The 72,089-nt window shown below is 32.3% G+C and overlaps 3 protein-coding genes across 4 annotated transcripts; 1 reads left to right on the forward strand and 2 right to left on the reverse strand.

Moving 5' to 3' along the window:
- Positions 1-3,197: 3,197 nt before the first annotated feature.
- Positions 3,198-19,595, reverse strand: LOC106061139 (splicing factor 3B subunit 3-like). Its single transcript, XM_056035672.1, has 29 exons — positions 19,460-19,595; positions 16,263-16,510; positions 15,788-15,864; positions 14,872-14,965; positions 14,321-14,493; positions 13,948-14,089; positions 13,750-13,862; positions 13,480-13,542; positions 13,300-13,374; positions 13,110-13,213; positions 12,815-12,980; positions 12,617-12,712; positions 12,436-12,508; positions 10,900-11,051; positions 10,519-10,674; positions 10,275-10,430; positions 9,988-10,131; positions 8,988-9,110; positions 8,639-8,793; positions 8,379-8,553; positions 8,077-8,282; positions 7,669-7,786; positions 7,416-7,580; positions 6,805-7,017; positions 6,556-6,654; positions 5,053-5,196; positions 4,731-4,835; positions 4,156-4,254; positions 3,198-3,631 (listed from the first exon to the last, which is right to left on the reverse strand). The coding sequence occupies exons 2-29, from the start codon at positions 16,486-16,488 to the stop codon at positions 3,587-3,589; spliced, it is 3,657 nt and encodes a 1,218-aa protein (XP_055891647.1). The 5' UTR covers positions 16,489-16,510; positions 19,460-19,595; the 3' UTR covers positions 3,198-3,586.
- Positions 19,596-23,607: 4,012 nt separating this feature from the next.
- Positions 23,608-35,538, forward strand: LOC106061137 (DENN domain-containing protein 11-like). The gene is made up of 9 exons (XM_056035123.1): positions 23,608-23,828; positions 24,522-24,621; positions 25,163-25,321; positions 27,065-27,224; positions 27,456-27,594; positions 27,744-27,869; positions 27,994-28,144; positions 28,253-28,324; positions 28,470-35,538. The coding sequence occupies exons 1-9, from the start codon at positions 23,615-23,617 to the stop codon at positions 28,666-28,668; spliced, it is 1,320 nt and encodes a 439-aa protein (XP_055891098.1). The 5' UTR covers positions 23,608-23,614; the 3' UTR covers positions 28,669-35,538.
- Positions 34,911-42,786, reverse strand: LOC106053256 (GMP reductase 2-like). 2 transcript variants are annotated; one of them, XM_013208777.2, is made up of 8 exons: positions 42,680-42,786; positions 41,630-41,752; positions 41,261-41,380; positions 40,990-41,073; positions 40,716-40,889; positions 40,417-40,605; positions 39,424-39,626; positions 34,911-38,719 (listed from the first exon to the last, which is right to left on the reverse strand). In XM_013208777.2, exons 2-8 carry the CDS (start codon positions 41,714-41,716, stop codon positions 38,521-38,523), a joined length of 1,056 nt encoding a protein of 351 aa, XP_013064231.1. In that variant the 5' UTR covers positions 41,717-41,752; positions 42,680-42,786; the 3' UTR covers positions 34,911-38,520. The 2 variants fall into 2 exon arrangements, with proteins under 2 accessions (XP_013064231.1, XP_013064232.1); XM_013208778.2 differs by lacking the exon at positions 42,680-42,786 and adding an exon at positions 41,942-41,966.
- Positions 42,787-72,089: the final 29,303 nt, after the last annotated feature.

The following is a 72,089-nucleotide window of genomic DNA, read 5'->3' on the forward strand; positions in this document are numbered from 1 at the left end:
TCACGCTCACGAAACAGTCTTCTTCCACTTCTGGATCTCTTGCTTTTTCTAATTTACATAATTGCTACACGTAGACCTATACCTAGGCACATAGTCGCTTGATCACTACTTACAAAAGATTGCGTGATATTTAAAACAATATGAACTTAAATTTTATAAAGAGAAAGAGATCTAGCTAGATGACTTACAAATACTGTAATCAAACTGTAGGATACTTTATTTTGAAATATGTTGCCTTTCCAACTTTTCACTGTGAAGAACAAAAAGTCTAGGTGTTATAATAAATGAAAAGTAATCTCGAAATGCCCATCATGATTGAAAGAAGTTGAAAGAAATGTTTATAAATAAAATAATTTAAGATAATCTTTTTTAAAACTCAGAACAGCAATGGATTCCAGCACACATAGTAATAGAAAGCAATGAAAGAGCAGACATACTGGACAAAGATGGGAGAATGAACAAAAAATGAAAGTTCCTCTCTACCTGGAAGAAAATAAAATGCAGAATAGGCCTAAATAAGAGATCTTATCTTATAAAATACAGACGTTTTTGCTTCAAAAAAGAAGATGATTACGTCCTACGAGTATCCCCAGGTCAATCTAGTCATGCATGTCAATCAATGACTTAAACTCTGCCAAGTCATTAGTTTTACTGGCTGACTCAGGCAAACCCATTCGATCCTCTAATAGCACTCGGGAAGAAGGAGTATTAGTACAAATTTGTCCTAGCATATTGAACAAGGAATGTGCCTTTATCTTAATTTCAAGAAAAGCGAGGCCTATTACAAACTGTCCCGACACAACCAACATGTTTAATTTTTTCGCTTCAGAACTGGACACAAGCTATGTTTTGGGAGCTAAAAATTGGGACTAGCGAAACTTGCCCTTGTGGAGCATCACAGAGAATGCTGACCATGTCCTTCAAAGCTGCATACTCTATCAAAAGGCCCAAGCAAGACACTGGCCCCAAAACTATAGGCTAGAAGAAAAACTATATGGAGAACTGCCTGATCTGGAAACCACTGCGCGGTTCATCTCAGATATAGAACTGATCTGAACCATCCGACATAAGAATGAGAACGAACAAGAAATAAGATCATAACATTCAGGGCCGGTCCTAACAGTTGCGGGGCCGTATGCCAAACTAATTGCGCGAGGCCTAGTCTGGGTGGGAGTAAGGATAATAAGTGAAAATTAAGATTTTGTATTAGAAAAAAAAAATCGACTTTGAATTTTATTCATTCATTACTAAGTACAAAATTGCGATCAAATTAACTTTACGAACCTTGCAACCTATGACATATTTATATGCCAGTGACTAGAAAAGTAAATAAAGTATTGGAACTTCCGATTATGGTGAAAATTCGCCCGATTATTACATTTTATTACATGAAAGCTGACAATGATTTTTTTCTTTTATCGATTGGCGTTTTCCGCAATGAATGAAACCCACAAATGACAATTTAGTCTATTTTTTCAAGAGATTTTTATGAGTTTTCAGGAGATTTTAATAAATTCAGGAGATTTCCAGGAATTTTTCGTATATATTTTGCAATTTATTGATTACACCTAGAATTAGCGCGGGGCCCACTGCGACCGCATAGGTTGCAGTGGCCTAAGACCGGCCCTGATAACATTAAAAAGCTATTTGTTCTTCGGTGTTATATGTACCCTTTGTGTTGGGATCCCTCGACGCAAAATAACCAGAAGACTAAACCCCGCCCTCCACACACACCAAAGGGAGAAAAGTCTTTGAAAATCACTATAGCTTTGAGAAACACAAAAAAAGGAAATATTTCATAGACTACTTAAAACGATACAAACGTTTCTTTTATTTATTAGTCACACAAGTAGGCCTACTCTTTCCCCCAGGCTGTCATATGATTATAGAACGGGTAACCTGAATCAGACTGGTAAACCAAATTTGACTTTTAGAGGGTATTATAATTCTCAAATTAACACGAAAGAGACGGGTACGTGTCTAACACAGTGGTCAGTACTTACTATTCGACAACTGCATTGGATCGGAAACCTATCCCGTATGGAGAATGACCGGCGAGTGTAAAAGAGGTACCCCCCTCCCGGAAAAGCCATACAAATCAGGTGCTATGTCGCACTCACTGAGGAAAGCAGCTGGTCGCATATGGCCTCGGAAAGAGACAGCTGGGAAGATTTCAAGAAGGTCGCGGGACACACATTTGAGACTTAAAAAGAAGGGCCATTGCCGAAGACAGGCGCAGACGACAAAGAGAAAATACAAATAGACCTATGGCGGACTACGACTTTGTCTGCATTAATAATAGTGGCAATGTCTTTGATTCCGAAGATTAAGGATGAGTGCAGTGTTTCACATGGCTACGCAAACCCAATTGCGACCTGCTTAATTTTCCGCATTCGTGCAGACAAAGTCGTTGTCCGTATTAGATGTAGCAAAATATGCAGGTCGCAGCTAGATTTTCGTGGTTAGATGAGCTACTGCACTCATTATTTGTAATCAAGACAAAGGCGTTTATAAAGACTACAAAGATTAGGCTCAAATAGACTACTTTCTCTAGAGAATCGAACTTCAGTATGGTCCCGTCCCATTTCTTAATTCAACTTTATTTGACCTGCACTATTAGAAGTAATACTGAGTTGTAGACACCAGGAGAATGAATAGCTGAAGACCAGAAAGCAGAGAAGCGTAACTGGCCGGGGGTGAATCTTTTGATCTAAGATGTGTCACTAGTAAAAGTTTGAGTCGTTTCACATCTACTTTTGAATAAAGAACAAATGTACACTTAACTCCTTCTACAAATAAAAAATGAGACTCATAGATCTAATGAAATGTTTAAAATGTTTAAGTCATGAAGAGCATGTCAATAGTATAACTACTGTTAAGAAGATAAAACACTAATCAGGTTTTAAAAAAAAATGTAAGTGAAAGCAATAAAATATAGTTTTAAGGTTCAAATCCAGTTGTTTCAAAATGTTAAGTTATTCATTCATGGAGCACAGACTGTGCATTGCTTTATCAGGCCATTAAATGTTTGGAACCTTTCAAATACCAGGTACCGGTTACTTGAAACCTTAAAAGTTTTTACAGAATAGTATAGAGATAGATTCTTTGAAATTTAAAATACTGTGTCTAAATGTACAGACTGCAATTCTACTGGTACTAAAGTACTAACAGTTAATTAGAACAAACCCAAAGCACAATGAAGTGAAAATATTTTTTATTAAGAACAAATGATTCAAGTCTGTAACAGTTCACACAACATAAAGTCAACATTAGCTAACTTCAGATTTATATAACATACTAGAATGAACAGTGAGACATAAACATATACAGAGATATTATACAAAATCTACAAGATTTTCATATGTAAAAGTTACATTTTAAAAAGGCTCTTATTAAATGAAATTGATCTTATGTTAATATATTTACAATACTTTAATTAATTTAGGTACAAGCCTACCATTAACGATCTTTCAATTTAAAAAATAATTACATAAAAATAAAATAATGAGAAACACAAGGTTTCTAAAATTTCATTATAAATTTGTTGTTGATAATTGTTCCACTATGAGCAGCACACAGCAACTGTTTAGAAAGCATATCTTGTTCTGATGTCTTCCAATTTCTTTGACACCTGGAAAATCAAGAAAGCAAATGAACATAGATTACAAAGAATAAATATTTATAGACAGGTACATATGCAATACTTATAATAAAAACAAAAGTATGCAGATAATGACAAGGGTCTAGATTAGATTTCTGACACTATCATATTGTGTCTGTCTTTGCTATCGGTGTCTTGTATCTCTTTTGTGATGGTAAAATCACAAAATCCTGACCCAAAGTTTTAGGAAATTTTCTATACTTGGGTCACTGCAGAAAATACTGTTAATAAACACAACTAAGATGTCTCTAGATACATTTATTAAAAAAGAGAGAAAGAGAGAGAGAGAAAAAGAATATACATAGGTAGAGAGATGTAGTACAGCCATTATGTCCTTTATCATATCACTAGCTAATATACAAGAATATAAAAAAATAACTCAACATTTTGGACACAGAAGGATTGTCTATTTGAGGACAACTTTCCTTTCTCTTGGCACGATTATGTAACATATTTAATATATCTTTGCACTTAATAAAGAACAATTTACTTACCTCATTAGAGCTTCTGTCTTCTAATTCTTCAGCTATTGATTTTTGTTTGCTGGGTTCCATGGAATTGAATACTTCACACAAATCACCATCAATAACATTCTGCAACAGTATTTTACCAATTTACAAATATAAAGTTCTGAAAGTTTTTTATTTTAAAGCTACATAGTAAAAAACATTTGTTTAAATTGCTTAAATATTCCTGATCCATTGGTGAATTCAATATGGACCACCTCTGAAGGATAACACAAATTCTTTTGTTTTAAATATTTTTTTTTCTTTTAAATCTAGTAATAGTAATGTAGATTCACATCTCTTATAAATAATTTTTTTTTCTGTAAGTTCCAAGTTTAAAAAAAAGGAAAGTTCCCGTTTCAGACCTTATGATCTATAGGGTAGACATGTAAAGGCTATCCATTTCTGTAGCTCACTGCTAATGAGGGTGTCGTGGCTAGCACAATGACCAATCGCCCATGCATTATTATTTTTAGTCATATTATCATCCTTTTCAACAAGTCTTTAGATTGCCACACCTAATCGAAATAGTAGTTTGTAAAAAAAATACAATTAAAACCAACCTTGACAGGAAAGTAGTAAGATCTAAAGGCTAGGTGATCTCGCCCACACAAAGATGGATACTCCTGTCTCATGTACATTTCTAAGTGTTGAAAGAAGTCTTGATCCTAAAAAAAAAAAAAGTTACTCTATATAAAGTGTTTCCATATTTCATCAGTTAGCTATTCTAGACAAAGTCAGTGTAATGAGTGGATCAGCAAATGGTAGCTGTAATCAAAACTATTCAGGTGAAACACGGTAGACATCATTTCCACTTCTAACACATTTTTACATCCACGCATACAATGAGTTAAAATATATAGCATACAATGAGTATATAGTTACCTCATGGGAGGTGAATGGCACAAGCATGCCAATACTGCCAGACAATGTTGTGTACACTAAAGATTCTGAGCCTCCAGGAATAAGTGTAGCTTTCTGTAATGATGTCACTACTTCACCCACATGGAAATTAGCAATCACATCAGCCTGGAGAAGTACACAAGATTGATGGAATGATTAAAGTTTTCAGAACAAACTTAGGAAGTAAATACCAGTAAACTAGTTGTACAAGTTTGTGAGCTTAAATTAAAGCTTTTTCTATACGCTTTAACACTGGTAGTTTATTGTGGATCAGTGGATTAAAATATAATCAAAGTGATTCAGGTGAAACACGGAAAACATCACTTCCACTTTAGTTCACAAGAAATGATTAACAATGAAGATAGCACAACAAATTGATATATACCCTTATTTTCACACTTCCGCGACAGTAAATACCAGTAAACTAGTTGTACAAGATTCTGAACTTTAACACTATTTTTTTTTATTCCTGTACATCAAAATAACATCATGAAAAATTCCACTATTTCTAAATTAGTTGAACCTTATTTTCTTATTTAAAATGTACTTTATTGCAAGTTCAAGTTCAGTAAAATCCCAGAACACATAATATGTAGCAACATCATAAGTCACGTAAATAAATAATGTCCTCACTTCATACCAACATGGCTTTAGGAAATATAAGTCATTAATAGAACTAATTGATTTTTAAAAAATGGACTAGATAATGAGCAAATATAAATAGACGCCATTTAAAGTTCACCACAATAGCTTGCTTAAAAAGTTAAAATACTTTGGCATTACATCAATGGTTTCAGGATTTCTGATTGGGAGAGAACAAACTAATAATAAATGGTTCCAAATCAACACCTCTAATATTTAACTCGGGTGTAGCTCAAGGAAAGCCCTAGGCCCACTACTGTTTCTAATTTACATAAATGACCTACCAAATTGCATTAGTTCAGGAACAAAATGATTATTTGCAGATGGTCGCATAATATACACAATAATAAAAATAACACAAGACACTAAAATTTTACAAAATGAAATTACAGAAATGGGAATCAAATTGGAGCATGTCTTTCCACCCAGAAAAAAAATTAATATAAAAGCTACTTATTTTATTCATGGTAATCCAGTTACGCAGACTAAAAACTTGTAATACCTAGGTGTAATAATAAATGAAAAGTTGTTATGGAATCACCATATTGATGAGCTATTTTTAGTGACCTCGAGCATCATTATATTGTATTGAGCTGGACACGCAACAATGTAAAGCCAGTTGCTACTCTGTATATTTCTATTGATTCTGATCATAAAGATCTAGGATATCAGGGATGTATTTAAAACGGTAATACAAAGGCAGGTTACCTTAATATCAAATGTATAACAGCATATTATATAAGAAAATGTGGATCAGATTTAAGTTATGATGTAATCATTACATTCAGGTGAAACACGGAAAACATCATCTCCACAACTTTGTATCTCAGAGCAGCTACTTACCTTTTGAGAAGCTCCATTTAGAAGACCCCTGTCCCACAATGCTTTGTTACCAGTTGGATCTTCGTCAACATCATCACTTACTTCAGAGGGTAGACGTATCTGAAACAATCAAAATAAGATGAACATGTAGCCAAGACATCGACACAACTAATAAATGCATGATACAATGGAGGAAACTAGAAAAATAAAAACTAGTCCTTGATGGCAATCTTATCCTATATAAATAAATTTCCAGAAACAGAAACTTACCACTGTTGCATTTCCAAATTTGTCTGCAATGGCAACAGTATTGTAATCCAATATACAAGAGCAAGTAACCCAGCGAGGATTTGTATCATCACAGAAGATAATTAACTGATTTTCTGGCCTGCGATAACGGACAAAGTGAATGCTTTCTTGAACATCCCCAACAAACACTCTGTTGCCCATTGTGTGGATACTGACTACGGCATTTGGAATATGCTGAAAAAAATATTTTTTTTATTATAGAGATTGATATAGTTTTCCTAATATTTTCTAATACATCTAAAAATATTTTATGCCACTACAAGTATTGGTAACTACAAAGCCTTTCTTAAAACTAGCATGGCAGGGATCTTTTTTATTTACTATACTACATAAACAATGAAATTCCTATAAATTCTATTTTATATACAGAATATTGTAAACACAAATTTTGAAGGAGTTTGTAAGCTTAAATTAAAGCTTTTTCTATACGCTTTAACACTGGTAGTTTATTATTGTGGATCAGTGGATTAAAATATAATCAAAGTGATTCAGGTGAAACACGGAGAACATCACTTCCACTTGAGTTCACAAGAAATGATTAACAATGAAGATAGCACAACAAATTGACATACCTTATTTTCACACTTCCGCAACAATTTCTTTTTTCCTAGATCATAAATCCTCAAATATTTGCCAACTCCTATTAGTACTCGACCTTGGAAAGGAGTAATAGCTCCAGGAACTTCCTCAACTGGTGTTTTATGTAGCAGCTCAAGTTTAGTACCACTTTCTGTGACCTGGCAATTTAACAAATTTATTTAGTTGAAAACCTAATTCACTGTACATGAGCTAAATTGACAACTTTTGTATATACACTACTTGTACCTGATATGTTAAAAGTTCTCCCCCAGTGACAGAGCGAGGATTAAGAACTAGATCTTTAGCAATGCCAACTATGAGAATGGTATCCTCAGGTCTGTTGGAAAACTTGACCAAAGCAACACTGTAGATTAAAATATACTTTTTATACAGGTAAAGTGTACCAGTATTTGAAGATTTAACAGCTGCTTCAATTGGTAAAACCTACATAGAAAGAATATCTTAGACTCTTTGGATCTAATCATTAAAAAAAAAATAGAACTAATAGAACAAATTATTCATGATAGTTTAAAAATGTCTTGTGGGATGTTAACATTTTCAAAATGGAACATTCAAATAAAGAGATACACAATTTAAAATAAAATAGTTGTTAAACTTTTTATGTGTACAAATATTCACATATAAAAACTGTACCTGTGTGCGGCTTCATTCTGCTCCAAAGCAATTTTTTCCAAATTTTCACCAGTGATAGGGTTAATTATCCTGACAACTGAGGCCCACATACCAAGACCAGCTTTGGGAGCACCAAATATTGTTTCAGGACGGTCCTCATTTAGAAACTGTGCAGCCATCTCAGCAGCTAGCTCTCGTTCATCTTCATCCGCTGCTTCTATCAATTCCTTACAACAAAAATACAAAGAGAGAGAGAATGAAAGCAAAATAGCAAAAGGCTAAACAATTCCTAGGTGGCCGTAACAAAACTTGAGTCAACCTACCTCAGCCATGTGTTGTTTTCTCAACTGTTTGGTCTCTTCGGTATAAGCATTATGGTCCGTTTCAATAATGATTAAATTGTTGGATTCTGGATGTATAACAAATTTGCGGGGTGTGTACTGTAAAGGCCAAGCAACTTGGTTGAAAACAGCACCCAATTTCTCCAAGGCCAAAATTCTGAAAACAGGAGTTTTACATTAATAAAAGTATAATTTACACACATTTTTTTAAAGACTTAAATTTATTTTTTAAATGCATGTACCTTAAAGTATTTGTTGAAATAGCCACAATACCCTCAGGACATTGTTCTGAAGCAAAGCCAGACGCATATTCTAAGGTTTCATATGACAAAGGAGTTAAGTGGAACCTGCTTTGATAAGTGTAACTCAGCCATGTTCTACTGGACATTGCAAGAACCTACAAGTTTAGACAAATTACAATTTTAGAGAATTATTTAAAAAAAAAAAAAAAAAGGGGGGGGGGGGGGGAAGGTTCAATGAGGATATATAAAAGCTGAGAGGAGTTTAATTAAACAAACCAAATTTTCCTAAAATTATGATAGCTTTTTACATATTACATTTTGAATAAATCTACTTATTATAAATACTTACAGCTTCAGAACCCTGCATTGAAATTCTAAAAAGCTTGACAGGTCTAGAGCCAAGATATCTTGTTCTTGTATCAGACAAATCTCCAGTCACTGGATCTAGAACAGTTCTCAACAAGACACCATTCTAAGAAATAGAGCAAACATTAAACTATTTCAAAATTCAAATTGATGATAAATGTATGCAATCATATATTTAAAAAAATTCTGTTTGAGCAAATTAATTTGTATTTTTAATTTGTCCATTAAAAGCATCCAAAGAACTACCAATATAACAAATAAATGCACATGAAGGAATATGAATGGGATCAATACTTAGGCCAGAAGGATGCTTCATGTTATAGACAAAAATTGTTTTTTAAATTGTTTTAAAACAAGTTCTATAGACCTAACTACTTGCTACAACAATGCAAGTTTTGGGGACAATCTTGACTACAGAGCAATAGATTTTTTCCCCCCAGCAAGCCTATAAAATTAGCTCATAAAATTTCGGGGGCAGTAAATATATATTTTCTTCCAGATTCTTAAACTAACAAAAACTAGAAGAAATTAATTTAGATAAAAGGATATAAAAAAAAAAGGCACATTAGGAGTCCTTACTTGAACGTTTACATTCTTATTTCAGTATTCTTAGTCTGAATTTTTAAAATTCCATTAATTTATATTGTGTCATTATATGGAAAGAATTTATCATGACTATTTATATACAAGTGAAGTTCGTACAATTAAACTCAGTATTCAAAATCAGAAATTGTTGTTGCATGCAGAGTGTATCACTAAACTTAAAATATACAACATGAAAATACCCCATTATAAATACTTTGGTGAGACAAGTGGCTAAGGTACAAAGATTGAGGAAACAGAGGATTTTAAATAAGTGCTTTTACTTTTTCCCCTCTAAATGTTGACAATACAAATACAACAGAAGATTTTTCCTATGGAGGGTGACTAAAAATATATGAAATGAAACTAGCAGTTCTTCACTGCCCCATTCTAAAACATACCTGTAAGCCAATGTTCAAATAGATTCCACCTGTAGTAGCTGTTTCACCAGTCTCCTCTTTGGCCTCACTGCCACCCATCTCAATTATACATAAAGATTCAGGAGGAGCAGGGAAAGCCTGCATACTTAATGGTGACAAGCAATCCTTGAAAGAAAGAAATAAGAATCGAATTTTGAACATGCCAGCTTTTTGTTAGTTTAAACTGAAAGGATAGGAAAGGAATGAGAAATTGGTCTACATAAAAAATAATTAAGAAATCAATTTCAAAGAAGAGTTAAATAACTTACATTGGGATCAAGGGAAATGATTCTGACTGTGTTATCTGACAACCCAACTGCTAAAAACCTGGACCTGAGTTCTCCAGCAGGTACACGCCCCAGTGCCATACATACAACATTACTGGACAGCTCCTTCCTTTCTGTATACTCATTCAGCTGACCAGTCTAGAATTTCAAACAAAATTGACAATAAAACAGGCACTGCATAAAATGTTATAATGTTAAAAGTCAATCTTCATTATTAAATACTTACTGGATCCATCTCAAAGTAGACCAATTCTCCACCTGTCAATGCAATGACCACTTGTCTTTGGTTGACAGCACATTTCACTATATTTTTCTTACCAGGAGTTTTCCATTCATTTACTCTTTTATCAGAACGAATATGTCTGATACCTTCTGGATAAATCTGGAACAAAGCAAGTATAAATATATAAATCTAGAATAACAGAAGCTACATCTTAATTATCATTGAGGAAATTTGTCTTACAGTAGTGCATTACATTTAAAACAATACGACAGCAATTGAAATGTACATTTATACCACATGGTATGCCCAAAACAAAAACTAGTTTAAATACAGTAAATAAAGAAAAGTAAGCAATAATAATCAGTGTTGAAAATTATAACCAACCTGAACAAGTGCATCATCACCAAGCTGCGAGCTAGATATTGTTGGAGTTGTGCCCAAAAATCCAGAATCTGTCACTTCCTCTACAGTTTCTCCGATAGAAAGAACTAGAGTGGCGTTCATGAAGGACACTATGATGTAGGCATCATAATCATCTGAAAAATACAAAATAGATCAAAATAAATAAGTGAACCAAAGTCAACTAAACCAAACAGTCACTTACATCGTCACTCAATTCTTATACACAATAATTACCAACTCACCATTAAATAATTTAAATATATTTTTCAGCATTATAAATTTTACTTGATGATTTGAAGAATAAGTACATTTGGTGTCATAGTTTTCAAAATTAGGATATGAACACTTAAGACCAACAATGAACAATGGAGAATTAGTTTATAAGAGGTTAAGAGTCAAGTTGTGAACAGCAAATGGATTCTCTTTGTCTGAGTTAAATGGTGCCATAATTATTCTAGGCTGTGACTTTTGTCATATGGTAACAAAAAAAAAAAAAAAAAATGTCCCTTAAAATAATGCAACATTTTAAAGATAAGAAACCTGAAATTTCATGAAACAACTACCAGAGTCCAATTTACTCTAAATCTATAGATTGATCTGTTCTTGCCTTATAACTCACCTTCCAACAACATGACACAGGACATCACCTGCAAAAAGAAAGTAGGCTTGGCATTGGATTGTGTTCAATCCGGCCAGCCACTTTATTATATTTTTTTTTTGGATGATGTCGATAATGGATTTTTTAAAACTGTACTAATTTTACAAAATAAAGTGTATTCAAAACTAAGCTGAAAGATGACAGCAGCATGGAATGGTGGATGATCAAAGCAGAATCACCTGAAGTTGGGTCACTGAAAATAAATGTTTTCATCTGACGAGCGAAACATGTCAATTGTATATTTTTTTTAAATCAACCAATAATAGCCAAAAAATACATTATAAATGCCCACATAATGTGGATATCGACATACTGAACAAGTAAGTAGCTGGTCACGTAATTGGTCAATGTAGCTATATCTCTCTCACGCACATCATTAGAAAAACCATATCATACTGCTGCAGCCAGATGAGAAGGTTAAAAACAAAAAATTAAAATACTTTAAAATTCAGGCAACCTGAAAGGAAAAGCAATTAAATAAAACAACAAGCAGAAATAGCCTTGGATTACAACAGCTGATGTCATGTTTCCCAATGTCATTCTCACTATGAAGTAGAAATCAAACATGAAAGTTACAAATTAAAGCAAGTTTCTAATATGATTTTTAAAAAGTACTCAACGCATACTCTGTCAATAAAAAACATCTAGCCCTTCATTATCATTCTACTTCTTTTTAGTTTTCCTGGAGATGAGAACACATGCAGAGGAACCTAAAACTATTACTCCAGTCAACAAAAGCAAAGAAAACTCTACAAAAAAGGCAGATTAATGACGTGAATAAAATATCCAGTAAAGCCACCATCCAAATGTGATGAATATGTGAGAAATGGGACCAAGTGTAATTAACCCTAGAAACCTACCATCTGTGTGTTTCTTCACTGTCCATACAGCATTTGGGTTACCAGGAAGCTCTGACACTGCCATCTCTGAAACCTGGAGTACAAAGTATAATGCAACTTAATATTATTATTGGATATTATTAAAGGAACGCGGTAAAAGATACAAATTACATCATAGCCAGAACTAGGTCTTTTTAATTACCTCCAAACCATGTCGGAGTACACGCAGGGTGGACCTTGGGCCTCGTCCACACAATGTAAATAGTTGAGGGGTATCTTCATTAGCTAAATCAGCGATCTAGAGATATAAACAATGTGTTTAAAGTTTTAAGACAAATGTGGGGAGTAAGATCTTGTTTAGCTAATTTTATCTAATATTTTCAGATATAAATAAACTGACCTGAGCTGTAATGATTGGTGATAAACTATCCATTTCATCCACCATCACTAAATTTTTCAATTCTCTAGGAGAAAAATGGAAAGTATCCCCCTCTTCCAGGGGATTAGCACTGCTAAACATTCTTTCACCATCATCATCTCCCAAATGGGCAATCTGGTACAAGTGACTGTAAGATACAGGGCAATTATTAAACAATTAAAAAAAAAAAAAAAAAAAAAAAAAAAAGCTATTGTCTATGAAAATTAAACAAGTCACATTCTGTTATCTTAAAAAAAAAAAAAAAACACAGACTTACTGGTTACCAAATTCAGCAGCAACAAATAAAAACCCAGATTTTAATACACACATACTAGTAGCCACAGGAACTGTATCAAAATACTTGAGTCGAATTTCTGTTACCTGCAAATACAAAAAAGTTATAAAAACAAAAGAACTTGATTGCTATACATTTCTAGAAAACTAACAGGTAAAAAATCCAATTTTACCATGTCTTCATCAGTTTCCAGTGTTATTTTAAATATGTCTCCTTGTTCAGTTTGTGCAAGGAAGAAGAACATGGACTGAAATGTAAACAAAGAAAAACATGTATAGTCTATACCAATAGAGAGTTGGGTGATATTATATACTCTACATATAGAAGTCTATATATAAATGCACCAATTTACCTTGGTTTTATGAGTAGCACTACAAACAAAAATCATTCCACGCTCAGGATCATCCAGATCACACTAAATAGTGAAAAAAAAACAAACACCATTGAATTTTAGAATAAAAGGCTTAAAGAACAAGGTATACAGTTTAGATGATTCTATACCTTAAAGCAAAACAAATCTGGTGGTCAATTTATATATATAAAATATTAAATAAATAAAGCCTGCTGATGTTTATAACTAAAAAAAAAAATCAATGCCTAATTATTCAATTTGTTACATTACCCTTCTTCGTGGAATAGGACATCTGATATCTGGCTGGTCACCCAAGTTTTTGTAAGTAATGTAGTTTTCTGAGCAAATAAGAACACCACTGGGTCCATCATGACCACCTGGAACTGTACATGAAAAATTCATACATTAAAAAACGACTGTCAACTTACTAAAGATAACATGAATAAATAAAGCTGACAAAGAATTTACCTGAAATGAGAAAGTTGGCATGTTCCTCTAGCTGTTCTGAATACTTGCGCACCACATGGTTAAGACCTAAATCTAGTTCATAATATGTTAAAAGCTGTTGTGTCTTGAGTGCAGCTTCCCCAGTGGGATCACCATCTGCTTCCTAGAGCCAAATATTTATTGGGGCATTAGATATAAAATATAATACTTAGAAAAATCAATGCAAAGATAAAAACAATGTTACAGCACTGGTAGGGGTAAGTATTCATCTATTGCTTTCTAATGTCAAAATGCAGAATCAATAAAAATATTACAGTATGTTTTTTTTTTTAAGAACAAGTAAAATAGTGAAATTCTATGTTATTATTTTTTTTTAGTACCTGAAATAGCTTACCTCATAATCTATTTCCAAACATGCAAATGATGGATTTTCAAAGCCTACATCTACACCAACCATATGATAAACTAAGGTGTTAGATTTGTGAGCTTCTAGTGGAGATGAAATTGTTAACCTGGCCTGAGCATCTCGATTCAAAATGTAGACAAGTTTCTGCTTCTCAACAGCACCTATATTAAAATATTAGTTATAGAATTCTATCACACACAAAGAATGTTAATAAAATTTGTTAAGTAAATACTGCATATTAAAAAGACAAACTTTTGTGTAATCCCCAGTTCAACATCTAAATTTTATACCTAAGCAACTGTTGAGAACAGGATGGGACTACAAAAGGAGACCAGTAGTTATGGCTCAATGAGCTCAGGAAAAAGTGTCTAGAATACTTAAGATCTCGATCTTGAAGTTAGAAGGCCCAGTACAAAGGAATTTTACATTGAACAATTTACAACAGTATTACAAAAATTACTCAGAAATTGTTTAATTATGTAGAACATAATATGTGCTTCATAAATTAACTTAATCTAGTCAATCTTATTTTTATTTACCAATCATAACAGCTCTTCCTTTAGGATCAACAGCTAGATACTGCCCAGGAACTATCCTTCTGCAACCACTTTTACCAAATGTTTCTTGGTGGATCTTAAACAAAAAATAGACAAAACCAAATTATAAATATTTGAATCCTTTTAAATTATTTGTATATATTAAACAACGCTTATTAAATGTAAAAAAGTGGTGACAGGAGGTACATATATTCAAGCCTAGGTTCATATAACTTTGTAAAAAAAAATTATTACATTTTACTGGTAAACTTTAAGCTGAGCTCACTTTTTTTTAAAGAATTCAATAAATTATTTTGTAAAAGAGTATATGAATGAATTTTAATGCCTATAGATCTAGATAATTAGAATTTAAAGTAAAGACTTAGTAACGCCTTTGTAGAAATTGGCTCAATTAATTGATCTAGAATATAATCTTATCTAGTTAAGTTATCTATAAACTACCGGGTCTTGTTTATATGGTTTCTTTTAGTATAAATTTTGAAAGGATTACTTGTTACTAGCAGTAATTGATTTTTTCAAAATTTTATTTGGCCAGCATACAGTTGCCATATATGCTAAGATCTGCACCCATTACACAGTATTAGCTATGTAGGAGAGAGCACATTGGAAAAGAAACAAAGAGTGCTTACTTTTTAAGAAATGTAAAATGTATTTTTTATATTTAAACATTTTTATTAGGTAACACATTGACAAAATGACTTTAAAAAACCAGCCATTTTTTGCCTAGATTTTCAACTACAGTGGATGCAAGTCAGTCCTACGCTACCCACACAAACGCATGCAGGATTCACTTATCTCAAGAATTACAACTAAGATTAGACAAGTATTTTTTAAAATTGTTACTGTAAGGTTAACCTTGAACTTAAAATAGAATCCAACAAGACAATATGTTACTTACCCTTTCAAACATGTTTTTAGCTGGGATGTATTCTAGAATAACAATTCTACCCGAGTCAGAACCAGCAACAACATAATCTGTACAGCAGACAAAAAAACTAGTTGAAATACATTTTTCTAGGCTTACATTAACAATACATAGAATTATATACCGGGTGCATCTATTTTTAGAGATTTAAAAAAAAAAAAAATTTCAACCCACAACCAAAACTGAACTGAGAACAATGGTGTTAATTTTGACAATCTATGTAAAGTTGACATTAATTCAGAGCTGGTCAATTATTACCTGCACTTGTTTTATATTTTAATTTTAGTCCTTTATTCTAGGACATCAAACAAAATCCTGATTTGAATAGACGGCTCTTATATCAATCATATCATAAGATAGTTTATAGTAAACAATGTAACAAAGACAAAATTAAAGATTTTTAACTTGCTGTCTTGGAGTGCCCGTAATAAAAATTTGTTTCAACTACCTTTAGTCCCACCAGTCAGTCGAAAGGGCATCAAAGAGCGAATGATTCCAAAAACTTCTGTGGACAATACAGGAAATATCTTGCCAGTATTTGGATCATGGCGAAACAATTCTAATACTTTTCCACGAGAAACAACTATCTCTTGAAGCTTGGAGCCAGAAAAGTTGCCATGGATTGCTGTAACAATGCCCTGTGACCTCTGCAGTGTCAGATTGTACAGGTACATGATGAAAGGTCTACTTGCACATCTGGAATATTTACAAAGTAGTGTTCAATAGTGACACAATAAGTTAACTAGTTTTTACAATACTTCCAAGTACTAGTCAGAACTGAAGCTAATTTTCTATTCCATAAGCTTATTGCATTAAAATGGATACTATTCCTAATCTGTATTACATAGTAATAGTGTATTCAATTCATCACATTGGCATAACATATAGCTGTCCTACTATAATTGTTAGTTTCTTTTGATGCAGTCAATGCAGTGTGTTTCCTTTGATACTATATATAGCATTTAAGTTGCACTATTAAAATTGTTACTCCATTTCTTTTGAATAAGTATACAATTTTAAAAAAAGGTGACTCTTGTAAAGCCTGCAATTAAGTTACTTCTAACTTGTGTTACTGTAATGTTGAAAGTCTCATTACACATTTAATGATGCATATATTCTTGTACATGCTTTTTAACGGATTAAGGATAATAACCAGCACTTGCCCCCAAAAAATGGAATAATATGAATGAGCATGCTTAATATTGGATAGCTGGACAGATCATTAATAATAATATTATCATTATTAGTAATTGGAATTGGAAAAAAAAAAAAAAAAGGCCAAATGCGTTTGTCAGTTCATAAAAGATTTGGTAGTTTTTTAATTACTTCTTATTCAGAAAGTTTAACTTTAGTTAGGTAACAAAATATTTTTTGTTTCCCTTGAGGTGAATACTAATTAAATTGTAGCTAATGAGGTTGGATGGAATTACATTTACAAGTTAATGAAAGTTTCTAGCCCACTTGTTTTATTTCTAGATATAGACTCTATGGAGAAAACGAAACAGCAAATCTTGTTTCTGCTACAGCTACGCCAGTGTAACCTTTACATGTCTCTATTAGACTTATCTTAAAATGACTTGTAATCAAATGGGATGAATGGATAAATTTGAAAGACTGACTCTCTGTCAGCTCACCTTATTATTACTAAAACTTCTTTATTTGAAAGTTTACTAAAGGACTGCTATAAATTGCTTGTGCGCATGCCCCTTTTTTTATTTAATTCAGGTTAATGTTGTTTCCTTGTTAAAGCAAAGTTCATAATGATGTGTGTTTTTTTTTTAACCTTCAGGTAATGAAGGAGAATGCAAGTCTGACTCATCAGCTCAAACTTCAAAGAGACTTGTATTACTTTTACATATGATAGAAATATTTGGAAACATGTTATATAAAATATGTTGTCCAATGAGTTTTAAGCTATTTTATGGGAGTTTTCAAGAACTATGGTGACACTCAGTTTTTTCTATTGATAAGGTTCCACGAGTATTGTAGATTATCAGAATAAATATTTCTAATTTAAAAATACAGATTAAATCAATAAGCATATCAGCTAGTTTTCTAGATCAGAATAGTAGAATAACAATTATTGGTTGACCAAGTACTAAACGGAACGCTGTGACTGAGTGGTTAAGCGCTCGGCTTCTGAACCTGGGGTCCTGGGTTCGAATCTTGGTGAGGACTGGGATTATGAATTTTGGGATTTTTAGGACGCAGAGTCCACTTAACTCTAAAGATCTAATGGGTACCCGACTTTAGTTGGGGAAAGTAAAGGTGGTTTTTACACTTTATTATTACTAGATCTATGTTGCCTCTCATCACTAATGCTCTACAAATTAAAAAAAAAACATAAAGTGATAAAGGGAGGGACAATTATTGATTGATGAGGTACCAAATTAGGCCAGTCACTGAGCAGAGTGAAGCAGGCTAGACAAGCGGGGTCGCACAGTGTTTTTTTTTATTTGGGTCAATTAGACCTAACTAAGCTAAGGCTAATGTATGCTACAGTACACAGCATACGTAAAACTTGTCTAATCACTCTAATGGCCTTGTTGTGGCATCCGTTATAAACAGAGAAGGAAGCAATAGAGAGTGGGAAAAATAACACTGACCTGTCTGACTTTGGTTAATGTAAAAAAAATATTATATTTTATATATATATAAAAGAAAATTCCAGATTATAACATTTTTTTTTATACAATAACTATCGTCTATGAGGTGTTCGTTATTACACTCATAAGAGTGTTCACTAAGTTACAAAACGGGGGAAGGTGTTCGTTAATGTCAGCGCTGGACCTCATTAACCTGACCCTCTTAGTTTTTAATGATTTAACTGTATGAATAGAATTTAGCCCTTGTTATGTAAAGAGTAAAGGGAGAGTGATCGTTAAAGGATTACGGGCACGACATGGCCTAAACTCAAACTCATATTTTATTGTAACTGCGTAGCATAACAAAACAACATATATCAGAATATATCTATTTTTATAGACAAATGGATGATGAGTTTATAGATGTTTGCGGTTTTAACTTTTTTCCTAGGCTAGGAATAACCTTTATGGAGCTATAAAAATTCAAATGTAAAAATTGCAGCGGCAGGGCTTAACACAATAACAGTGACTAGAATTTCTAGATCTAGAATTAGAATAATCTAGATTTCTAGACAAGATTTGATTATCAGTCACCAAGTTACAGAGACGGAGTCATCAATGTATCAATGGTACACTACTGTCTACTCTACAGTCAGAAGTATACTATTAAGTCTATTACAATCATTCATAACAATCAGGACAGATGCCGGTAATTTTTATTTTTAGTTTGGTGTTTAGCACAGCAGCTTAGCGGCTTAGGGTAGGGACTTTTTAATTAGCTAAAAGTCTAGATAGATCTATGAGACTAAGTCTAAATTATTATTATTTAATAGATCTAGAATTTAAATGTCGATATGACTAAATACATAAACATTCTTGTTACATAGATTAGATACATTGATAATTGAACATTCATTACATTCTCGAACTGTTTTTTAGTCGGTAAAACACACTAAACGTTTGGAAAATAAAGTGAAGAAAATAAATAGAATCTAGTTGATGACATAGTAAGCGATATTTATCACCTATAAGCGTATTTTAAACAAATTAAATTACCAACCTAAAGTAGATGTTACGCGATTTATATTAAAATCGTAAAACGAATATATTACGCCAATTCTAACGTATCTTCCGGTTAAGATTATTCTTAGTGTCAACTTCGTTTGATTTTGGTATTTCGACTTTTCTAGTCAAGGCTATCCCATAATTCCCAACGCGTGTGTTTGACAACTCAATTCGCATTTGTGTAGGGTTGATAATGAATAAGTAATGACAAACCGAATTGAAGACATTGTCATTATCATTAATAGTAAATAAATACTTTAAAAATCAATTCCATATTTATTTTTTTAAATAATATAGTAAACTAAAAAAAATCTTATGTTAACTTTCATAATTGTGCAACAATTGTAATTCATATAGACTTGAATCAAAAACTATCATGAATCTATAGATCTATAGGTATATTCATTCACATATAAAACTCCCTCATTTATAAAGATGACTATTTGTAAGAGCGATTATAATACATTTACTTTACTTTTAGTATTGAATGGTAGATTTAAAAAAAAATGAGCATATTTTACCAATAACCGCCGCCCGCCGAAAAAAAATGGTTACGCACCTAGTAATTCCCTAGTGCTATGGAATGGGTTGCCTGAGCTAGCCAGGAAAACCAGTGACTTGGCAGAATTGCATGAGTAAGTCATAGGTTAATATGCATGACTGAATGCATGACTACGTAGGACGTTATCATCTTCTTTTTTTGAAGTAACGTCTGTATTATATAAGATTAGATATAAATGTACTCAAAGTATATAAAACTAGTCGACCGGCGGCGTAGCATAAGCCGCTATTTTGCAGGGCCGGCCTTAGGCCACTGCAACATATGCGTTCGCAGTGGGCCCCGCACTTTCATAGGACCGCGCTAATTCTAGGTGCATAAATTATTAAGTTAAATCATTTTATAACTTATAACAGATTTCCAGCCGCCTCCTGTCGATTTACAAGAAGCTCCTGGAAATTTCCTGAAATTGCAAAATATAAGAAAAAGTCCTGGAAGTATCCGGAGATTATTAAAATCTTTTTAAAACTCATACACATCTCCTGAAATATATAGACAAAAATTGTCATTTTGGGGTGTCATTTTGTTTATTTTAGGAGATACTTTAATGCTAAACCTTCACTTGCCCTAGTGCAGCCAAGGGGGTTTTGCAGTTAAATCCCCCTCTTCTATAAAACAAAACAAAACTAATGCAAACGACAATCCCCAAATTCTAAGATCATAGCTAAGGACGATTTTGATTTAACCCCCCCCCCTCCGAAATTTACGATAAACCCCCCTCTTCAATATAAGACTATCTGTAATCAGTCACCAGATTCTATGAGCATAGCCAAGAGGGGTTTTGAGTTTAGGCGCCCCCCCCCCTTTTCCAGCGGGATTTGCAGCTAAAAACTACCTCTTCAATATAAAAAAAGCAAATTACATACTCAAAATTCTTTGAGCGTAGCCAAAGGGGTTTTGAGTTTACCCCCCCCTTTTTTTATCAGCGGGTTTGAAGCTAAAAAATACCTCTTCAATATAAAAAAAAAAGAAAATTACACACTAAAAATCAGCGTAGCCAAAGGGGGTTTTAAGTTTAAACACACTTCAGCGGGGTTTGAAGCTAAAAAAAAATGATAACATTACAAAGACAGTTTGTGTGGAAATTGTTTCCAACTTACATGTCTACTAAATAGATTTTTTCCATTTTTTTTAAAAAGTAAACATTTTTTGTTGGTGTAAATATTGTAGTTAGTATGACAGAACTTTCTTAACTTAGCAATACAATTGTAAAAAAAAAAAAAATTGACAAAAAATCTAAAAACCATTGGTCTAAGTGTGTTAAAAATATGGTAAATGACCATGCATCTCCCCTACTAAAGAGCCTTTCGTGTTTGTTACTATTAATAGTGGATAGTTGTAAAAGTGGTGTATTTTTATGAAAAAAAAAAACTGCTTGCATAAGTGATTAAAAAAAAATATTTTTCGCTTTCAGAAAAAAAAAAGTAGCCGTTGCATCAGAACTTTGAATGTTCTAAAATATTATGATGTCGGATTTTCACTATCTTTTCTAGTTTACGAGATTTAAACGGGATGGACGGACGAACGAACGGACATACATTCCACACAAATTTAATAGCGTCTTTTCCCCATACGGGGGCCGCTAAATGATAGCTAAAATGACGAACTAATCTAAAGACGTTTTGAACAGATAGGTCTTAATGTTCTTCTTGAATATATATAGTGAAGCATGTTGTTTTTTTCTGAGATCAATGGGAAGGAAGTTCCCCACCTTTTGTCTGTGCACCGAAAAAGCCCCCAAGGGCCAAAGAGTAACTTTTGATGGAAAAACGTGGCATCACTAGAAGCGTTGAGTCCATGGAGCGCAATGTTCTATGAGGGACACATGGAGTAATCAGTTCACTAATGTACAGGGGCATTTCTTTATTGTAGATGCACTGATGACAGAAAGTGGACATGGCCTTGCAGTAGTCAAGTCTAGATAGTATGAATGCTACAACTAGCTTTTTTGTTGATTCCGTCAAATATGGTCGGATATGACCTAATCTTTGCAGCTGAAGATAAAGGCCCTTGCTGAGCTGACATGTGTGGGTCGAAAAATATAGGCCTACCATCACATGCCATGGTCCTAGTCAAAACGTTGATGTGAATTAACGGAGCACTGGCAGCAGCAAGAAATCAATAAATACGAGAGCAGCATCGTGAATTGACTGCATTTGCTGGGTATTTTGGTGATGAAACTGCAGACACTTATCGGTTTGTTGATGGCGATTATATTTGAGAAGACTTTACTGGTTTTGTTCATGTTGATCAGAGTCTGTATCTAACGTCATTGTCAGCGAATACATTATGCACAGTCTAGACATGAACAAATTACTCGGCCAACATTACGATGGCTGCCCCGTGATGTCTAGCTTTCAGAAATGTGTTCAGGCAAGGATTCGTGAAAAATATCCTATAGCAGCCTTAGTCCGTATGCGTCTCACAGATTTAACCTTGTTATCAATAACCCGAATGACATTTCAGATGTTCGTAATGCTATTGGTGTCATCAAGAAGACTTTCCATTTTCCGCAACAGTTTCATTTTTACCTTTTAGTGTGAAACACGACGGAGTGAGAAATAAGAACCCAGTCACAATTTTGAGATGATTTGTTTGGCGGATGTTAATTGTAATTCGTTATTAACAATTTTTATTAGATCGACCGTAGGAAGGTATGGGCGTACAGTAAATAGTTTGTTCAAATGTTTAATACTTTATTTAATTTGAAACAAATATTTACAGTTCACTTATTATCGTATATGGAGGGGAGGGGGGGGGGGAGACCGCAGTTCCTTTCTTTTAATATTCTTCGTATCAAGAAAATGGAAGCTAGGCCTACTATTTTGAACCGTAGTTGGCAACTTGCAATAAAAGCAAATTCTGTTCTACGGCTCTTAAACCTAAAGAATCACCGCAGGCGTAGGGCAAAACAGGCCTATAACCACCATGCAAAAAAAAAAGATCCAGGTATTCATCAACACCTGCCTCTTGAAGATTCATAATATATTAGCCTGCTGACCATACAAGATCTCTAATGAGGAACTGTAGCTAAAAAAAAAGAAAGAAAAAAAAAAAAAAGCAGCATGATAATGATGAAGTTATCTTCCAGAGACGCAGACCTGGCGATGGATAGGCCACACTTTGACCTCATCAATATGTGGGCACAAATGTAGCAATGGAACTATGCACTATGTATACTTCACTTAATTACACCCCATAACATCGTAAAGTTGTATGTTAGTTCCCTTCTAGATTCATCCGACTTGACTTGGCTAACATTAACATAAATTCTTTATGTTCATAATTAAGAGATAGCTTATACATAAGACATAGGCCTTAAAATTGTTTTGTTTGTTAATCGCCAAATGTGTATAAGGGATTGAAGCCTACATAAGTCAATAAACACAATACACTTGCATATAGGATATTATATTCTTCCCGAAAATGCATTAAGGTTAGTATGGCAATGTAGGAGGGGTGCAAACGAATTTATTTTTCGTCTTGGGGACTTCACAAGTAAAAGTTTGAGAAGCCTTAAAAAAATGGAACTGGAACAATCATTGTTTACAGTCATCAAAGGGGGATAACTACAGAAATGATAATTGCACAATGGCGTCAGACGAAAGATTGCCATTGTTAAATGAAGACGAAACACGAGATTATCCTCTTTATACGCCTAAGAGCCTTGTGCCACAATCGCTGGGACCATTCCGAGATGTTCAGGGGGACAAAATTAATATTTCTGCGAGTAGCAGTGCTACAACACTTGCTGAACACGACTCAATTATTGCCTTGTTTGTTGTTGCATTTGATACGCGATCAGGTGAGACGGTGAAGTGAGATCCGAGACGTCTGTCTGAGGTGTCTGTAGTCACAGTGTCAGTCATCAGTGTCACTGTGATTTGTGAGTCTGAGACAATGAGATGAGTGAGGTAGATGAGCTTTACTATGAACTCAGATCTAGACATACATCTAAAAAACTAAGCTAAGTTAGCTTGTGACTTGTGACTAGTGTAGTACGTAAAGTCGTAATCACGTAATGTTGGACATCCCACCATATTATTTTATTGTCTAAAGTCTATTCATTAAAAAAAAAAAGGAAAAAAGACTCAGTTGAGTAAAAGTCATCTTCAAAGTCTGCTGACTGAATCATTCAGTCATTCACTGTGAATGGTACAAAAACAAAAGCTAATTATAAAATAAGCAGAAAGACACAAACATAGAGGCACATTCCTTCATTCCTTGTTCCATGTGCTACTCATGCAAGCCTGCAAGGACAAATTTGTATAAATGATAAATGCTCATTCTTCCCTAGTGGCCTTTTGTTATCAGACTAATTAGAGCATAAAATGAGTTGCCTGAGTCAGCTAGGAAAACCAATGACTTAGCAGAATTTAAGTCATTGATTAACATATAAATGATATAGATCTATATATATGTGCACGACTAGATTGAAATAGGAAGTAACATAATGTATAACTGTATAGGATCTAACATGAACAATTTTTTTTTTAAGGAAATATTGTTGAATGGTGCATTCCTGAAGACACAGAACTGGATGGAGTAGAGTTCAAGGCCATGCCCAGTGGTTCTCACACACTCTTCAGTGATTTTGTGTAAGTTTTCTTTTATTTTTATGTTTGTTTTTACAAAGTGTAATAAAAATATTAACTCATTCCGTCAGTCTTTCTGTCTGGGTGGATTTTTTCACACTTTTTTTCTTCCCACTTCTCATTCTTGGATCAATTAATCATTGTCATACTATGACAACACATGAATATATATACGATTTTAAAAAGCAATTAAATGAGTAAATATTTTATTTTGTTTATATAAAAAAAGTCGAGATGAACTTTGCAATATTGAGAGATATAGCAGCAATTGAACTGTCCTCTCCCTGCACTTAATATAAGCTTTGTTTTTAAGAAAATCAAATTTTATATTTTGCTTGTTTTACTTTGTAGGCACAAGTTAATAAGACAATTATAAAAATAATGTGTTTAAGTTTAAAAAAACACAGACTAGAGTCATAGCTAGTTGAATATTTAAAAAAAAAGTGCTTCATAACATGTTTTTGTTAACATTACAATTATTTTCTAAGAGAATCAGATATATACATTAGATGGTCATTTTGTTGTATTCATTTTATTTTTAAAGCTACTTCAGAAAAGATAATTTATTCGGGCTGGCCTGTTTTGAGAAGATGAAAGTGGAAAGTGAAATAGAGAGAGGTGCCAGGATGAAGTCTGTGGGTATATTATCACTGTCTTACACCACACTCTACCATCATATGCAGTTTCTGGAGAAACAAGTCAGGTAGCTGTATATAAGGCTTGATATAAGAATATAATTAGCATAGTGCTTAATGTATTGCTAATAAGAGGTTATAAATAATGTCTCTCTATAATATTATGAGAATGTATATATACACAGCATAATCTGCTCTCTAAAGTGTATGCAGTGAAGTTTGGACTCAATATTTTTTTGACATGCTTTGTCATATATTGTTTCTTTAAGTGGGCAACAAATCAATAAAAAGGCCCTAAAAATTGATCACCATCCTCCACCAATTTAACATGCATGACTAGATGCATGACGCGTAGGACGTAATCATTTTATTTTTTGAAGTAATGTCTGTATTATCTAAGATAAGATAATTGCCAATTGAGGATAAATTTAAGGAAAATCCAAAAGAATAAACTATAGTAATAACTTGCAGAAAGGTTAGTCTTCCAGGCTAACACCAATAGGTTGTGTGATACATCAAGTTGGAACCAAGAGCAAATAAAATCATTGAAAATAAACCCTTTGTAGTAGTGCTCAACTATTACAATAATGAACTGTAATTGGTGCTTTTCTTTTTCCAAATGTTGCAATAGACATTAATTAAATTTGAGTGGATGCAAAACAACATCAGTTCTTCCTGAGTCTTTAAGGGTAGGTCAGTGTAAAGTTTTCTTGGCCATTTGTTAACAATGTGCTTTTTCTGGTCTTTCCACAACATACAAAATTATATGGGTTTGACAATACATATTTATAATCTTTAAAAACAAAATTCTTTCTGGCAGAAATTCCTTTTCTTAATAAAGCGAATTGCACTGTAGGCTATAAATAGATTATTTTATTTTGTTTTGAAATAAAGGGGACATTATTTAATAGACATGGTGAATGGGGACATTATTTAATAACATGATGAATGGGGACATTATTTAATAGACATGATGAATGGGGACATTATTTTATAGACATGGTGACTTACAAATTGTTTACTGTGACAGATATATAAATATATAGGTCATAATTAGTACGTTTAACCAAAGCTGGTTAGTAAATTCATGGTACGAATACAATGTATAGTTAGCACTATGTATGTTTAGTAAGATGTATGTTTATCCAAAGCTGGTTAGTAAATTCATGGTACGAATACAATGTATAGTTAGCACTATGTATGTTTAGTAAAATGTATGTTTAACCAAAGCTGGTTATTAAATTCATGGTACGAATACAATGTATAGTTAGCACTATGTATGTTTAGGAAGATGTATGTTTAACCAAAGCTGGTTAGTAAATTCATGGTACGAATACAATGTATAGTTAGCACTATGTATGTTTAGTAAGATGTATGTTTAACCAAAGCTGGTTAGTAAATTCATGGTACGAATACAATGTATAGTTAGCACAATGTATCTTAAGTAAGATGTATGTTTAACCAAAGCTGGTTAGTAAATTCATGGTACGAATACAATGTATAGTTAGCACTATGTATGTTTAGTAAGATGTATGTTTAACCAAAGTTGGTTAGTAAATTCATGGTACGAATACAATGTATAGTTAGCACTATCTATGTTTAGTAAGATGTATGTTTAACTAAAGCTGGTTAGTAAAATCATGATAAGAATACAATGTATAGTTAGTACAATGTATGTTTAGTAAGATGTATGTTTAACCAAAGCTGGTTAGTAAAATCTATTATTGAATATATTAGTACAATACATTTATTGTAGTCATGATGAACTAAAGTATTTGAAAGAAAGCAGCCATTTTATTTTGTATTCCTAGACATCAGCTGGAAACACCAGGCAATTATAGTCAACTACTAGCCTTTTATAATGATAGAAAAGGCATTCTTCCATCAGACGAGACCTCAGAAACATTGAAAGCTCATTCCCTTCGATCAACGCCATCAACACCCAGCAGAGATTTAGTCCCAGAGATGAAGGTTTGTTCAGCCATCACTCATAGTGATTTATAGAAACACAATTCTCCTTCTTAATGAGCTTTCAGTCTTTCTAGTTGGATAGAATTTGTACAAAGCTACAAATTAAATCAGACCTGAGTTTTGAAGGAACAATCTTGTTAGTATTAAACAAAAATACTTAATGTTATAGTATCTCTGAACCTTTTTAGTAAGATCATTTGGAAGAACACATGTTCATTTTTGTTTCTTCAGATTACTCATCCAGCCGGCTGTTTTAATCAGTTCATCAAGTTTTTTCAAGAACAAATTTTTGTTTTGTGGAAGTTTGCCTTATTACAGAGAAGAATCATCTTCTTTTCTCCGCCTCCAATAGGTGTAGTCTGTTACAGAGGTAACTAGTATTAATACTGTAAACATCATGTTTTTGAAGAATTCTTCAGAGAAGTTTCCTAGGCCTAGCTAATGCCATGTTAATCAACTTTTTAAATATATTAACATTCAAATTGTGTGCATCCACCATAAAGATTGTTTTTTTTCCAGTCTACTGTGCTTGCTGTCTAGCCAATCACTCGATACCAAACCTTAACAGTATTGAACTCCGACCCCACTTCTATGTGAATGTTGCAGACATTGAGGCTCTGGAGAATGAAGTTGCTTATGTGGCTTGTAAGTATGTCATTTATTCTATAAATCTAATTTTTAAATAATTTATCTATAAGACACAAATTCATCTATAGAACCCAATGAAATGACTGAAAGAATTCATTATACAAATTCTTTTTATCTGAAGGCACCACGGAAAAGATATTTGAATCCAAGTCACATTTGTATGATATCTATGTAGATAATCAGAATGTTAAAGCCTCAACTTTAGCTATGAAAGATTTGCTCAAAGTTAGTGAAGGAGACAGAGAAAAACTAGTCAAGCTCAACAATCTAAGGTAAAAAGTCTCAGCCCTTATCATTTGCACATTACACTTTTAAAGTATTGATTTCGTTTTTTGTTATCTCTTTTTTTTTTCATTGTGTTTCTTTGATCTCTTTTTCAGATCAGCTCATAAATTTTCTACCCAAGATTTAAGTGAAGAATTTTTGACTAATGAAGAGGAAATCATCAATAGGTAAGTGAAACAAACGTAGATTTGGTATGACAGCGATGAGAATATAAAATAGAATATGGAATATCTTATGGTTCTGGCAAAAACTTTGACAAATGAATCACTTATAAGAAAAGGCTAACGATATTTCATTTTTTGTTTTCAAAAGTTTTTTCACAGAACTGAATGAACGCTTGTTCCAAACCTTGCTGGATATATCCCAGTCTCAAGATAGACAGTTGACCTCTGACCACATGAAGAGTATTGGCCTTGATCCAACAGGGGACAGAGCCTTTCTCATGGAGCTTGTAGAGCATTATGGGATAGATGTTGTACTCATGGTGGATAACCCATGCTGTCCCAAATAGAATGGACATAATAGATAGTACAAACCTTTTTTTTAAAAAATAAAACATTGTCGAATGAAAAGCTAAATTATCTACTCTTGCATTTATTAGTAGGCCCTATTTGCTTAATTTAAAAACTTGTCAGCTAATATGCAGTGAATTTATTTATTAACTCTTTCAGTAGTTACATTGGGTAAAATGTAATTTGATGGACCAAGTTATGTTTTCTTTAAATTTAATATCGTATTAATTTTTTTTTTCTCATTTGTATTTATTGTTGAATATATTGTTAATCAAACACAACTCATATTTATTGTATCAAAGTTGTGGCTACCTTCTGTAAGATCTAGCTTTTCCTGGCAAAATTCTACAAGTTGAGAGATGCTCATTCAAACATTTCTAACACTGTAATGTAAACCCTAAATGTCAATGTATATCAACCTTAAGAACTAGGGGGGTCTATGTAGTTTTGGACTATGGTATAATTGGCTTAAACAGATGGGATCTAATTGCTAATGTTGTTAATTCATGTAAGCATTTACAGGTTTTATAAATGGCTGGTTGGGGGGTGTGATGGCTGAGTGGTAAAATGCTTGGGTTCCAAATTGAGGGGCTCCAAGTTCAAATCCTGGTGTGAAGACTGGGATTTTAAACGCTGGAATTTTTAAGGACATTCCTGAGATATCCCAACTCTAATGGGTACTTGACATTTGTTGGGAAAGTAAGGGCAGTTGGTTGTTGTGCTGGCCACATGACATCCTTGTTAACCATGGTCCATAGAAACAGATGAGCTTTACATCATCTGCTCCATAGATTGCAAGGGGTATCTTATTACCTCTATATGGCTGGTTGGAAATGCTAGGCCAAGAGTGTTTTCAGACCATTACTTCCTTTCTCACTGATGTCTGTTTTTATTTGTTATGCTTAATGTTGAATTGAAAGCAAAAAAAAATAAATCTGTACTTAATATTTCAATACATTCAGAATGGAGCATTCCATTATATAAGTTTTTCAGGCAAAAATCAAATTATTTCCAAGTTGTTCTTTTTATTTGAAATATTTATTTCAGTTATTATGTTGAATACTGCTTTGTAATAATTATTGATGTTTCAATGATATTTAAGAGAATGTCATTGATCTCCTGTTGTTTGCAGTGTTTAGGGCTAACTGCTTTATGCAGTACATTGTGATTGGAAATACCAGCAGTTTTTTTTTTAAACTTTTGGACAATTTGTAGCTGTTGTAAAGATTCAGAAGATAGGCTTAAATAATCTTTTTTTTTTTTCTTTTTTGGTGAACATTTTTTATTTTCTAAACATTTTCAAATGAAAGTGATGCTCTATTTGGGGTGCAACAATAAACACTGAGTGATAAGCTTTTTTCTGTTCTAAAGATACTAAAAGTTTTTTTTAAACTATAAAACTAGGTGTTTTTTTTATAATTATGAACTTTTTTTAATACATTATTTTTTAGATGTTTTTTTTTTAAGAGCTATTTCTCTTTGATAAGGAGTTCAGCATTATTGTTTGGTTGTTGAACTGGAGTGAATTGGTAAAAAGAAAAATCTTGTAAAAAAAATTGACTCAAATTAAATTCAGGAATGTAGATTATAAAGTGTTTCTCCAAAAACCAAATGTAATGACCAAAAAAAAATAAAATTATTGCTTATACTATCAACTTTTTGACACATACATTCAGGACTATTGTTTAGATGTTAATGTATAGACATTTAAAAATATATGAGATAGCACATATGAAATATCTATCACATAACTCTGTACAATTTTCTGTTGTCTGTGATATCTGTAAACAAACACTCTGGTCCAAATGCTATTTATAGTTTTATTTATGAATTGATGAAAGAAGAATCTTCCATGTGTCCACTGTTATAAAAAGCTCAGAATTGTTTGGAAGTTTTGATTTCTTTATGAAATAACTAGTAGGCTACTGATACATATCACATAAAATTAAGTCAACCCTGTCATTGCAAAACATTTAATTTTTGTATCTTGCTGTTACTCACAAGAGCCTCATAGATTCTGAAAATTCTGTACTACAAAAATATCTTAAAACCTAATATGGTGTAATCTTGAAAAATTAAGCCACTAGACTCCAACGTTCTTATAATGGATTTATTATATATAATATGGTGGAATCTTGAAAAGATTAGTCGCTGGACTCCAAAGTTTTCATAATGGATTTAGTTCGCAGTTCAGTTTTGGAATGGTTTCCATACATGATATCATGAAATATGATAGACCACTTGTTGTTGTCGTACTGTAGATACATTATAAATCTACATTTGTGATCCCAGTTATAACCTGGTCTCGTGCAATAGTGACCATGTTCACATCTGTTGTTGTTTTATCTGGTCCTAGTGGAATTGATGATATTACCGTGGGTGTTGTTACATTGACTGTACTTCAATTCTTTCTCATTTGTCATATTACTTTAAACTGCTTATTAGGTTGATTGTACATGCGTTAAGTACAAATCTTTAATTTCAAGAACATTTATATATTTCTTGTATGTTGTAATATACATTTTATGTAAACATTTTTTATTTTTGATTCGTGATTGTCAAGATTTGTAGTTAGATTTTGTTTTCTTTACATTTTTGTGTGTGAAATTGTGACATCCTTTTACAGGCTTAGTTGGCGTTGTGGTAATCACGTGGTTACTGAACTTACTGGCTTAAGTTCAAATACTGGTGGAGCCTGGAAATTTTTTTTTAAATATGTAAAGATGATATTTGTATTGAAGTAAAGCCAGCTGATCATTGTGCTGTCACTCCCCACCCTAAATAGCTTTCAATGTTCATTTTTTAAAAACTTAAGTCTATGAAATGTGCATTCAACCTACCAATGTGGGATTGGTTGGACTAAGTAGCCATCTTCAAGTACATTAGAAATGAGATTGTGCTTCAACTACAGATAAAGAGCTATTATTATGATTTAATGGGCATTATGTGAAATCGTTCTATTTAAAATAAATTTAGTGTTGGATATTAGAGATGAATGATTGTTCGATTTATCTTCCCAAGGCTTGATTAGTTGGTTAAAGAAATGTAATTACTTGGGGTGTATTAATTGCATAACGCTAAGTAACGCCAACATCTGTTCCAGCAGCATTTAAGGAATGACTAACCATTTACTAATTATTATTATGTCATTTTGGTTCAAGATAAAAAACAACTAACCTGGCTGATAAATACATATTCAGATTATTTTTGTTCGGTAGGACTAGTTCTTAAAGTTAAGCAAAGGGTTTGCCTCTCCCTATAGAGTGTTGAATCATTTCATTAGCATAATCATTGAATTAGAAACAATGAATTACTGGTTGATCTAATAAAAAAAACTATTTATTAGAATAAAATGCTTACTCATCCGAGAGTGTAAAGATTGGGATCTAACTTTTAATTAGTCTTGCATTGTTATTAAAATCTATCTTCATTATATCTGTTCTATGATGGACAAGACTAACGGTGTCCGAGATTTGAACATATTTCCTATGCTGCCTAGATTCAATTATATGCTTGACATGTGTGAAGAAACAAGTCCTTTTAAGTATAAACTGCCTTTTATTGTGATGCATTCAAAAATAACATATTTACAAGGCGAACATTATCTACAGATAACCGACTCCACTAGATGACTTCCTTTCTTCTTGTTTACAACACACTCGTGACTTCCCGCAAGTCCCCTAACACTTGACTGTGTGTCACGGTTGACTGCACTTAGTAACCGTGTCACAACAGTCCTCCCAGGGCAGAGAAAAATTTTGTATCAAAATTTCATGGACCCAATAGTTAGGGTGTACATTAATAATGTTTTCCATCGACAAGAAAAAAAAACAATGACATGTAATACAATGGCATCTCCTATTATGAGAAAACTGATAATGCCTATGACGACTAATAACTCTTCAATAATGTTATTGAAAGGAACATTTCCAATTGAACTATCACAGAAAGATGTCCTGTTATATTATAAAACTTATATAAAGAAAAATCCACGCATTTAATTTTTTCCTATGTAACGATAATCTTTTGAATGACAACATTGGAAGGTGAAAAATACCCAATTAGTTAATACTTTATGTTACATCAAATACATCTTCCAAATTAAGGGAATTGTTTACTTTGTGATAGGTATTGTTAAGTTGAGTATCTTGCCTTTGTTGTCTTGTAGTGGCCTGATAGTATTTTGCTGTATTCTGTGCCCTAGAAATTCAATGTCTGTTCTGGCGATTTTAACCTTACTAGGTTTTATTTGAAGCCCGTTGTCTTGTAGTATCTGGAATACTTGTTGCAGACCAGCGTGTTCTTCTAATGTGTTGTGGAAGACACATATGTCATCAAGATAGAAAATGACATCTGGTCTTTTCCCTAATAGTTTTGCCATCATTCTGTTGAAGGTCGCAGGTGCGTTACTAAGCCCGAAGCTCAAGTAATTCCATTGGTAACAACCAAATGGGGTAGTGAAATATTTTGCACCTCTAAGTTTAGGTATAATGTTCTCTGTGTTAGGCATTGGGTATGTATCTTTCACTGTAATGGCTTTTAGTTTCCAGTAGTCTACACATAGACGCATCATTCCGGTTGTTTCCTTTTGTTTCACTAGGACTGCTGGAGCTGAGTATGGAGATGGAGATGTATCAGTTATTCCCATTTTTAGCAGCGTTTCAGTTTCCCTGTTCAGTATCTCTTCATGGTTGACCGCACATAGTAACCGTGTCACGACATGTTTAAGGGAAATTAAAGGGTGGTTGTTCATTGTTCTGGCTATTTGACATCCGTGTCAATTGTAAGTCATGGAGACTTTGACCAACAGACTATTGTGCTAACTAAATGACATACGTGTCAACTGTTAGCCACAGAAGCACTTGACCCATGGGCTATCTAATTTCAAAGGTTGATTTGTTTATTGTTATGCACGTGACCTGCACAATTATCAACTGGCTTTACTTTGTACTACTTTTGTGAACTACCTTTTGCTCAGACTGATTCTTAGGAAATGCTTGGCTGTACCAATAAACCAGAACTGAACTAAACATTTTTTGTACTTTAGTTTTTATTACTTTTTTTTTTTTATTGATGTAAATGTTTGAGTTTCGTTTAGTGCGCAAGACTTTCTATCAAACTACCTTGCTAATTTAGTTAGGTGATGGTAGAAAAATAATTTACATTATATGTTAAAACTAATACGTTTGTGCATTTATATGATATAAATATTTGGTTTAATGTCAAGTCAAAATCATTAGAAAGTGTCAACATTTGTTTTCATGTCTATGCCATTAGGCAGTATCAACATTTGTAGAAAGTATCAACAGTAGTATCATTGTCCATTCTAAGTTTATAGACAGTATCAAATTAGTTTCTGTGCTAAGTTTACTTCATTCATAAATGTTTTCTTCTAGCACTTTGCTTACTTTGACTACATAAATAATGAAGAACTCAACATTTGATCATGCATTTACAGGGATCTATTTAGTTTCACTCCAAATAACATTTATACAAACATTTGAAATAAAACAAAAAAAAAACCCAGCAAACATCTCTTTGTAATATAAACTTTTTGGCTGGTTATCATTGGTTGACTTAAATATCTAGTCAGTTTTGCTTTTAGCAACTTTATCTTCACATTGTTGTAGCTATTAGCACAATTTTATTTCTGGAAACAAAACAGTGCCAGTAAGCACCACAAACCTGCCATTTAAAATTATTTCAAACTTAAATATTAACTTTGTAAAAATTAAAAACTGTATCATATTCTTAAACATTCTGTATACTGTTTTCTTGGCTAAACAGTTAATTGTTTAATATCAAGCAAATTTAGTTGTTTTTTTTATCCCATCTGTATTTAAAGAAATAGATCCTTTAAAAACATATTCTTTTTTGGTCTTGGCAGTTTATTAGTCCAATTCTGACAAAGCTATTCTGTGTGTGAAATTGAATAGATTAATTTGCAGCATGCCAATTTATAGTAAACAAATGTAATTTACAGACTTCTGGGATATATTGAAATGAGAGTTACATGAAAACATAATTCAATGTAGATGCCATAGAATCGTTTTAATAAGATTTTGTTTTAAAAATAGTGGACTTTTGTATCACTATCCCCCTTGGAGCTCTAGCACTAGGGAACAGTTATTTTCTTAAAGACTCCTTTCGTAGTCTCTTTCAAAAGCACAATTTTTTTTTCTTGATGAGACTTCTTAATGCTAACAAAACAAGTCAACATAATGATTGACAGAAAATAAGGTTGAGTTTCTAACAGTTTATTTCCAACAACAAAGGGAAGACACTGCAAAACCATAAACAACCTTTACATTTCGTCTTGACAATCTCAAACATTTTCTGTAGTAAGTAAAGTGCTAGTAGATTAAACCAATTGCCAGTAGATTAAATAATACAAAGTTCAAATATATAATTTGTGTAGCAATGGTAGAATGTCTTTTAGAAAAACACTGTCAATGAGACTTAAAAATGCTGTGTCAATATTTATTTTCTAAACATTGTTTCACTTTTCAGTTGGTTTTTGTGTTCACATGAACATACAATAAAAAAAAAAATGACCTAAGAAAAAAAGTCTTAAAACATCAAGCAAACTGACTACAGTACAAAAACAGAAATAAATTTCTAAGAAAACAATTCACCTCACAGGGTCAAAGATCTCAATGTGTGGATATGACGTATGAGCAAGGTATTAAAATCTTGACACAAAAAAAAATCATTAAGTTCTTGTTTATAAATCCATGTAATGAAAACAAAGAGAAACATTCCACTAAGAAACATACACCAAGTTTAGCTTTATGAACATTTTCCTACACTATGGGAATGAAATATCTGCAGTTGTGATATTAAATTATTTATACAGTATAAGAAGGTTAGTTAAAAAAAAGGTGATACATTCTTACCAGAGACAAAAAAAAAGTTCTACTTTTATTAACCCTCAAATTGCTTCAACACTCTCAGATGGTAACTTCAAACTGATTTTAAAAGCATTTTGACAAAGTCTTAACAATTCTATAACAATAAGCATTGTCTTTGATTCCAAAGATTAAGGATGAGTGTGATTTCATTAAAGAAACATATAAATATATCTAAGTTCAAACAATTTGCAAAGATGAATCATTGTCATGTTATGACTGAAAATGGCCAACTTAGGAACTATAATAATAATAGAGCAACGGTCCATCTGGTCCTAATAAATATTTCAAAGAATAGACTACAGATAAGTCAGATACATTACACAAACTGATATCTTCCTTAATAAAATGTATTAGTAAAGATGGTTACTGAAAAGTACATTTTCGAATATCAAACTACAGCCAAACAGCAAACAACAATACAGCATGAAATGAATGACACTAATGGGGCTGGATTGAGCAGACGATGCAAAGAACAGCAGGAACAAATTGCAAAACAAGCTCTAGTCTAGAACCCATAAGGGAAGAGAAAGCCTTGGAAACTAAAACAAATATGGAGGGGGATTGGTAGACCTAGAAACAAAGATGGACTCAACTGAAGGGGAACAGCCCGGAACAGAGTCTGATGGTGTAATAATGTCGTATCTTTATGCTAATCTGGGAGTTGAAAGGACTTAAAGATATATTCCGACAATTTGAAAGAAAATTGGTTTCAATGTACAGAAGAGTGGTGAGTTTTCATGATTTGAGTGACATTTTTAACTTCAATTTCTGCTTGCATATAGTTGTAAGTCTATTGTATTCTTTTTGATTAGCATGTGACACATTTAATGTACATCTCAACAAGCTTGTGAATCTGTTCAGATATTTGTGGAGATCAATAGAAAGGATAGAACTATCAGAATCTGAACTAATCACTTAGAGAGAAAAAAAGTTTTAGAAAAAGTGGTTACCCTGATCTGAATCAGTGATAAGTTTTCATGAGAAAAAATGGCCATAGCTTAACACAAATCATTAAAACACTTGCAAACTTATAAATTCTGTGGAGTTTGGTTTTGCACCCAATGAAAGTGAGCTTTAAAACCAGAAGACATGCAAAGAAAGCCTGAGAAGAAAAATAGGATTATTAATAGAGAGAAAAAAAAAACTCTTCTGCTTGATTGTGCTTGTAAACTGTCTTACAGTCTAACAGTTAATAGGAGAAATATGTGCTAGTCTACAGACTAAACAAATCAAATATAATACTGTTGTAATACTATTGATTGAACCAAGCAAACAAGGACTACAAAAAAACCCCACAAAATAATAAGATATAGGCTATCATTAGAACTAATATATATATTTGTAAAACTCAAAATGAACACAATGTTTGAAATACCCTGGCAGAATGTTATGGTACATTGAAAGTAATCTGAAAATAATGCCTATGACCTAAATGCTACAAATTATTTATAGTCATATAACATAAAACAAGGTTACAAAGACAGCTTGCGTGGAAACACAAACTCAAAATCGACCCCCGAAGTCGTCCACCTAGATTCTTCACCACGATTCGAACATGGGACTTCCGGTTCCAAGTGCTTTACCCCTCAGTCACAGCATCTCCATTCATTTAGCGTACACTTATATTTTTTAAAATAATAATTATTAACCTTATCTATACATTCAAAATTAATAACATGTTACATGTAATAAAGAGAAACTAAAAAAGATTTATTCTTCTAACAAAATTAGATAAATTGGCAGCACGAAAAAAATATAAAATTCTTGACGTAGTTTAAGCTATAATTGTGTACAAACGACAAGACTTTCCCCTCGCAAATAAAAATTAATATCTCCATTGTATTTGTCATACAAACTAGAACTAGATCTAAGCCTAGAACTAGAAATAGATCTAAGTCTCTAACTGTAAGTCTAGATCTAGTACTAATGGTGTAGGCGTTGCATCAGAACTTTGATAGATCTAAAATATCATGATGTCCAATTTTCATTTTCTCTTCTAGTTTCTGAGATCTAAATGGGACGGACCGACAGACAGGCCACACAAAAATAATAGCGTCTTTTCCCCTTTTGGGGGCCGCTAAAAAATATCAGTCTAAAAAAAATTGAATGACTATCAAAGCAGTGTAAGCAAGATATACAATAGAAAAAAAAAGGTTTTCAAATGTTAAGTTTTATGTAATAAGAGACATTGAAAAAATAAAAAAAATAAAGATTTATCAATCAATATAAAAAAAAAATGGGTAAAAATGTATAACCGGAGATGTCATATATAATATTATGGCACATGGAGCAAACATTGATACAGTTTGGAATCACACTAAGTGAGCTGTAAACACACACAAACACACACATAAAGCAAACTCAAGGTCAATATATTGTGCCTCCTGGAAGCAAAGCTGTAGATCAATCAATTTAAGAATGTGAAAAAAAAAGACGTATTGACTTCCAAACATTCTGTAGAATGCTGGTGATTTACGGGACATAGGTCCAGACACTAGGCCTAAGAAGATCCAGTTCACCAGTACAAACATTAGTAAATAGTATAATATGCTAAACTACAAATAATTTGATCACTAATTACGATCACTTTGATCATGGATTTGAGTCAACAAATATTTTCTTTTGTTCAACAATGTATATGCTTACATGTAAATATATTACTTACTACGCTTTATATAGATCATCATTTCAATGGATATAATTGTGAATATGCAATGAGCTTATTACATACAATTTAATCATTTCTTTAAAAGTTAATCTCAGATCAGCCCTTTATTTACATATGTTGAAAATATGACTTAGTTACCTTTTCTTAATTTAAAAAAAATTTCCTAATAAAGTTACATTTCTAGTTTAATATTTGGGTCACAATTTTTTAAAATCTGGTTAATGAGAAGAAAACAAACAAATCAAAAGGGGAAAAAAAAAAAAAGCTCAATGCTAATGCTCTGTAGTGATTGGGGTAAAGACTTCGTTTAATTGTTGGGTGACCCGGATAAAAGTTGTTCTCCTGCTCAATTCTTTCAACTTTGAAGCTCCGACATATGTGCAAGTCGAACGGACACCTCCAAGGATGTCTTGAATCGTGACCTCCACATCACCGCGGTATGGGATGGTAACTGTTTTACCTTCTGAGGCTCTGAGGACAAAAATATTAAATGAAAATATATGCATAAATGTTATGGAGTGTGTGTGTGTTTCTAAAGTGACGACAACGAAAGGGAGTGTTATTTTTTGGCGGTGTAAAATGATGAAATATGAGATGGCCTGTCATAATTTATTATTCTACACCGTTAAAAAATAACACTCCTTTTTCTCAATGTCACCTTGGAAAAACACACACACACACACACACAGTCCATAACAATAAAGAAAGTTTTTAATTCAAACTACCTGAATACATTCTAAATGAAATATCAACAGTTTAACACAAGTGACAACATATTAAGCCTAACACAAAATATATCATATAAAACTGCTATGCTAACTAACAGGTTTCCATTACAACAAAATGTTAAATAATGCTTATGTTGCAACTCTAGTATAGGGTTTGATAGATTTCATTTAAATAGAGAAAAGAAATGTTGGTTAGCAAACATTTACAAATAGGCTAATATTTCTTTGCTTATACAAATCAATGGTTTTTAACCTTTTCAGATTTGATAACTAATACTAATTTTATCGTCAATTGTGAAAAAATTATAGCATTTTTGAACTACTTTGGTTTTTATTAACATTTAGCATTTTGGGGACAAGCAACATGAAAGATGTTTCCAGAACATTTTTTAAAAACTGTTGGTTCAAGAGATAAAACAAATCCCTCAGAGAGAGTGACGCACTCACCTATATTCTGCTACACCTCCAGAATGTTTCTTCATGGCTGTCGCAGAGCTCATACCATAAAACAGTTTGTACTTCTTTCCATCTTTTTCAATGATTTCTCCCCCTGACTCTGTGTGGCCAGCCAACATCCCTCCCAGCATCACAAAGTCTGCTCCGGCACCAAAAGCCTTAGACACATCCCCAGGACAAGTGCAGCCACCATCCTAGGCAAACACAAGTGTTTATTAGTTCAATTGCATGTGTATAAATATAGAAAAATCGAGATTATTATTCTCTATGTTTCCACTCATGAACCCCATGAACACTGATTATGTAAGCATGGTCGAAATATGTTGTGCAGTAGATACATCTCTTATTGGTGTTATAGTTACCAAGAATGACAAGAACTAAGTTCTAGTCACTTCAAATCAGATGAAGTCAAAAGCTATTGCTCTAATGCACATTTTTTTTTTTTATAGTTTTAATGTTTTGTTTGGTGTAATGCACAAATTGTAAGACAAATTTCCTTACAGACAATGAAGATTATTATTATTATTACTAATGTTGTAAGTTACAGATATACCTTTGAAAAACAATTATTACAAACAACATTGTATCCCTATGTTAATATTTGTATAATAACTCATGACCAACTAATGTGACTTTTCTTAAATACCAAGTCAATGTATTCATTTAGCAAAGAAATATCTTCATTTTACATAAAATTATAAAGCCATTAAACTAATGATTAAACCATCTCTGCTACTATTAGAGCTAGCTTATAGCTCTGGTCCAGTGGTTCCCATTTCATGTGTTATGAAGTTCTTTTTAGTATTCCCTGGAGAACCTTTTTCTTATGTTTTAAAATGAGCTACGATTAAAAACAAAAAGTCAGTTTCTGGTTAAAATGTCTATAGTACAACAAATGTTTAAACACAATACTAACATAAACAATCTATTACTTGTCAATGTAGATAGACAAAATGTTTCAACAAAAGAAATGGTTGCACTAACTGAGATGATATGTCCCTCAAGTCCATGAGCAGCATCAGCACATTCAATAACTGCACTTAGCTGAGGATAACCAACACCAGTCTTCTTGCGAGTTGTACACACTGAGCCTGGCCCAATGCCCACTTTAATAATGTCAGCGCCAGACAAGAGAAGCTCTTCAACCATTTCACCAGTGACAACATTACCTGCCTATAGAATAGAATAATAATGTAAAACTTTTCAAGGTGAAATAAACTTTTTGTTATCAAAGTAATCATTCTGTTTATTTTTTAAAGTTGTGCAAACAACTAGATACCTACCATAATGGTGTGTTCTGGATATTTTTTCCTGACGTCACGCACAAATTGCACAAAATGTTCAGAGTAACCATTAGCCACGTCAATACAGATGTAAGTTATATTAGGAATAGCCTCCAAGATAGCACTCAGTTTTTCCAGATCTCCTTCTCCAATGCCAGAACTTGCTGCGACATGCTGACAATGAATAGCATCACAAGATACACATAGATATAAAAGTAAGTAGATATAAAAGTAAGTAAGAAAGAAACAAATTAAAAAAAAATTGTTTACTTACTCCAAGAATGTCTGGATTCTTAGCTGCAAAATCTTTCCATTCATCTAAGCTATAATGTTTGTGTATTGTTGTAAACATTAGGTGCTGAAGATAGAGCAATAGTTACTTATGATGTGGAAAACTTCTTGCATGTTTACTATTTGTATAACGAAATATTTGTTGACTTGATGAAACAATGATATCTACAATAATCAAAAGTATCAAAACATATTGTAACACAACAACATTTAAAAAAATAACAATAAAAATGTAATACAACAAAAGATCCTACCTTGGCCATTTGTTTGGCCATTTCAAATGTTCCAACAGTGTCCATGTTGGCTGCAATAACAGGAATGCCAGTGTATGTTTTTTTAGAATTTCGAAATATAAATGATCGTGTGAGGTCAACCTAAATAGATTATCACATTTTTACAAATAAATAATAAAACTAAATCAAAAACAATGCTATGATTTGTATTCACAACATATCAAGATACAGAACTATAATTTGAAAAATAATTATTGTATGTAATTGAAGGCCTTTCAATATAAAAAAGATGCAACATAAACATATCAAAATGAGAAAAAAAAAAAAGAATTTGATAAAAAAATAATTTTTTCACTCCATCTCCCTTTCTCAATATCTCTCAATACTCACATCTGCTCTGCTTTTTAAAGTGCTCCGTTTTGGTCTGACTAGTACATCTTTAAAGTCTAACTTGATATCATTATCTATATGAGGCATTTTGCTCAATTACAATCTGATTCTGGCAACCACTCACTGAAAGAGAAAACCATATATATGTTAGCTTCAGTTTCATTATAATAATGTGTTAAGTTATCTTCTCCTTTTAATGGTGCTACTCCTGTTGTTTCCATTTTTTTTAGACTTAATATATGACCATAGGTTTTTGTAGTTATCCTTAGATATTACACTGTTTATGTATTCCCTCTGCAGCTGTCTGCTTACCTTTGGCTATACTCATAGAATTTTGTTGCTTTTTTATATTGAAGAGGATTTTTAGCTCTAACCCCCGGTGGAGGTGTTTTTTTTAAACGCAAAACCCCTCTATGCTACACTCATAGAATCTGGTGACTGATGTATGGATAATATTATATTGAAGAGGGGGTTTATTGTAAATTTCGCAGGGGGTTTTAAAATCAAAATCTTCCTATGCCTATGCTTTTGGATTTTTTTTTTCGTTATATAGAAGAGGGAATTTGACAGCAAAACCCCCTGGTAGGGGTTTTAAACTCATAACCCTTTGGCTGTGCTGGTGCAAGTTATGGTTTTGTATTAAAATCTCACCTAAAATAAACAGAATCAAAGCAAAAAATCAATCACTAAATTGCGCCCCCCCCCCCTCCCGGGGTAATTACATTACGGAGAGTCAAACCCCCCCCTGGCTACGCTCATGTTCTAGACTAATCTTTAATTCAGACTTAAATCTAGACTAGATTTAAAATTTGTAATATATAATAATAATTTATATTAAAATTAAATTTAAAATATTATTATTTATTAATAATAATTCAATAATTGTCTTTTTAGACTTAGAGAAGAGATATATATATTTAAATTTCATGTAAATCTAGATCTAGTTTTAGATCTACTATCGTTCTTATAGATCAAATCACTAGAGTAAATCTAGTCTAGATCTATAATACAATTATTCTTATTACAAATAGACTAGATTAGATTATAGACCTCTAAATCTCGATATAAACTCGCTAAGCTTTATAATTTTTTATTTTGATGTAGGAACAACACCTGATGATCTCCCTTGTAGAACTTGCCAACTGAGATTGCAATCCAATCAACAATGTAAAGAAGTACTTTGAACATTGCCACTAGGGGTTCCAAAAAGGACGTTGAAAGGTCCTTGGAAGATAAAAAGAACTCATATGCGTCAGTCTTAAAAAAAGATAATGAAAAAGGGCAGACCAGGGCTATACCCCCTGAGGTAGATGAAGACGGGTTCGAACCAGTGAAAAGCAAAAAAAAAGGTACAACATCTGAAAAACGTATGGACAGTGGGAAGGGTACCCTTTACCTCCCAAAAAAAGGCGAAAGTAGCACAGGGTTTAACACACACACAAAAATGAAAACTACTGGACACGTTAGATCGGAGCCTAGCTCTCCAAACAAAACAAACAGGAAAATAACTCTTTCTCTGTCCTCTACCTCAGATGACCAGGGGGAAGGCTCTGAGGTAAGAAGTGAAAGGGGGAGAACGGGAGAGGAAATGGAGGATTTGGAAGATATCCACAGCTCTCCTGCACCTCTAGTAATTGACGAGGGGGAGGACCCTGACACACCGCCTAACACAGGAACATTTTTAAATAGTAGGCACACACACACACACAGTGTCAGACACACACACACAACGCAATAACCCACCAACACACAATCATGGCAGACATTACAATTCTTTCACTTAACATTCGAAGTCTGAAAAATAAACAAAAATACATAGTTCACTCAACTAAAACACGCAAACCGGACTTTATTTTCCTACAGGAATCCAATACCATTTCAATTTTCACAAAAACACACATGCACCTTAGTTACAAACAAACCCACTTAAATATATAAGCATGGAGGTCATCACGGTTTTGTCTCTCAACATTCACGGACTCACAAAGAAACAAAAATATGTAGTTCATTTATCTAGAAAGTACAAACTAGACTTTATCTTTTTACAAGAGACAAATTTAGGTACAGAACACAAAGCACACATATAGGCTACACAACAGATATGGGTTTTAAGGAAGGGTGTTTTAGTTATGGTAGCAGATCCAGTGGGGGGTAGCCATTTTTCAGGTGTCAGATAGGTTTAAAATAGTCCACAAGTATAATGACAATAAAGGGAGAGTAGTCAACATAAAAGTAGAAACAGGAAATGAAACATTTAAACTGGCTAACATCAATGCACCAGCGAAAAAAAACAGAAAAACGGGAATTTTTTGAATATTTGAGTGAAAAATTACACGACACATACAGAGGGGATAGATTTTTTTAGGAGGGGATTTTAATTACATCACGTCCACACTAGACAAGCAGTACACAACAGTGAATCTTCCTTCACAGATGTACACTACCATAAATAATTTCTTGAAAGACATTAAGAGTGAATTCAAATTACTTGATGCATATAGGAGTGCGAATCCCACTGGTCAGGATACTACTTCGGTGAATAAAGCTTATCCCGTAACTTCCAGACTAGACAGAATTTACGTACCAACGGAGTACCATATAAGTAAGGTAGCTCATTTGGAAGAGTCTCTGGAATATTCCAACCACAAGGCAATAATAGTTACGATAAGTAAGGAAAATAAAAAAAAAGAATAGGAAAACTAGTCATTGGAAATTTAATAATTCTCTTCTAGAAATACCTCTTTTTATAGAATTAATCTCAAACACACTCAATTCTTGCTTACAAGATACAAACAATCCAAATTTTAACCTAACAACAACATGGACACTAGTAAAAAACTCAATAAAACAACAATGTCAGGTCATATCAACACTAGTACAAACACGTAGAAAACAAGAACTAGAGAAACTGAAGCATACACTATTACACGCTGAAGACGAAATAGAACTCAAGCCTCATTAAAGTTGGAAGAATTAAATAACTACATCTACAAAGGAGCTAAAGTTAGATGCAGGAACTATTAAAGTCAAGAAGGCCCAAACAAACTCTTCTTGTCGATGGAACAAAATGTTCAGTCTAGTAAATGCATAACAAGTGTTCTTGATATACATGGCTCAAAAGTTGAAGACGAAGACAAAATTAAAGATGTTTTCATAAGTCATTTTAAAAATATCTACCAGTTGGAACCTATAAACAAGGAGGCTCAAGAATGTTTTCTAAAATATTGTAAACAGTTGAAGCAGACCGATGAAGAACTTTTGGAGACTCAATTTACTCTAGACGAACTCCAAACTGCACTAGACTTTTTTTCCTTTAATAAGTCCTCTATTACCGCGACTGTATAGTGACGCTGTTAAAACAGGACAACTTCCAAAAAATTTCAACGAAGCATATATTACACTATTAGCAAAAAAAACAACAGATAACAGTTCTCCAAGTGACTACAGGCCCATCTCACTACTCAATAATGACTATAAACTACTGACAAAAATGATTTTTAAACGACTTAAACCCTTCACTCCCCAACTCGTAGGACAAGACCAATACTGCACCCACCCCGACAGGAGTATTGATGGAATGACACATTTCATTCGAGATTTTATCATGTACAGTCATGAAAAAAACTCTAGCGTTGCCTTGTTATCTGTAGATCAAGAGAAAGCATTTGATAGAGTCAGCCATAATTACCTCTTTAATATATTAGAAAAAGGTAAAATCAGCCCTTTTTTAATAAAATGTATTAAACTAATTTACACCAATGCCAGCATTAGACTAATAATCAACCATTCTTTAAGCCAATCCTTTCCAATTGAAAGATCTGTTAGACAAGGCTGTCCTTTACCCCCCTTTTTATACATCCTTTGTCTAGAACCTTTTCTAGAATCTATTAGGTCAGATCCATCTATCAAAGGAACAAAAATCCCGGGACCCATCCCGGTTGTTAAAGTTAAGGCTTATGCCGATGACACAACATTTTTTCCCTCCTCTGAAAATGATATTAATAACATAGTTAAAAAGTTTACATTTTTTGGCCATAACAGTGGTTCTAAAATTAACATAAATAAATCCTCAATAATGGGTGTAGGGAGGTGGACATTTAAGGAAAAATATTCTTTCAAACTTGTAAATAAAATCAAAATATGTGGTATAGAATACAATAGTAATCCTTTTTTCTTCTGTGAAGATCAGTGGAAAAATATTATCAGTAAGGCATCCAATATAGTTAACATGTACAAGCATACAAGTTCTACCATTTTTGGTAGAGCCATTCTTATAAACAATTTGGTCATCCCAAAGATAGTCTATTTAGCCAATATTAAAGAACCTCCTACAAAATACATATTTCAATTAAATAACATAATTAGAAGTTTCATCTTCAAAAACACACTCAAAAACATCAAACATACTACAATCATTCAAAACAAAGAGGATGGGGGATCAATTTACAAGACATCAAAACTAAAATATGTGCACTCAGATTAAAATTCATAGGTCAAGTAGTTAAGAATCCAAATGATTTTCCCTTTACAATATATTATTATGGTTTGAGATTAAGCAATTTAATTCCAATACAAAACAACACTCCACACTATTTTGGTACAAACTTACATCCTTTTTATAGATCCATCTCAAGAACTCTCTCTGGCAATGAACCTTTAATTCACAATAAATATAAAGAAATATACACAACATTAAAAAAAACAGTTACAAGAAAATTTAGCTATTAGGATTAAATGGGGAAAAGATTTTAAAGACACTTTTACTAACCTTCATAACAAACACATTGCAACAAAGGCTAAAGAAATATCTTACAGACTTATCTTTGGGATGACTCCATTTTCAAAGAAAAAACCTGGTGTAAAATATTGTAAATTTTGTCAATCTGTTAATGGTGACAATGAAAAGCATTTATATTTGGAATGTTCTTTATTTAGTAATGTTAGAAATACTGTAAGAGATTTATTAGAGGGAAATTGTGAAACCTATGTGAATATTAATTTATCTATTCTCTTAAATAAGTTGCCTATAGCTAAACACAAGATGATACATAATTTTAATTTAATAATTGTATCAGAATACAGAAACTTAGTATGGAACAGTAGACTTAAATTGTGTACCATAATGCCAATTTTAACCCTAATGATTTAGATATAATATTGTTACGAATCTCACTATCCAGGCTCTCTGCAAACTGCACCATACACCACCAACTTAAAGAACTTGACAAGTCAGGGCTCCAAAATAACGTAAAGGTTTAATGTCCATAAATAACAGCCAATACTGTACAATTGGCAGCACGTAGAACAGTACAAATAGCTCTGCGATAACAAATATCTCTCCGATAACACTGTTCCGCCGTATCAACTCTTGCACTGGCCTCTCCGTCTCGTTCCGGGCTTGCACTGGGTTCAACAGTTCAGGACTGACTTCACACACTTGGGCTCGTTGTGTCGGACTCGATCACAGACCAAGATCAAGACGCCGTTCGTCTCAACTGTACTTGACAGTACTCCGCACTGAACCGTCGTAATGCTCCGTACAGAACCACACCGTTGAACTGTGCTGTAGTCGACCGTGTTCTGAACTCCTGTCGTGAACCCGCTCTCTGAACCTTGCTGTATTGAGCCCCTTTTCTCGACTGTCTTGACTGCGACACCTCCGCTCTTTATATAGGGTCCCTACTGGCCTTCTCGAACCGGACAGAACGCCGCTCGACGTTTCTAGGTGGTCAGATGACTACAACTCTCGTGACGCTGATGAGCTCTGTTCACGACGGCGATCCTTCCCGAAAAGTCCTGTTGACACTCAACTCGGCTGACAGTCGTAACTCGTCACGGTTGACCGCTCGTCTAGCGGCAGCCCACCAAAAAACAACAACACTTGAAGAGGCAAATCAACAGAGTCAATTGAGCTTGGATTGGTATAACTATGTTAAAATCACGAGAAAATATTGCAAATCATTCTCTAAACTGCAACCCACAGGGAAAGATTTAGATTGTGAGATCAATTGAGGAGATCAACAAATCAAAAGCCAAAGATGACAGGATGTACATGGACCAAGGTAAAATTGTCCAAAACAATGTACATTGACAAAGTACTGTTGCGACTATATGCTTTACTGGTAGTCTAAAAGATTAAGTCAGGTAAGTCAAGTAAATGCAATCACATTTTGAAACAAATTATACGGAGGAACAAGGTACTCTCGATCATTGTAATTCGCTTTTACACAAATGGTCAGTTTACATTTAATCATATGTATGATAATTATAAAGAGACAAATTCTGAGCTAGTTTTGGTTACATTGCTAGAAACGTCTTACTGTCAAAATCATCATTAAAGATGAAGAATGTATGAAATTGCAAAGATAGCTAGATGAACGACTTAAAACAGTGAAATGACCAATTTTTTAGACCAAATTATCAATTTATTTGGTTATCGTGGTACATATTTTCATTTAGTACAAAAATGAAAAGAAAAAGTAAAAAAAAAAAAAAAATTGCTGTCAGTGACATTAGAACCCAATACGTTAAGCTCTAAAATCCAACACTCTATGAAAATGCCACACAGCTGATACAAATCTATTCAATTAAGTTTATAAAAACGTACCACTTAAATTTGCTTTTCAAATGATAAATTTACAAAATGTTTTTTGCTTTATTTTACAAGTATTTCTTTAAACTTGTAAAATTTATATGAATTAAAACAATTTATATGATTTAGAAAGGTATTTAAAAAACAAAAATATAATATTTTATGTTTTTATAAGGATGACCTTTAAAATGGTTAATCTAGTAATATTGATGTAAATTAAAAATAGATTTCATTATTTTTTTAGTAGTTATCGTTCTTTGACGTTGACCTTTCCGTCTTTTATTTCTGTAGTACAATGACAAAGAGAACTCTTTAGACTTTTTATGAACAAATTTTTGCATTTTTTGTCCTGAAAAATTCGTAATTGAAAAGAAAAAATTAGAAAAGCATAATATATATAGAATTTGTTTACGATTTGTTATTATATAAATTTTAGAAAATAAATTTCTTTTGAAATATACTATTTAAAATTCATTTTAGAAAATTTTGAATTGGTACATTTCAGTGAAATACCAGTAATACATTGAATATCTTTTTTATATAGCTTTAAGTGGTCAAAACGCTCCTTATCACGTATCCCTGTTGAAACCGTAACCTATCTTTTTAAAACATCACTTTAGAAAAGCTACTAGTCAGGTCACTTAGAAACGAAGATTGTAATAAGGTAAATTTAAAAACCCCGGTATAGACTAAAAGAAATAAAATAGAAAATATTCAAACAACATCTTAGAAAGAGATTTGATCTTAAAGTTTGCGTCTCTATATAAAGTATATGTCATTCTAAAATATTTAGTTTATAAAACAAAGAATTGTGTAGACTTGAAACAATTAGTTTTGTCCAAGTTAAACCAATTTTAGATAGACTTATGTAAGCTATTTATAGAACCGGACTTTAAAAAAATCATTCTCTCCTAGTCAGTTTCGTAAAAAAAGATGCTTATATTTTCGACAATTACGCTAGTAAGGCTATTTATCCTGTTAGAGGGACAAACGTGTTTGGCAAGCTAAAAGTTGATTGTAATAAAAGTGCCTCTCAAAAGACGCTATTAAGAACAGCATTGGCACCATCTTGCTAGAAATGACATACAAGAGACCAAATTGATGCAGGCGGCTGACGAACGAGATAGTTAGAGGTTTCTTAAAAATGATCGGCGCCTTATTCAATAGTAGAAGCGTTTATCTTGATAACCTGTTAGAAAATAATACGTTAAGATTTTAAACCAAGTCCCAGAAATAAGTAACTTTTAGACATATTTTGCAAACCGCAGAAGCGGAGCAAGTCGAAGGCGACGTGGGCAATCGCATCACGCACAGACATGGAGAGTACCAATAGCAATGCAGTCTAGGTCAAGGCATTCAACAAGAAATGGTTGCGACACATAATACGTGCCAAGTGGCCAAAACATATCTCACTAACGTCTATAGTAAACAGCCCACCAAAAAACAACAACACTTGAAGAGGCAAATCAACAGAGTCAATTGAGCTTGGATTGGTATAACTATGTTAAAATCACGAGAAAATATTGCAAATCATTCTCTAAACTGCAACCCACAGGGAAAGATTTAGATTGTGAGATCAATTGAGGAGATCAACAAATCAAAAGCCAAAGATGACAGGATGTACATGGACCAAGGTAAAATTGTCCAAAACAATGTACATTGACAAAGTACTGTTGCGACTATATGCTTTACTGGTAGTCTAAAAGATTAAGTCAGGTAAGTCAAGTAAATGCAATCACATTTTGAAACAAATTATACGGAGGAACAAGGTACTCTCGATCATTGTAATTCGCTTTTACACAAATGGTCAGTTTACATTTAATCATATGTATGATAATTATAAAAAGACAAATTCTGAGCTAGTTTTGGTTACATTGCTAGAAACGTCTTACTGTCAAAATCATCATTAAAGATGAAGAATGTATGAAATTGCAAAGATAGCTAGATGAACGACTTAAAACAGTGAAATGACCAATTTTTTAGACCAAATTATCAATTTATTTGGTTATCGTGGTACATATTTTCATTTAGTACAAAAATGAAAAGAAAAAGTAAAAAAAAAAAAAAATTGCTGTCAGTGAGATTAGAACCCAATACGTTAAGCTCTAAAATCCAACACTCTATGAAAATGCCACACAGCTGATACAAATCTATTCAATTAAGTTTATAAAAACGTACCACTTAAATTTGCTTTTCAAATGATAAATTTACAAAATGTTTTTTGCTTTATTTTACAAGTATTTCTTTAAACTTGTAAAATTTATATGAATTAAAACAATTTATATGATTTAGAAAGGTATTTAAAAAACAAAAATATAATATTTTATGTTTTTATAAGGATGACCTTTAAAATGGTTAATCTAGTAATATTGATGTAAATTAAAAATAGATTTCATTATTTTTTTAGTAGTTATCGTTCTTTGACGTTGACCTTTCCGTCTTTTATTTCTGTAGTACAATGACAAAGAGAACTCTTTAGACTTTTTATGAACAAATTTTTGCATTTTTTGTCCTGAAAAATTCGTAATTGAAAAGAAAAAATTAGAAAAGCATAATATATATAGAATTTGTTTACGATTTGTTATTATATAAATTTTAGAAAATAAATTTCTTTTGAAATATACTATTTAAAATTCATTTTAGAAAATTTTGAATTGGTACATTTCAGTGAAATACCAGTAATACATTGAATATCTTTTTTATATAGCTTTAAGTGGTCAAAACGCTCCTTATCACGTATCCCTGTTGAAACCGTAACCTATCTTTTTAAAACATCACTTTAGAAAAGCTACTAGTCAGGTCACTTAGAAACGAAGATTGTAATAAGGTAAATTAAAAAACCCCGATATAGACTAAAAGAAATAAAATAGAAAATATTCAAACAACATCTTAGAAAGAGATTTGATCTTAAAGTTTGCGTCTCTATATAAAGTATATGTCATTCTAAAATATTTAGTTTATAAAACAAAGAATTGTGTAGACTTGAAACAATTAGTTTTGTCCAAGTTAAACCAATTTTAGATAGACTTATGTAAGCTATTTATAGAACCGGACTTTAAAAAAATCATTCTCTCCTAGTCAGTTTCGTAAAAAAAGATGCTTATATTTTCGACAATTACGCTAGTAAGGCTATTTATCCTGTTTGTGGGACAAACGTGTTTGGCAAGCTAAAAGTTGATTGTAATAAAAGTGCCTCTCAAAAGACGCTATTAAGAACAGCATTGGCACCATCTTGCTAGAAATGACATACAAGAGACCAAATTGATGCAGGCGGCTGACGAACGAGATAGTTAGAGGTTTCTTAAAAATGATCGGCGCCTTATTCAATAGTAGAAGCGTTTATCTTGATAACCTGTTAGAAAATAATACGTTAAGATTTTAAACCAAGTCCCAGAAATAAGTAACTTTTAGACATATTTTGCAAACCGCAGAAGCGGAGCAAGTCGAAGGCGACGTGGGCAATCGCATCACGCACAGACATGGAGAGTACCAATAGCAATGCAGTCTAGGTCAAGGCATTCAACAAGAAATGGTTGCGACACATAATACGTGCCAAGTGGCCAAAACATATCTCACTAACGTCTATAGTAAACAGCCCACCAAAAAACAACAACACTTGAAGAGGCAAATCAACAGAGTCAATTGAGCTTGGATTGGTATAACTATGTTAAAATCACGAGAAAATATTGCAAATCATTCTCTAAACTGCAACCCACAGGGAAAGATTTAGATTGTGAGATCAATTGAGGAGATCAACAAATCAAAAGCCAAAGATGACAGGATGTACATGGACCAAGGTAAAATTGTCCAAAACAATGTACATTGACAAAGTACTGTTGCGACTATATGCTTTACTGGTAGTCTAAAAGATTAAGTCAGGTAAGTCAAGTAAATGCAATCACATTTTGAAACAAATTATACGGAGGAACAAGGTACTCTCGATCATTGTAATTCGCTTTTACACAAATGGTCAGTTTACATTTAATCATATGTATGATAATTATAAAGAGACAAATTCTGAGCTAGTTTTGGTTACATTGCTAGAAACGTCTTACTGTCAAAATCATCATTAAAGATGAAGAATGTATGAAATTGCAAAGATAGCTAGATGAACGACTTAAAACAGTGAAATGACCAATTTTTTAGACCAAATTATCAATTTATTTGGTTATCGTGGTACATATTTTCATTTAGTACAAAAATGAAAAGAAAAAGTAAAAAAAAAAAAAAATTGCTGTCAGTGAGATTAGAACCCAATACGTTAAGCTCTAAAATCCAACACTCTATGAAAATGCCACACAGCTGATACAAATCTATTCAATTAAGTTTATAAAAACGTACCACTTAAATTTGCTTTTCAAATGATAAATTTACAAAATGTTTTTTGCTTTATTTTACAAGTATTTCTTTAAACTTGTAAAATTTATATGAATTAAAACAATTTATATGATTTAGAAAGGTATTTAAAAAACAAAAATATAATATTTTATGTTTTTATAAGGATGACCTTTAAAATGGTTAATCTAGTAATATTGATGTAAATTAAAAATAGATTTCATTATTTTTTTAGTAGTTATCGTTCTTTGACGTTGACCTTTCCGTCTTTTATTTCTGTAGTACAATGACAAAGAGAACTCTTTAGACTTTTTATGAACAAATTTTTGCATTTTTTGTCCTGAAAAATTCGTAATTGAAAAGAAAAAATTAGAAAAGCATAATATATATAGAATTTGTTTACGATTTGTTATTATATAAATTTTAGAAAATAAATTTCTTTTGAAATATACTATTTAAAATTCATTTTAGAAAATTTTGAATTGGTACATTTCAGTGAAATACCAGTAATACATTGAATATCTTTTTTATATAGCTTTAAGTGGTCAAAACGCTCCTTATCACGTATCCCTGTTGAAACCGTAACCTATCTTTTTAAAACATCACTTTAGATCATTTTATAAAATGATCACAAACATTCATACACACCCACACTCATATACACACAACCCATCATCACGTATTCATGGCAGACATTAAAATCTTAACTCTTAACATCCGTAGCTTAAATAATAAACATAAATACATAGTACATCTCGCTAGAAAATATAAACCGGATTTTATTTTCCTTCAAGAAACAAATACTTCTACCACATATCAAGCAAAACAAACTACAACACACTTGGGATTCATGGGAGGTTATTTTAGCTTAGGCAGAGACTATAAGGGGGTAGCCATCTTACAAACATCCGATAGATACAAAATCACACACACTCACAACGACAACAATGGGAGGGTAGTAATACTTAGAGTAGTTTCACAAGAACAGAAATACACACTAGTCAATATCTACGCACCCGCTCAGAGAGGGAGAGAAAAACGTGAGTTTTTCCAAAACCTCAATGACACACTACAAACCATAAACATAGGAGAACAACTAATAATAGGAGGGGATTTTAACTTTATAGAGGCACAGTTAGACAAACAATACACACACGCACAATATCCACCCTCTCAGCCGGTAGCAGAAACACACAACTACATGGGAGAAGTAGTAAACTATTTCCACCTGGTAGATGCTTATAGGAAATTAGAACCGAATGGCAAGGAAACTACATTAAGACACAGATCCTACCAGGTTGAAACTAGAATTGACCGTTTTTACGCACCCACGGACACCAACATACTTAGTGTGACACATTTAGGAGAAACCCTACATTACTCCGACCATAAAGGTGTACTTTTGGAACTTGGAAAAAAAATAATAAAAAGAAAAAAAACAAAAGAATCCCATTGGAAATTAAACAACAACCTTTTGGAAGACCCACTAATTCAAAGAGTAATAAACCAACTCCTGCTAGCAACAACACAAGACATAGAAAACGAATACAAATTAACCAAGACGTGGACAATAATTAAAAATTCCATCAAACAACAATTCAAAATTTTAGCAAGAATCAAACAAACAAAGAGGGTAAATGAAGAAAACAGAATAAAAAATCTGCTTACTCAAACGCAGGATGAAATTGAAAAAACAGACCTAACCACACAACTTGAAGAGTTATACAAACACAAATATAGAGGAGCCGAAATCAGATGCAAAAACACCCAAATGTCGGAAGGGCCTAATAAATTATACTTGGCGCTAGAACAAAATACACAACAAAATAGAATAATAAACAACATAACAGACAAAGAAGGAAACAAAATACAGGAGAGTGACAAAATTATAGAAATTTTTACAAAACACTTCGTCAACATGTATAATGAAGAACAAACAGATACAGACTCACAAAACATACTTCTAAAACATTGTAAAACATTACCTCCATCAGAAAAACAAAAGACAAATAGACCCTTTACATTAGAGGAGCTGAGGGCTGCTTTAGACACAACACAAAATAACAAATCCCCTGGCCCAGACGGTTTGACATATGAATTCTATAAAACCTTTTTCTCCCAAATAGGACCCCTACTACTAAGACTATACAATGATATGTTAGAAACAGGACAGACGCCTGCAGACTTTAATCTTGCATACATCACACTATTACCAAAAAAACCTGAAAACAACACAACACCTAGTGACTTTAGACCCATTTCCCTTTTAAATGCTGACTATAAACTGCTGACCAAAATGATTTTTTTAAGAGTTAGGCCCCTTATACCCCACCTACTAGGACAAGACCAGTACTGTAGCAACCCGGAAAAAAATATAGACGAACTGAACCACTTTCTACGAGACATCATATATTACTGTAAAGACAAAGACTTCAAAGCAGCCCTCATGTCCATTGATCAAGAAAAAGCTTTCGATAGAATTGACCATGACTACTTATTCAAAATACTAGACAAGACTGACATAGACAAGACTTTGATAACATACATAAAGCTAGTCTACACCGATGCCACAAGTCAACTAATAATAAATCAAACACTAAGCACCAAGATTTCTATTAGAAGATCTGTTAGGCAAGGTTGTCCCCTATCCCCCTTTTTATACACCCTTTGCCTAGAACCCCTGTTAGAGAATATTAGGTTAGACAAAGAAATTTTAGGAATAAAAATCCCCGGTACAACCCCCATAGTAAAAATTAAGGCTTATGCCGACGATACCACCCTTTTCCCCACCTCAGAAAAAGACATAGCTAAAATTATAGAGAAATTTACATTATTTGGGAGGGCGAGCGGGTCCAAAATAAACATTAATAAATCCTCAATTATGGGACTAGGTAGGTGGGAAATCCCCCCCAACATTCCCTTTAACCTTAAAATACAGAAAGAAATAAAAGTATGTGGCATCGTGTGGACTAGCAACCCAGCACACTATTGCCGTGAACAGTGGGCGGAGATTCTGGCCCACACAAAGAACGTGATTAGAATGTTTCAGTACATGGCGACAACCATATTTGGGAGAGCTATATTAATAAACAACTTGGTCATCCCGAAGATAATCTACTTAGCAAATATAGTAGAACCTCCTCCTAATTTCATAAACAACATCAATACCACTATCAGAAATTTTATTTTCAAAAACACAATAAGGAACATAAAACACACAACACTCATACAAGACAAAAAAGAAGGAGGGATAGGCTTACAAGACATTCACACAAAAATCAAAACGCTTAGAATAAAATTTGTAGGGAAAGTAGTAAGGTCTCCCAATAACTTCCCCTTAGTATTATATTATTTTGGACTTAGACTAAACAAACTCCTCCCCATTCAAAACAACACACCCCATCATTTTGGTAACCATACACATCCATTCTATAGATCACTCACAAGACACCTACCCAGCAATGAAAACATAACACACCACGACTCAAAAACAATATACACTATACTCAGAGACAAGTTGAAAGAAAACCTAGAAGTTAGAATAAAGTGGGTCAGGGAGTTAGGGGTTAAACCAACCAACTGGACAGACACATTCACGCATTTACACAACAAATACATAACACCCAAAGCACGAGAAGTAGCCTACAGATTACTCTTCGGGATGACCCCAATAAAAGGAAGACTCTCAACTACAACAGGATCCAAATATACCTGCGCAATTTGTAAAAAAGAAAACCAAAACCCAGAGAAACACTTATTTAGTGAATGTGAGCTGGTTGAGGAAGCAAAAAAAACTTTAGAACATATTATTGACGCAAACAGTCAAACCTGTGCAAATGTAAATACTGCTATTTTCTTTAACAAAGTACCTAAAGCCATAAATAAAAAACTAAGAGACATCAATGTAATTATTTTATCAGAATATAGAAACCTTATTTGGAATACCTACTTACAAATTGTCTACCATAATAAACAATATTCCAAAGTATTATTAGATCACATTTTTAAGAAAATTATTGAACGCAAAGTAAAACAATATAGCGCTACATAAAAATACCAAGATTGTCCATCAACTTAAAGAAAAGGGAATATATATATGAATATGTGTATGCGAGTGTGTATGCGTGTGTATAGATATATATCCTAAATGATCCTTTTTATATGTTTAAAGACCCTGTAACCATATCATTAAAAAAGCTAGTACTCCAAATAAAAAAAAACAGTGATCGCCCCTTAAAATTGACAAGAGTTAAGACAATTCAAGACAGTACACAATCACGAAGGCCACGCCTTGACCTTGTGACTGTAAAGACTTTAACCAAAGTTTTGATCTACAAAGACGAGCGAGTTAGGCAGGAGAAAACGAGAGATCTCATTCAAAACAGAGAATCATATCGAAATGGAACATTAGGCCGTCAAGTCAAGGAACGGAAAAAACAATGAGGAACCAGGAGCGAACAAGTGAAAACCCAAGAAAAGGGAAAGAAAAGAGTAACTCCAAGAAATCAAGAACAAGGGCAGACCTTTACGTTTTATGTAAACATTGTTTTTCTTCTGTTGTTACTGTATTGAGAATCAGGCATAACCACATGATATCTAAGCAAACAATTCTTTGTATAAATTTGTACTTTTTAACAATTATGTCCATAGTGACTTCTTTACGAATATTGAAAAAAATACCACCACTATCCGTATTGTGCATACCTGTGCAGTCTACATACAAATATATTATTTCTTACTACCTTGCAGACGTTTGCAGTGTGTACATATATTATTTTTCTTCTGTTTTTTCTAATATTGAGCATCAACATAACTTCATATCTCAACAAGCTTCTAGATCAAATTGTTACTAAATTAGTATTTAGTTTCATTGTCAAAAGTTGTAAAAAAAAAAAAAAAATTCTCCACTACCATTGTCAATATTGCGCATGCTTGTGCAGTCTACAGAGAAATAATATATTAAAGAGGGGAAGAGGAAAAATTTAAAAAGGGGGAAAAAAAAGAAGAAGGGGGAAAATATTCAAAAAAAAAAGTATATATATATATATACATATATATAGAGATAAAAAGATACATATAAAATAACTTTCAGAACGACTCTATATGGTCCCTGTGACCAGCCACAGAGAAATTGTTTCTGAACAGAAACTCCCGATATACTGACTCTAGCAGACAGGATTTTCATCTTGATGATGAGGAAGTAGTTTTCCAAATCTCAAGGGAGGAAATCAAAAATTGTCTTTAAAAGGGAGACAACAAAAGAAACAATAAAAAGGTTAAATGCCTATGTTCGCAAAAGTGTGTACACACATAGATGTGTATGCATGTTTGATAGAAGTTAATATAAAGAACTAGGGTAATGTAGCAAAGCACAAAGGAAACAACCATAAGCAATGTAGACAAAGTGGAATAAAAATGTGACTACGATGTTTAAAATGTTTTAATATCATTTAAGTTTCTACTTTCACTCTTTGATTGTTTCTATTTAATTACCTATTGTTGACATTCTCACCACATATATTTTAAGACCTTAAATTTCAAAAATATTCATTATATGCTATTAGAAAAAAATAACGCCATATACAAAGCAATTTAAAACATTAAAATATTATATAAAATGATAACCTAAATGTAACTATATGCATTGCTATGTTTTGCAATCATTGTACTTTAAAATGTAACTACTTAATTTGTACGCTTACTAATAAAATATGCACTTTTTTTTCTAAAAAAAAAAAAAAAAAAAAAAAAAAAAAAAAGCCCAATAAAGAGGCCAATAGCCCAAAAAAGAGGCAATGCCCAAAAAAGAGGCAAAGAAAAGAGGCAAAGGCCCAAGGATTCCTAGGATGTAAACAGCTCGACAACTGAAGTCAAAAGCTAAAAAGCTGAGGTATCCTAAAAAAAAAAAAAAAAAACAAAAAAAAAAAACATCACTTTAGAAAAGCTACTAGTCAGGTCACTTAGAAACGAAGATTGTAATAAGGTAAATTAAAAAACCCCGGTATAGACTAAAAGAAATAAAATAGAAAATATTCAAACAACATCTTAGAAAGAGATTTGATCTTAAAGTTTGCGTCTCTATATAAAGTATATGTCATTCTAAAATATTTAGTTTATAAAACAAAGAATTGTGTAGACTTGAAACAATTAGTTTTGTCCAAGTTAAACCAATTTTAGATAGACTTATGTAAGCTATTTATAGAACCGGACTTTAAAAAAATCATTCTCTCCTAGTCAGTTTCGTAAAAAAAGATGCTTATATTTTCGACAATTACGCTAGTAAGGCTATTTATCCTGTTAGAGGGACAAACGTGTTTGGCAAGCTAAAAGTTGATTGTAATAAAAGTGCCTCTCAAAAGACGCTATTAAGAACAGCATTGGCACCATCTTGCTAGAAATGACATACAAGAGACCAAATTGATGCAGGCGGCTGACGAACGAGATAGTTAGAGGTTTCTTAAAAATGATCGGCGCCTTATTCAATAGTAGAAGCGTTTATCTTGATAACCTGTTAGAAAATAATACGTTAAGATTTTAAACCAAGTCCCAGAAATAAGTAACTTTTAGACATATTTTGCAAACCGCAGAAGCGGAGCAAGTCGAAGGCGACGTGGGCAATCGCATCACGCACAGACATGGAGAGTACCAATAGCAATGCAGTCTAGGTCAAGGCATTCAACAAGAAATGGTTGCGACACATAATACGTGCCAAGTGGCCAAAACATATCTCACTAACGTCTATAGTAAACAGCCCACCAAAAAACAACAACACTTGAAGAGGCAAATCAACAGAGTCAATTGAGCTTGGATTGGTATAACTATGTTAAAATCACGAGAAAATATTGCAAATCATTCTCTAAACTGCAACCCACAGGGAAAGATTTAGATTGTGAGATCAATTGAGGAGATCAACAAATCAAAAGCCAAAGATGACAGGATGTACATGGACCAAGGTAAAATTGTCCAAAACAATGTACATTGACAAAGTACTGTTGCGACTATATGCTTTACTGGTAGTCTAAAAGATTAAGTCAGGTAAGTCAAGTAAATGCAATCACATTTCGAAACAAATTATACGGAGGAACAATGTACTCTCGATCACTGTAATTCGCTTTTACACAAATGGTCAGTTTACATTTAATCATATGTATGATAATTATAAAGAGACAAATTCTGAGCTAGTTTTGGTTACATTGCTAGAAACGTCTTACTGTCAAAATCATCATTAAAGATGAAGAATGTATGAAATTGCAAAGATAGCTAGATGAACGACTTAAAACAGTGAAATGACCAATTTTTTAGACCAAATTATCAATTTATTCGGTTATCGTGGTACATATTTTCATTTAGTACAAAAAAGAAAAGAAAAAGTAAAAAAAAAAAAAATTGCTGTCAGTGAGACTAGAATCCAGTACGTTAAGCTCTAAAAGCCAACACTCTATGAAAATGCCACACAGCTGATACAAATCTATTCAATTAAGTTTATAAAAACTTACCACTTAAATTTGCTTTTCAAATGATAAATCTACAAAATGTTTTTTGCTTTATTTTACAAGTATTTCTTTAAACTTGTAAAATTTATATAAATTAAAACGATTTATATGATTTAGAAAGGTATTTAAAAAACAAAAAGATAATATTTTATGTTTTTATAAGGATGACCTTTAAAATGGTTAATCTAGTAATATTGATGTAAATTAAAAATAGATTTCATTATTTTTTTAGTAGTTATCGTTCTTTGACGTTGACCTTTCCGTCTTTTATTTCTGTAGTACAATGACAAAGAGAACTCTTTAGACTTTTTATGAACAAATTTTTGCATTTTTTGTCCTGAAAAATTCGTAATTGAAAAGAAAAAATTAGAAAAGCATAATATATATAGAATTTGTTTACGATTTGTTATTATATAAATTTTAGAAAATAAATTTCTTTTGAAATATACTATTTAAAATTCATTTTAGAAAATTTTGAATTGGTACATTTCAGTGAAATACCAGTAATACATTGAATATCTTTTTTATATAGCTTTAAGTGGTCAAAACGCTCCTTATCACGTATCCCTGTTGAAACCGTAACCTATCTTTTTAAAACATCACTTTAGAAAAGCTACTAGTCAGGTCACTTAGAAACGAAGATTGTAATAAGGTATATTTAAAAACCCCGATATAGACTAAAAGAAATAAAATAGAAAATATTCAAACAACATCTTAGAAAGAGATTTGATCTTAAAGTTTGCGTCTCTATATAAAGTATATGTCATTCTAAAATATTTAGTTTATAAAACAAAGAATTGTGTAGACTTGAAACAATTAGTTTTGTCCAAGTTAAACCAATTTTAGATAGACTTATGTAAGCTATTTATAGAACCGGACTTTAAAAAAATCATTCTCTCCTAGTCAGTTTCGTAAAAAAAGATGCTTATATTTTCGACAATTACGCTAGTAAGGCTATTTATCCTGTTAGAGGGACAAACGTGTTTGGCAAGCTAAAAGTTGATTGTAATAAAAGTGCCTCTCAAAAGACGCTATTAAGAACAGCATTGGCACCATCTTGCTAGAAATGACATACAAGAGACCAAATTGATGCAGGCGGCTGACGAACGAGATAGTTAGAGGTTTCTTAAAAATGATCGGCGCCTTATTCAATAGTAGAAGCGTTTATCTTGATAACCTGTTAGAAAATAATACGTTAAGATTTTAAACCAAGTCCCAGAAATAAGTAACTTTTAGACATATTTTGCAAACCGCAGAAGCGGAGCAAGTCGAAGGCGACGTGGGCAATCGCATCACGCACAGACATGGAGAGTACCAATAGCAATGCAGTCTAGGTCAAGGCATTCAACAAGAAATGGTTGCGACACATAATACGTGCCAAGTGGCCAAAACATATCTCACTAACGTCTATAGTAAACAGCCCACCAAAAAACAACAACACTTGAAGAGGCAAATCAACAGAGTCAATTGAGCTTGGATTGGTATAACTATGTTAAAATCACGAGAAAATATTGCAAATCATTCTCTAAACTGCAACCCACAGGGAAAGATTTAGATTGTGAGATCAATTGAGGAGATCAACAAATCAAAAGCCAAAGATGACAGGATGTACATGGACCAAGGTAAAATTGTCCAAAACAATGTACATTGACAAAGTACTGTTGCGACTATATGCTTTACTGGTAGTCTAAAAGATTAAGTCAGGTAAGTCAAGTAAATGCAATCACATTTTGAAACAAATTATACGGAGGAACAAGGTACTCTCGATCATTGTAATTCGCTTTTACACAAATGGTCAGTTTACATTTAATCATATGTATGATAATTATAAAGAGACAAATTCTGAGCTAGTTTTGGTTACATTGCTAGAAACGTCTTACTGTCAAAATCATCATTAAAGATGAAGAATGTATGAAATTGCAAAGATAGCTAGATGAACGACTTAAAACAGTGAAATGACCAATTTTTTAGACCAAATTATCAATTTATTCGGTTATCGTGGTACATATTTTCATTTAGTACAAAAAAGAAAGGAAAAAGTAAAAAAAAAAAAATTGCTGTCAGTGAGACTAGAATCCAGTACGTTAAGCTCTAAAATCCAACACTCTATGAAAATGCCACACAGCTGATACAAATCTATTCAATTAAGTTTATAAAAACTTACCACTTAAATTTGCTTTTCAAATGATAAATCTACAAAATGTTTTTTGCTTTATTTTACAAGTATTTCTTTAAACTTGTAAAATTTATATAAATTAAAACGATTTATATGATTTAGAAAGGTATTTAAAAAACAAAAAGATAATATTTTATGTTTTTATAAGGATGACCTTTAAAATGGTTAATCTAGTAATATTGATGTAAATTAAAAATAGATTTCATTATTTTTTTAGTAGTTATCGTTCTTTGACGTTGACCTTTCCGTCTTTTATTTCTGTAGTACAATGACAAAGAGAACTCTTTAGACTTTTTATGAACAAATTTTTGCATTTTTTGTCCTGAAAAATTCGTAATTGAAAAGAAAAAATTAGAAAAGCATAATATATATAGAATTTGTTTACGATTTGTTATTATATAAATTTTAGAAAATAAATTTCTTTTGAAATATACTATTTAAAATTCATTTTAGAAAATTTTGAATTGGTACATTTCAGTGAAATACCAGTAATACATTGAATATCTTTTTTATATAGCTTTAAGTGGTCAAAACGCTCCTTATCACGTATCCCTGTTGAAACCGTAACCTATCTTTTTAAAACATCACTTTAGAAAAGCTACTAGTCAGGTCACTTAGAAACGAAGATTGTAATAAGGTATATTTAAAAACCCCGATATAGACTAAAAGAAATAAAATAGAAAATATTCAAACAACATCTTAGAAAGAGATTTGATCTTAAAGTTTGCGTCTCTATATAAAGTATATGTCATTCTAAAATATTTAGTTTATAAAACAAAGAATTGTGTAGACTTGAAACAATTAGTTTTGTCCAAGTTAAACCAATTTTAGATAGACTTATGTAAGCTATTTATAGAACCGGACTTTAAAAAAATCATTCTCTCCTAGTCAGTTTCGTAAAAAAAGATGCTTATATTTTCGACAATTACGCTAGTAAGGCTATTTATCCTGTTAGAGGGACAAACGTGTTTGGCAAGCTAAAAGTTGATTGTAATAAAAGTGCCTCTCAAAAGACGCTATTAAGAACAGCATTGGCACCATCTTGCTAGAAATGACATACAAGAGACCAAATTGATGCAGGCGGCTGACGAACGAGATAGTTAGAGGTTTCTTAAAAATGATCGGCGCCTTATTCAATAGTAGAAGCGTTTATCTTGATAACCTGTTAGAAAATAATACGTTAAGATTTTAAACCAAGTCCCAGAAATAAGTAACTTTTAGACATATTTTGCAAACCGCAGAAGCGGAGCAAGTCGAAGGCGACGTGGGCAATCGCATCACGCACAGACATGGAGAGTACCAATAGCAATGCAGTCTAGGTCAAGGCATTCAACAAGAAATGGTTGCGACACATAATACGTGCCAAGTGGCCAAAACATATCTCACTAACGTCTATAGTAAACAGCCCACCAAAAAACAACAACACTTGAAGAGGCAAATCAACAGAGTCAATTGAGCTTGGATTGGTATAACTATGTTAAAATCACGAGAAAATATTGCAAATCATTCTCTAAACTGCAACCCACAGGGAAAGATTTAGATTGTGAGATCAATTGAGGAGATCAACAAATCAAAAGCCAAAGATGACAGGATGTACATGGACCAAGGTAAAATTGTCCAAAACAATGTACATTGACAAAGTACTGTTGCGACTATATGCTTTACTGGTAGTCTAAAAGATTAAGTCAGGTAAGTCAAGTAAATGCAATCACATTTTGAAACAAATTATACGGAGGAACAAGGTACTCTCGATCATTGTAATTCGCTTTTACACAAATGGTCAGTTTACATTTAATCATATGTATGATAATTATAAAGAGACAAATTCTGAGCTAGTTTTGGTTACATTGCTAGAAACGTCTTACTGTCAAAATCATCATTAAAGATGAAGAATGTATGAAATTGCAAAGATAGCTAGATGAACGACTTAAAACAGTGAAATGACCAATTTTTTAGACCAAATTATCAATTTATTCGGTTATCGTGGTACATATTTTCATTTAGTACAAAAAAGAAAGGAAAAAGTAAAAAAAAAAAAATTGCTGTCAGTGAGACTAGAATCCAGTACGTTAAGCTCTAAAATCCAACACTCTATGAAAATGCCACACAGCTGATACAAATCTATTCAATTAAGTTTATAAAAACTTACCACTTAAATTTGCTTTTCAAATGATAAATCTACAAAATGTTTTTTGCTTTATTTTACAAGTATTTCTTTAAACTTGTAAAATTTATATAAATTAAAACGATTTATATGATTTAGAAAGGTATTTAAAAAACAAAAAGATAATATTTTATGTTTTTATAAGGATGACCTTTAAAATGGTTAATCTAGTAATATTGATGTAAATTAAAAATAGATTTCATTATTTTTTTAGTAGTTATCGTTCTTTGACGTTGACCTTTCCGTCTTTTATTTCTGTAGTACAATGACAAAGAGAACTCTTTAGACTTTTTATGAACAAATTTTTGCATTTTTTGTCCTGAAAAATTCGTAATTGAAAAGAAAAAATTAGAAAAGCATAATATATATAGAATTTGTTTACGATTTGTTATTATATAAATTTTAGAAAATAAATTTCTTTTGAAATATACTATTTAAAATTCATTTTAGAAAATTTTGAATTGGTACATTTCAGTGAAATACCAGTAATACATTGAATATCTTTTTTATATAGCTTTAAGTGGTCAAAACGCTCCTTATCACGTATCCCTGTTGAAACCGTAACCTATCTTTTTAAAACATCACTTTAGAAAAGCTACTAGTCAGGTCACTTAGAAACGAAGATTGTAATAAGGTATATTTAAAAACCCCGATATAGACTAAAAGAAATAAAATAGAAAATATTCAAACAACATCTTAGAAAGAGATTTGATCTTAAAGTTTGCGTCTCTATATAAAGTATATGTCATTCTAAAATATTTAGTTTATAAAACAAAGAATTGTGTAGACTTGAAACAATTAGTTTTGTCCAAGTTAAACCAATTTTAGATAGACTTATGTAAGCTATTTATAGAACCGGACTTTAAAAAAATCATTCTCTCCTAGTCAGTTTCGTAAAAAAAGATGCTTATATTTTCGACAATTACGCTAGTAAGGCTATTTATCCTGTTATAGGGACAAACGTGTTTGGCAAGCTAAAAGTTGATTGTAATAAAAGTGCCTCTCAAAAGACGCTATTAAGAACAGCATTGGCACCATCTTGCTAGAAATGACATACAAGAGACCAAATTGATGCAGGCGGCTGACGAACGAGATAGTTAGAGGTTTCTTAAAAATGATCGGCGCCTTATTCAATAGTAGAAGCGTTTATCTTGATAACCTGTTAGAAAATAATACGTTAAGATTTTAAACCAAGTCCCAGAAATAAGTAACTTTTAGACATATTTTGCAAACCGCAGAAGCGGAGCAAGTCGAAGGCGACGTGGGCAATCGCATCACGCACAGACATGGAGAGTACCAACAGCAATGCAGTCTAGGTCAAGGCATTCAACAAGAAATGGTTGCGACACATAATACGTGCCAAATGGCCAAAACATATCTCACTAACGTCTATAGTAAACAGCCCACCAAAAAACAACAACACTTGAAGAGGCAAATCAACAGAGTCAATTGAGCTTGGATTGGTATAACTATGTTAAAATCACGAGAAAATATTGCAAATCATTCTCTAAACTGCAACCCACAGGGAAAGATTTAGATTGTGAGATCAATTGAGGAGATCAACAAATCAAAAGCCAAAGATGACAGGATGTACATGGACCAAGGTAAAATTGTCCAAAACAATGTACATTGACAAAGTACTGTTGCGACTATATGCTTTACTGGTAGTCTAAAAGATTAAGTCAGGTAAGTCAAGTAAATGCAATCACATTTTGAAACAAATTATACGGAGGAACAAGGTACTCTCGATCATTGTAATTCGCTTTTACACAAATGGTCAGTTTACATTTAATCATATGTATGATAATTATAAAGAGACAAATTCTGAGCTAGTTTTGGTTACATTGCTAGAAACGTCTTACTGTCAAAATCATCATTAAAGATGAAGAATGTATGAAATTGCAAAGATAGCTAGATGAACGACTTAAAACAGTGAAATGACCAATTTTTTAGACCAAATTATCAATTTATTCGGTTATCGTGGTACATATTTTCATTTAGTACAAAAAAGAAAAGAAAAAGTAAAAAAAAAAAAAATTGCTGTCAGGGAGACTAGAATCCAGTACGTTAAGCTCTAAAATCCAACACTCTATGAAAATGCCACACAGCTGATACAAATCTATTCAATTAAGTTTATAAAAACTTACCACTTAAATTTGCTTTTCAAATGATAAATCTACAAAATGTTTTTTGCTTTATTTTACAAGTATTTCTTTAAACTTGTAAAATTTATATGAATTAAAACAATTTATATGATTTAGAAAGGTATTTAAAAAACAAAAATATAATATTTTATGTTTTTATAAGGATGACCTTTAAAATGGTTAATCTAGTAATATTGATGTAAATTAAAAATAGATTTCATTATTTTTTTAGTAGTTATCGTTCTTTGACGTTGACCTTTCCGTCTTTTATTTCTGTAGTACAATGACAAAGAGAACTCTTTAGACTTTTTATGAACAAATTTTTGCATTTTTTGTCCTGAAAAATTCGTAATTGAAAAGAAAAAATTAGAAAAGCATAATATATATAGAATTTGTTTACGATTTGTTATTATATAAATTTTAGAAAATAAATTTCTTTTGAAATATACTATTTAAAATTCATTTTAGAAAATTTTGAATTGGTACATTTCAGTGAAATACCAGTAATACATTGAATATCTTTTTTATATAGCTTTAAGTGGTCAAAACGCTCCTTACAATGTATCCCTGTTGAAACCGTAACCTATCTTTTTAAAATATCACTTTAGAAAAGCTACTAGTCAGGTCACTTAGAAACGAAGATTGTAATAAGGTAAATTTAAAAACCCCGATATAGACTAAAAGAAATAAAATAGAAAATATTCAAACAACATCTTAGAAAGAGATTTGATCTTAAAGTTTGCGTCTCTATATAAAGTATATGTCATTCTAAAATATTTAGTTTATAAAACAAAGAATTGTGTAGACTTGAAACAATTAGTTTTGTCCAAGTTAAACCAATTTTAGATAGACTTATGTAAGCTATTTATAGAACCGGACTTTAAAAAAATCATTCTCTCCTAGTCAGTTTCGTAAAAAAAGATGCTTATATTTTCGACAATTACGCTAGTAAGGCTATTTATCCTGTTATAGGGACAAACGTGTTTGGCAAGCTAAAAGTTGATTGTAATAAAAGTGCCTCTCAAAAGACGCTATTAAGAACAGCATTGGCACCATCTTGCTAGAAATGACATACAAGAGACCAAATTGATGCAGGCGGCTGACGAACGAGATAGTTAGAGGTTTCTTAAAAATGATCGGCGCCTTATTCAATAGTAGAAGCGTTTATCTTGATAACCTGTTAGAAAATAATACGTTAAGATTTTAAACCAAGTCCCAGAAATAAGTAACTTTTAGACATATTTTGCAAACCGCAGAAGCGGAGCAAGTCGAAGGCGACGTGGGCAATCGCATCACGCACAGACATGGAGAGTACCAATAGCAATGCAGTCTAGGTCAAGGCATTCAACAAGAAATGGTTGCGACACATAATACGTGCCAAGTGGCCAAAACATATCTCACTAACGTCTATAGTAAACAGCCCACCAAAAAACAACAACACTTGAAGAGGCAAATCAACAGAGTCAATTGAGCTTGGATTGGTATAACTATGTTAAAATCACGAGAAAATATTGCAAATCATTCTCTAAACTGCAACCCACAGGGAAAGATTTAGATTGTGAGATCAATTGAGGAGATCAACAAATCAAAAGCCAAAGATGACAGGATGTACATGGACCAAGGTAAAATTGTCCAAAACAATGTACATTGACAAAGTACTGTTGCGACTATATGCTTTACTGGTAGTCTAAAAGATTAAGTCAGGTAAGTCAAGTAAATGCAATCACATTTTGAAACAAATTATACGGAGGAACAAGGTACTCTCGATCATTGTAATTCGCTTTTACACAAATGGTCAGTTTACATTTAATCATATGTATGATAATTATAAAGAGACAAATTCTGAGCTAGTTTTGGTTACATTGCTAGAAACGTCTTACTGTCAAAATCATCATTAAAGATGAAGAATGTATGAAATTGCAAAGATAGCTAGATGAACGACTTAAAACAGTGAAATGACCAATTTTTTAGACCAAATTATCAATTTATTTGGTTATCGTGGTACATATTTTCATTTAGTACAAAAATGAAAAGAAAAAGTAAAAAAAAAAAAAAATTGCTGTCAGTGAGATTAGAACCCAATACGTTAAGCTCTAAAATCCAACACTCTATGAAAATGCCACACAGCTGATACAAATCTATTCAATTAAGTTTATAAAAACGTACCACTTAAATTTGCTTTTCAAATGATAAATTTACAAAATGTTTTTTGCTTTATTTTACAAGTATTTCTTTAAACTTGTAAAATTTATATGAATTAAAACAATTTATATGATTTAGAAAGGTATTTAAAAAACAAAAATATAATATTTTATGTTTTTATAAGGATGACCTTTAAAATGGTTAATCTAGTAATATTGATGTAAATTAAAAATAGATTCATTATTTTTTTAGTAGTTATCGTTCTTTGACGTTGACCTTTCCGTCTTTTATTTCTGTAGTACAATGACAAAGAGAACTCTTTAGACTTTTTATGAACAAATTTTTGCATTTTTTGTCCTGAAAAATTCGTAATTGAAAAGAAAAAATTAGAAAAGCATAATATATATAGAATTTGTTTACGATTTGTTATTATATAAATTTTAGAAAATAAATTTCTTTTGAAATATACTATTTAAAATTCATTTTAGAAAATTTTGAATTGGTACATTTCAGTGAAATACCAGTAATACATTGAATATCTTTTTTATATAGCTTTAAGTGGTCAAAACGCTCCTTATCACGTATCCCTGTTGAAACCGTAACCTATCTTTTTAAAACATCACTTTAGAAAAGCTACTAGTCAGGTCACTTAGAAACGAAGATTGTAATAAGGTAAATTAAAAAACCCCGGTATAGACTAAAAGAAATAAAATAGAAAATATTCAAACAACATCTTAGAAAGAGATTTGATCTTAAAGTTTGCGTCTCTATATAAAGTATATGTCATTCTAAAATATTTAGTTTATAAAACAAAGAATTGTGTAGACTTGAAACAATTAGTTTTGTCCAAGTTAAACCAATTTTAGATAGACTTATGTAAGCTATTTATAGAACCGGACTTTAAAAAAATCATTCTCTCCTAGTCAGTTTCGTAAAAAAAGATGCTTATATTTTCGACAATTACGCTAGTAAGGCTATTTATCCTGTTAGAGGGACAAACGTGTTTGGCAAGCTAAAAGTTGATTGTAATAAAAGTGCCTCTCAAAAGACGCTATTAAGAACAGCATTGGCACCATCTTGCTAGAAATGACATACAAGAGACTAAATTGATGCAGGCGGCTGACGAACGAGATAGTTAGAGGTTTCTTAAAAATGATCGGCGCCTTATTCAATAGTAGAAGCGTTTATCTTGATAACCTGTTAGAAAATAATACGTTAAGATTTTAAACCAAGTCCCAGAAATAAGTAACTTTTAGACATATTTTGCAAACCGCAGAAGCGGAGCAAGTCGAAGGCGACGTGGGCAATCGCATCACGCACAGACATGGAGAGTACCAATAGCAATGCAGTCTAGGTCAAGGCATTCAACAAGAAATGGTTGCGACACATAATACGTGCCAAGTGGCCAAAACATATCTCACTAACGTCTATAGTAAACAGCCCACCAAAAAACAACAACACTTGAAGAGGCAAATCAACAGAGTCAATTGAGCTTGGATTGGTATAACTATGTTAAAATCACGAGAAAATATTGCAAATCATTCTCTAAACTGCAACCCACAGGGAAAGATTTAGATTGTGAGATCAATTGAGGAGATCAACAAATCAAAAGCCAAAGATGACAGGATGTACATGGACCAAGGTAAAATTGTCCAAAACAATGTACATTGACAAAGTACTGTTGCGACTATATGCTTTACTGGTAGTCTAAAAGATTAAGTCAGGTAAGTCAAGTAAATGCAATCACATTTTGAAACAAATTATACGGAGGAACAAGGTACTCTCGATCATTGTAATTCGCTTTTACACAAATGGTCAGTTTACATTTAATCATATGTATGATAATTATAAAGAGACAAATTCTGAGCTAGTTTTGGTTACATTGCTAGAAACGTCTTACTGTCAAAATCATCATTAAAGATGAAGAATGTATGAAATTGCAAAGATAGCTAGATGAACGACTTAAAACAGTGAAATGACCAATTTTTTAGACCAAATTATCAATTTATTCGGTTATCGTGGTACATATTTTCATTTAGTACAAAAAAGAAAAGAAAAAGTAAAAAAAAAAAAAATTGCTGTCAGTGAGACTAGAATCCAGTACGTTAAGCTCTAAAATCCAACACTCTATGAAAATGCCACACAGCTGATACAAATCTATTCAATTAAGTTTATAAAAACTTACCACTTAAATTTGCTTTTCAAATGATAAATCTACAAAATGTTTTTTGCTTTATTTTACAAGTATTTCTTTAAACTTGTAAAATTTATATAAATTAAAACGATTTATATGATTTAGAAAGGTATTTAAAAAACAAAAAGATAATATTTTATGTTTTTATAAGGATGACCTTTAAAATGGTTAATCTAGTAATATTGATGTAAATTAAAAATAGATTTCATTATTTTTTTAGTAGTTATCGTTCTTTGACGTTGACCTTTCCGTCTTTTATTTCTGTAGTACAATGACAAAGAGAACTCTTTAGACTTTTTATGAACAAATTTTTGCATTTTTTGTCCTGAAAAATTCGTAATTGAAAAGAAAAAATTAGAAAAGCATAATATATATAGAATTTGTTTACGATTTGTTATTATATAAATTTTAGAAAATAAATTTCTTTTGAAATATACTATTTAAAATTCATTTTAAAAAATTTTGAATTGGTACATTTCAGTGAAATACCAGTAATACATTGAATATCTTTTTTATATAGCTTTAAGTGGTCAAAACGCTCCTTATCACGTAACCCTGTTGAAACCGTAACCTATCTTTTTAAAACATCACTTTAGAAAAGCTACTAGTCAGGTCACTTAGAAACGAAGATTGTAATAAGGTATATTTAAAAACCCCGATATAGACTAAAAGAAATAAAATAGAAAATATTCAAACAACATCTTAGAAAGAGATTTGATCTTTAAGTTTGCGTCTCTATATAAAGTATATGTCATTCTAAAATATTTAGTTTATAAAACAAAGAATTGTGTAGACTTGAAACAATTAGTTTTGTCCAAGTTAAACCAATTTTAGATAGACTTATGTAAGCTATTTATAGAACCGGACTTTAAAAAAATCATTCTCTCCTAGTCAGTTTCGTAAAAAAAGATGCTTATATTTTCGACAATTACGCTAGTAAGGCTATTTATCCTGTTAGAGGGACAAACGTGTTTGGCAAGCTAAAAGTTGATTGTAATAAAAGTGCCTCTCAAAAGACGCTATTAAGAACAGCATTGGCACCATCTTGCTAGAAATGACATACAAGAGACCAAATTGATGCAGGCGGCTGACGAACGAGATAGTTAGAGGTTTCTTAAAAATGATCGGCGCCTTATTCAATAGTAGAAGCGTTTATCTTGATAACCTGTTAGAAAATAATACGTTAAGATTTTAAACCAAGTCCCAGAAATAAGTAACTT

The sequence above is a fragment of the Biomphalaria glabrata genome, chromosome 7, assembly GCF_947242115.1.
Source record: "Biomphalaria glabrata chromosome 7, xgBioGlab47.1, whole genome shotgun sequence".
Classification (NCBI taxonomy): Eukaryota; Metazoa; Mollusca; class Gastropoda; family Planorbidae; genus Biomphalaria; species Biomphalaria glabrata.

Excerpts from the sequence above, each read along its gene's own strand:
- LOC106061139 (XM_056035672.1), bottom strand. The coding sequence starts at position 16,488 with ATGTACCTGTACAATCTGACACTGCAGAGGTCACAGGGCATTGTTACA. Across the intron at positions 9,111-9,987 it reads ATTTGAACATTGGCTTACAG|AATGGTGTCTTGTTGAGAAC; the intron begins GTATGTTTTAGA and ends TCTATTTCTTAG. Across the intron at positions 3,632-4,155 it reads AAGACAGAAGCTCTAATGAG|GTGTCAAAGAAATTGGAAGA; the intron begins GTAAGTAAATTG and ends TTGATTTTCCAG.
- LOC106061137 (XM_056035123.1), top strand. The coding sequence starts at position 23,615 with ATGGCGTCAGACGAAAGATTGCCATTGTTAAATGAAGACGAAACACGA. Across the intron at positions 27,225-27,455 it reads ATTTAGTCCCAGAGATGAAG|ATTACTCATCCAGCCGGCTG; the intron begins GTTTGTTCAGCC and ends TTGTTTCTTCAG. Across the intron at positions 27,595-27,743 it reads AGGTGTAGTCTGTTACAGAG|TCTACTGTGCTTGCTGTCTA; the intron begins GTAACTAGTATT and ends TTTTTTTTCCAG.
- LOC106053256 (XM_013208777.2), bottom strand. The coding sequence starts at position 41,716 with ATGCCTCATATAGATAATGATATCAAGTTAGACTTTAAAGATGTACTA. Across the intron at positions 39,627-40,416 it reads TTGAGGGACATATCATCTCA|GATGGTGGCTGCACTTGTCC; the intron begins GTTAGTGCAACC and ends GTGTTTGCCTAG. Across the intron at positions 38,720-39,423 it reads GGAGGTGTAGCAGAATATAG|AGCCTCAGAAGGTAAAACAG; the intron begins GTGAGTGCGTCA and ends TTTTGTCCTCAG.